Genomic DNA, 72,089 nt, shown 5'->3' with positions numbered 1-72,089 from the left:
CTGGGGAGGGCCAGTGGCTGCTGCTTTCACGGGACTCGGGGAGCACCAGCAGCTGCTGCTTCCCTGGGGCTCAGGGAGGGCCAGCGGCTGCTGCCTTCATCCCAGCTCCCTGGGGCTTGGTGGAGCCAGGAGGAGCTGCCCCTTTTCCCCCATATCTCCCTGTCCCACATTTGGTCACCCTATCAAAAATCCAAATGAAGAATAAAGCATCTCAGCTTACTTGTCATTATTTTTTGCTTCTGTTCCACCATTTAGTTAAGTTCCTATCCTGGAGTGTAAGGAGTAGAACCTCTGACCCTCCTTTCAGGAGGATGCATTTTCTTCTACAGTCTTCACGCTCCTTACCAGGGCTCTCTACCCACTTCCACTCAACATTTGACTGAGGTGGCAAGCATCAGTTGGGGGACACCTGTAAATGAAGAAATTGATATAACAATAATTGAAAATAAACAAAAAACGACAGCACAACAAGGTCTAACTCACATTTCAGAGCAGTACCACGCTTTGAACATGTGTGGAATGGAGACGGTGGGGGGAAGTGCCTCTGGGATTTGGTTTTGCAGGGCTGCTTTACATGTAGGTCCCATTGTATCCCAATGGCTCCCCAGCTGCTGCTGCCAGCATCACCATCGCTTTCCCAGCCACGGCCATGGCTCCCTCCTCCAGCCCCTGCTACCAACATGCCAGCCCCTGCTGCTGCTCATTCCCTGGCCACTGCCAACAGCTCCCAGAATGACATCACTGGCTTCCGCCCCATCCATCACCTTTCCACCACCAGCTCCCTGATCCTGGTTGCAGCTGCAGCTTCCTGACCCAGGCTGCAGCTTGTATCTTGACCCCCACTGGTCTGGCCCCCGCCATTAGCCCATCTGCTGTGCCACCAGCTTCCTGGTCCCTCACTGGCTTGGCTGTGGCTGCATGGCCCTAGCTGAAGCTCCCAGACACCGGGCTTGCAGCTGGCCCATGCTCCCTTCCACCAGAGCTCTCTGGACCATGGATTTTAGATGTTCAACTTATATTTGCTCATAAAGCTATCCTTGAACAAAAAAGGTATGTTCTATGCTATGGGCTTGGTTTCAGAAAACCTGGTTTTCAGAGCATAAATGTACATTTCAGCTTCTAGGCCATTATATCAGTCTTCTTCTAAATATCTTTTCATAGACTCAGTGGTCTAACTTTGAGAGAGAGAGTGCTTCTAAGCCATTTGAAACACAGAAAAGTTAGTTATAAAGTTATGTGCTAGATTTCTTGTTTGTTACCACTCTGTTGCAAAGGGCAGTGAAGTGGCTAATGAAATTTCCAACCGAAAAGATGAATGAATATTATTGAAGTTCCTACAAGTAACATATCCATTTTCCAAGCCATTATTCTTATATCTTGATCTAGAAAATGTTTTTTATTTCCTGCCCTGAAAAAGGAATGATGATGTTGGCAGGATGCTTTCAACAAAATATAAGAATGAAAACAGACATGGTTTACCAAGTTTTACATAATTTAAATAAATGAAATCAGATAAACTGAATATGTCACATTAAAATAGAGAAACTGCAGACGGCTAACTCAAAGCCCTTTAAAATTCAGATTTAAGGCTGTCCATGGTTAATTTGTCCAGTTAACCTCATATGTGTAAGCAGCATCTGAAGGACAGCTTCCATTACAGCAAACTGGAATGGGAGAGAAACCCTGGGTGTGTCTACATAAATAGAGTTTGCTCCTAACTTTGCTAAACTTATTAGATATTCAGGAGATGGAGTGGTATTTTGCTCACTGTAATCAACTTAATTTGTGACCCAACACCAGCTGTGTTTGCATTAAATGCAAGAATGACTAAAATATGGTTATCAATGTTTGTGGGAATTCAGAAAAGTAGAACTGTGCTACGTTGTTCCAAACCTAAGGGCTCAGAGATAGCAGAAGGAACCTTGAAAATGCAGGGGCTAAACTTTCAATGCTCTAGGAAGGACAAGGAAAAAGGGAAGATTATTCTGGTCGGGAGGCTATCATGGCTTTCCTTGCCTGACTTTGACCCATTTTGCACCCTCCTTGCCCCAAAGCACAAAGCTAAATAAATAGCCGTCATTAGGTGCTCCTTTTCTTACGGTAATTGTGTTGGAGTTGTATTTCTTTACTCAGCTTCCTAAGAGATAAAATCACTGGCAGCTGAAATCATTTGAGCCTGATGCACAGACATCACAGCCAAGAAGTCACTGATAGTAGATGGTGACTGAGAGCCAGCAGGTGACAGCAGACAGATGCCACAAGCAGCCAGCAGAGCAGTGGTAGAGAACTGAGACAAATGGTCAACAGGGCAGCGACAGAAAACAGTGAGCAGTGTATAGGGCAAGTGACCAATGGAGTAAGATGCCTCTTTACCTCCTGCCACCCACAGGAGGTGAACCCTACGAATGCACCTCTGGGTCTGCCCTGACTTAGGGCAGTAGCTATGAGACGGGTGCAGAGAAGAGTTGGACGTGGGAAGGGGACATTCGGATTGCTGGACTTAAGAACCTCAGAGGAAAAGGACATTGCCTAACTTACTTGATGTGGGACTTTTCCTTATGGTTTTGTTTATAAACTGTGGTGTTCTCCCAAATTTGTGCCAAATTACTTCCCTCCCTTTCTTTACAAGTCTCTTTCTATACTCAGAGCATCACAGAAGCACCCAGGCTGGTGTGTGTTTCCCAGGTTTCTGGGTGGATGGCTCAAGACGGTTCTGCATTGGGTAGATGGAGAGGAACCTTTAGATATTGAACCTGGTCCTGTCTGCTGCTGGCTCCACCTGGCAGAAAGGTTTACATATGGCATTGTCCCCTGCTGCTAAGGTAGATGTTCAGTGTCCTTGAAGGAAGCATGATGATATAAATAAACATGGGATAGTTAAGTCATAAGACATGACAAGCAATGAATTTCTGGGCAATTCAAGGTGAGTATGGGTGCCTAATACAGCAGGAGGCCAAAGGTCTAGCTTGACTTATGTCTTTTATGATAATTATAAAAAATAAACTGACTTGGCAGGGTGGGCAGCGGGGAGAACTATAGATATGTGTTTGCAGGAGACTGAAGTGGTTAAAATATTTCTGGCAGCCAAGCAAAGATTTCTGCTTTTGATTGAGCACTAAGCCCATTTCTTATACATTGTATCTAGGACAGCCATTGTTGCTAAGGGATTGAGTTCCATAAAATATTGGTTTTTGCTTGGCAATGATTAATATATGGTATAGTGTGGGGACATTTTTGCTCTCAATCTGCCATTCACATTCACACAATTTTGAGAACTATCAAAACAATTTTGGGGAAAAAATTCTGGAGACTGAAGAATGTAACTCAGATTTGTTGTTGCAAAGGAAACGTTTTTCACACATCTGATAGAATTTGCAGTATTTGCAGAATTTGCATCTCTTACAAAAGACTTACAACTAATTTACTTTAATGTAATAACTAATTTATTTGAAATAAAAGTTCCCTATTTGGGTGGAATTTTTTTCTCTCTACAAAAAGAAAGTCAGTGAAGTTCATTAAACACAATAATTAAAGAAAGAAAAATTAGATATTTGTTAGATAACTTTTGGGCATGTTATTCTCTTTACCCAGGCTTTACATACAGATGTAGGTTATGCACACACACACACACACACACACACAAAACATAGACATACAAATCCTATCATCACTGACTTTAATACAGCCAGGACTTCACAAACAATAATGCTTTTCCAGTCAACCAGACCTCTTAAAATAGTTGCTCAGGAAGTTAAACTCTTAAATATTGGTCAGGGATAAGGGGCTGCTGACTAAGGGGGTTTTTGCTGGCAGAACCATGTCTACGCTGCTTATTTTCTGCCAGCAGCAGCCTCTGCCGGCAGGGTGATCTCATGCAAATATGAAAATTATCTATGCGAATATACAAATAAGTGTCCATTTGCATTTTTGAGACCACTCATTTGCATCAAGCTGCTGGCACTACGGCTCAGTGTAGATGCAGCCTCAGAGGGGTAGCCATGTTAGCTTGTGACTTCACAAACAACAAGCAGTCTTGTGGCACCTTAGAGACCACCACATTTATTAGATCATGAGCTTTTGTGGGTAAAACCCACTTCCTCAGATGAAAATGAAGAGGAAAAATGGAATCCAGGCTTTATATAGTGGGGGGTGGGAGGGTGTTACCTGTCACTAGCCAAACCAGTTAATGAAGCAAATTAAGTAGGATGCATGTCATTCCTGCGGGAATTGTAATGGTGGAGAAATTCCCCTTGTAATGCACAAAATAGTTAAAATCACTATGCAGGCCAAGCTTAAAGGTGCCATATTTGTAAATGAATTTCAATTCAGATATCTCACTCTGTAATCTCGTGGTAAAATTCTTCTGTGGCTGAATGGCTGCTTTTAAAACCATTATTGAATGCCCAGAGAGGTTATGTTGATTATGAATACAGGTAAACCATAAAAGCTGCTTATTCACAAATCTATAACAGACACCCCTGTGCAGGAAGTAAATAAACAAAGTATAACCTTAGCCTAAATTTTCTGACAACTCATAGGATATCATATGAACAAACCACCTAAATAATAAATATCAGAGACCACAACCGGTGGTGACAGTCACTCTTACCGTCCTCTCTTGGAATAGAATCTCCTACTCATTTGTGACCCAAAAATGCTCCTAAAAGACAAGCCAAAAAGGGATCATTTTACGCTATGAAATATACTGCATCAGTGGTCACATCTGAATCCAACAGACACCAGGAATCTGGTGGGTAAAGAGATTAGACCACACCCACTTCCCAATCGCTCCTGTTGCTAGCTTTATGGGCTGTGTACCAATTCAGCCATTCTGAATGGCCTTCAGCACAGTGGTACATATGCTAGCTTATTTTATATTGACAATACACAAAGTACTACATTAATACAGTATATATATATATATATAACAGATAGTTGCATGTTGCCTACATTTATCCAAAGGAAATATGTTTAAAAGACCCTTACCCAAACAATATTTTGCAAGAGTTGCTAAAACACTAAAATGGTTAAAGGCAAAAAATGAACGCTCTGTAAGACTCAAATACATCTCAGCAAATTACACAGCAAACATCCATGGGGATTTCTAATCTACACCATGATGTCACACAGCAGCTGTACTGGAGGAGAGCTCTGCTGAAAGGATACTGACAACAAATGAGAAACATTGAGGAAAATACTCATTCTGACTTGCTTTCTAATCTTCCCTCTCACAGCTGACAGATCTGACACCTCAGACAAGTCTGAGAATTAACTGTGGTTATAAAATTAGTGAACAAGAGTCCCATAAAGTTTAATGGGTTTTATTTTTAAAAACTGTACTGGTAACAAGTTTTTAAGCAAGGGAGTCATAAAATCCTTTTTTGGAAATACCGGCTTTTCCAAGCATTAGAATAATGTCCCATTTCAGAAAACTTTTTAAACTTTTTTTTCCTTCTTTTGTGTCATACTCCCATGCCACAAGTCATCTGTTAAACAGCTTATCTCTTTAAAAATGCTAGAAAGCAAAAAAAAAAAAACCAAAAAAAAAACCAGCAAAACTTTTTTGTTTAAAAAAAGCCTTCTAGATACAGTTAAAGATTCCCCAAATTGGGGTCAGATTTCCCAATTCTCAAAAGCCAAATGATCTTAACGGAAGTACAAGGTAAAGGGCAATGGGCCAGGTGGGCAGGAGGCCACATAAAATAATTTTGCTGATGCTTGCAGGTATTCTGCTATAGAACAAAAGCTGTTCAAGCTGTGAAATAAATGAGCTTTCCTAAACTGCCTGAAAGACATCTCTTAGGTAAGCCATGGTATGGAAAAGAGGGTGTAACTTAATGAACCATAACATTATGAAAGACAGAATTGGAAAAAGATATATTAGATCAATCCCCCATCCTCAAAGCTGTCCAGGATTGTTCCCTAGAGCATGTTTTCTGACATTTTTCTCAGCCAGTTTTAAATGTCTCAACCTTCATGCTCCCACGACTTCCCATGGGAGCCAATTCCACAATCTAAGAAAACTACCCGTCAGGAATATTTTCTTGATATTTAAGCTATTTTTTTTCTTATCTCAAAATCATCCTATTGCTCCTGGTTGTATCCCTTTGTTCTTTTGTAAAAAAGAAAAGTCACTCTCCATTGCTGGTGTTCATACTCTTCAAATATTTGTAGGCAGTTACGTTCCTATTTTGCTGACATTTGGCCAAGCTGTACAAATGTAAGTCTCCTGTTTTTTCCCCTCATAAATCAGTTCCTCCTGCTCCTTAGTCATCTGTTGTACTTGAAATTCCTTGAAATTTGACTGCATCTTTCTGGCACAGAAGGGCCCAGAATGGAAAAAGCAAGAAGTGACCCAAAGTAATCCCCATTTGTTTATTCTAGTGAATGTTGGCCTTCACATTACAGTTTCCAAGTGCGTATTTTCAATCTACCTGAAATGTCTCCTTTCAGCTCACCTATAGGACCAAAATAGTTCTTCTGTTCTTGGAGCAGGTATACACACTTCAAGTTTGCAATAATGGTTCCATGAAATGCCCACCACAAGAAGTTACCTGTATAACAATAACAGTCCAGTATTACAGTATATTTAAAATGTTAGTTCATTCACACATTTGACAATATTTGAAGTCCTTACTGGAGAACAGCTGTAATCTGTGGAAAACCAGTCTATCAGCGCCACAGCCTATCAGAAAATGCTCACAACAACTGTTTTCCATCCTCCCACATTAGAAAATTCCAAAACACTTTGTTTTAACTTCTCTAATTAGCACCTCAATATCCATTATGAGTGCTTAATGATTTGCTTCTGTTTCGGGGGTAGGTTAATGTAATTCAGAATTCTGTGCATTCTGAGTTGTCCCATTCACCACCAAAAAACTGCTCAGTGCATGCCAAGTGCTTATGTCTTGGCAGGATCAGGCCCCTGGGAGAGTTCACCCCACATCAAAGACTAAATTAAATTCCTTTCAGGACTGCTCTTGCTTCTTTAGGTACATCTACCCTGCACTTAAAAACCTATATCTATCTGACTGTAGATATAACCATCCACAGGTGGACTTCGACCTGGGACCTCTGGAGTTTAATGCATGAGGCTCTACAGTTTGAGTTAAAAGCCACCTGCCTCTCAACTAAGGCTGTAGAGAAGACTCATTCTTTCTCTGTGCAATTTGTCTAGTTGCCACTGCATGGAACAGAACCACATCCAGGTGGTGTGTGCATTACACAGACACTCAGGCTGTTGCCTCAGCCCAAGCTGCGTCATCTACACTACAGTTAAACAGTGCTTTGACCTGAGCCCTGCCAGCTCAAGACAGCTGCAAGTGGCCTGTGTCAACTACCTAATGCAGTGCAGATGCAGAGTACATTTATGAGTGTATGTTTTACACAGTTCACATATTTACACATTTATTATTCACACATACACAATCAAATACAAGTGATATTCCAGCACTTTGTTTAATAGCTTAAGTCACCTACTTAATATTCTCTGCACTCCAAAGACCATTAGCTATTCCGAGACAGCCAAAGGAAGGGCCTGCCTTATTCATTTTTCCAAGTTACCAAATTATTTGACTGTGCAGCCTTTATCTTGATTGGGAGCAACACCCTACATTATCATCTTTCACACACATTGATATTTCCAAACAGGAAGACGTAACATGGTCTGAAAAGTATGTACTTTTGTTTCGTAGGAAAATAACTTTCAAAACAAACTAGGCATGTGCTAAAGGTAAATGAGAAGTCATGAAACTGGTTATCAAGGATTTTTTGAATGGTTTTTCCCTTGTTTATTTCTGAAAATTCTATACCCCTCAGTTTCCATGAAAGTTGCTGGATAAGCTTTCAGTTCTTAACCTTTTCCCCCCACTGATAAGGTACATGACTGGTGTTTCTACTACTGAGACTTACTGTTTTGACATTGTTTTCCTTATTTCTTCTCATATGTCCAATGAGGATCAACACAAATGCAGTAATTAAAAAAAAATTGCACACTTTCATTACGGTTGCTCAGTAACAGCTACACAGAAAGACCAACAGTCACAAGTTTGGAATAAGTTTGGACCAGCTGGAATTGGGCAGGAATCTTCCGCCTAAGATAAATTATTGCATAATCCGCCAGGTGCATTGTGGGCTTTGCCTTCCTTTTAAGTATGTATTGTAGCCCACTATGCAAGCAAGATACTAAACTATCGGTATTCTCCAATGAAAAAAAACAGTTTACGGTTTTGTACCAGGACTTTAATTTATTTCTCAATGAGTCTTTCAAACTAGCCTTAATATATAGTTTCACATTGGAAGTCAGACTGTAAAATTATATACTTGCTATTAGTCAAGTGTAAAACAGGCCACACTTTCTTATAATTGTGAAACAAAGACGTTTTAATAGTCTTTAAAATGAGTCTCTGCTGCTTAAATTTACCTGAAGTGTAAAGAAAACCATCACTACTGAATTGATTGTGCTTAAAACATCTTCAGAATTGAAAGGTTATGAAGTTTTGCACAGTTCCTGTAATAAAGGAGAAAAGAGCATGTTGTTCGAATTCAACTAAGAATGTTTTCATGAGAGGAAACGGGGGAAAGGGGGAGAACATTAATATGTGTGGATTGTTTATTCCCTTCTTTCAAATTGCCAAGAAAAAATGTATAAAATAATGACATGTCCATACACATTTTAAGATTGTAAAATAAGTTTAATCTATCAGCTGTAAAAAGTTAGCATCACTGGGTAAATTATTAAACTAGGGAAGGAATCTGCTACATCCATATTATGAAGATTTGTAATACCTTCTTCCCGCACACCCCCAAACACACACACACACACACACACACACACACACACACACACACACGAGATTAAATGAAAAAGTTGGGCTTTTCTCTCAAAATTCAGAATGTTGTGTAAATTCATGCACTCAAAAACATATGTGTGTAATTCTAGATGATCTGCAAATGTTTGCTGTACTCTGTAATCACTACACTATGTGAGGTGGTACACAAAAGAAAATGAAGAAATAAGTGTAAATGACAGTTTGTTTAAAACTGTGCAAGGGGAAAGGGAGAGATATTTGGTGATGAGAAGGTGGGGAGTAGCATTTGGGAGGAGGCTACTATGCTACCAATAGGTAGATGACAGTCAGCTCTGTCATTCCATCTCAGCAAACCTGGACAGAGCTGCTTGTTGCTCTACAGACAGAAGAGAGAGGGCTCTGGGCAGATGCCAGCTGGTTGACTCTCAATCTGGGTAAGTCAGAGGTGATGCTGTTTAATAAAGGGAATCATTTCCAAAATTGAAAAGAAAAAAAATGAGGGCCTACAGCACATAACTAAGATGTGGAATACCAGGTTCTAGTTACTTCTCCCAGTCAGTTGAGAGGGTCTCTCTCCTTGGTGGAGACACAGCAGATATTCCATTCTGGACCTCAAGAACCTTCCTGTTGAAACTTTCGCCAAAACCAGTATATTTGCACAAAGCATTTAGGCTTCAATCAGAAACTTTAACTGTAAATTTTTCAATCACTTCTACAACTGGCCACAATTTTTTACTGCATAGTTGTCCTAATTTAGGCCTGACCCAAACCCCATTGGACATCATGGGAGCAAATAATTTTGCTGTGTAGACATACTCTGTGTGTCCATCCTCGTAATTTCCCATTATAAGCCTAACAGACCATTTTAATGCTAATATTCCACCTAAATTAAAAAAACCCACATTAATGGAATGTTACTTTTAATTACATTAAACTACAAGTCAGAGTATAAAAATTAGAAAAGCGATATTACTTCAGGTAAATTGCAGATATTGGTTTACAGGATTTTTCTAATCTGTTTTGTTGATAAATTAGATTAATATGTCACTATGTAGATAAACTCTGCTTACAACGTTATCAGAGTAATGCTGATGATGAAACCTTGGCTTTCACATTGTCTGATGTTTGTTTTTAGTTCTGCAACTTAACCAGAGCAGGTTAAAATCCAGGTGGCTGATGGGAAATGAGGTAATCCAGAGGAAGGTGAAACCCCCAAAAATGTCCATATATAAATGTTCATTCCTGAACTCTAGTGTGCCCAACCATTCAAGTGCATCTCTGTGAGAAAATACCACTAAATTTAAGCTTCCTATTTTCTGTCTTGAGATACTACACTTACTGAAGTCAATGTCAAAGCTCTCACTGATTATAAAAGTGGAGGTTGAGGGCCTTCTTGTCCAAGTAACAGCCCACTAAGAAAAAATTCCAACCGACCAAGGGTTTAAAATATGAAGTTGACTGTAGTGCTTTAGACAGTCTTGAAGACAAAGTCTTCTCTACTCCCACAGAACACGTCACTCAGATTGACCTACTCATGCACCTCTTGAGACAGAGATCAGCGCTAGCGTTCAGAGAACAGTTTAGTGTCCGTGGTCCGGGCAGAGTTTGGCTCCTCAACAATTTCCATTACCAACTATAAGGACAGCAGTTTTTATGGGGTAGATCCTGGGCACTATTCACTGGAGTGAGGCTACTAATTTATTTCATGCAGACCATTAGAGAGCCATCAGTTAATAATATCTTGTCTCTACTGAACAAAATACACCCAAAAGATAAAGCCTCAATATCCCATGTAAATCCACTCTCTCAACTAGCCACTCATCCAAATCCCATTACAAAAATAAAATCTGTTTCCCTGATGTCATTTTCTCATAATTGGCAAACACCTGTTAGTTTATTCCTGGAATTATTCCTAAGTACAGTACAGTGGGTGGATTTGCTTCCGAAAAATCTGTGTTTTGCTAAGTGTTTAAGATGGATGAGCTAAGATAATAAACACCAAAGTCTCACTTTAAATCATCTTCCAGTTTAATTACTTTAAATCATTAAATTACAACTATAATCTATGTTCTAAATATTTAATCCTTGGACTGCAATTTCCTCCTGTCTCTTAGCTTTGTGCAATAAGGTCAATTGTTATTTTCCTCGCTGCTGTAAGGGCATTTGGAGAATTCATACTATATCCGTCATACTTGTCTAAAAGCAGGTGCTGGTTTCCATGATTCTGTGCAATCCTTCTTGCAACTAAAACCATAAGAAAGAAGGAAAAAAGACAGAGAAAAAGATGCTCACAAAACCAGATCCTCTTACAAAACACAGGGCAGTATGTTATAAATCACCCTAGTAGAAATGCGCTCTCATTAGCACCAAAAAGTCAACTAGGTCAAATGCAATCTTATAAATTAAATATTTACAATGGTAAACAAAGATGCCATTCCTCATGCACAACACAAGTGACTAGAAGAATCTTTAATTTTTTATGATTATGTGAAACTGGGCCAAACTCATCCTCAGTGAAACTCTGCAGGCTTCCGCTCCATTGACAATGGAGTTACATCAAGGATGAATGTGATCCATTTTCTTTTGGAGTTCCTCAAGATCCCTCATTTTTCCAAAACACGTTACAAAGAGATTTAAGAAAATATCAGGGTGAGTCAACTGGAAGGATGAACAATGTGCTCAGTCAGACCCCACCATTCTCTTAAGACCCCAGTGTGGAAAGGAGACTCAAGTGGGCACAGAGAGTTGTCCACATACTTTTACTTGCAAAATCAAGGCCTTGAAGAGCAAAAAGAGATTATTGTGTTTGAGCCCTGGGTTATTAGGAACTGCTGCCAGAAAAATTCAGCATGATTTTATCGCAATTCCGATGCAACTGGGTCTGCACAACACCATCATTCTCCAAGTGAAATTCAAGCCATAAATTATTCGACATTTGTAACTGCACACATCAGCCGCTGTCCTCATTTCTCTCCCCACTTTTAATCAAATACTGATATAGAACAAGTTGATCACACAGCTATCTTGCAATGCACAGCAAGGACAACCTCATGGATAGTCCATATAAGAGAGATGGGGTGTGTGCAATTGAGATGGCAAACAAGGACAAATGTGAAAAATAACTGGCTTGTTGACTTGAGATACCACAGAAAAAAATGGTTTGTTTTTTATTTATTTATTTCAACTATACTTACCCAACTAGTACAGTTTAAAGAAAAATTATACACACGACTTGAAAATCTATAAACATTTACACTTACTTAAAAAGCCCAGACATTGAGTCTGTCCATGCAGGACACAGATTGCCTCCTGAGAGGATCCCAGATTTAAGGAGCCCAAAGTTTTGGAGAAACTGAGCATTCTCACCTGCTTCAGATTGGAACAGAAAAAAATAAATGAAAAAGCATCACATTGCTAATTTTTAAACTTTTGTAATCTTAAAATTTCTAAACAAATTTTCTCCCAATGTGACTTGTTTTGTGAATCTCAGGGACATATCAAACCAAGTGTGAAGAGCATGGAGATAAAATAAAAATTAAAAGCAAAATTCATTTATTAGACTTAGTTTTCCCTTAGGAATTTCTTCATATACAACACACATTGACTTGAACAAACAAACAAGCCATCCAACACAGACAGACTAAACTGCTAAGAACTAATTAAGTAATTTTTTCTTCAGCCAGAGAAAGAACAAATAAATTATTACAGTCATTTCTATTTTTAAATATACGAGACACTCAAAAATGGGGCCCTACGTCAAGATATTATGTTAATCATTTGTTTTACAATTGTATATTAAATGCAAACCTGGCTCCACTGAATTCAATGGGATTAAGGTTTCTTTTTTTTTAAACAAAGTCAAAAGAGACAAGTATGTTAAGTCATCAGAAAACTATCAAACTCAGGTTATGGAAATCTCTCTTCATATCCTTACTTCTCAATGCCAGCAGTGTTATTGATACTGTTACTGTTCTTATTAGATAAACACACATAATAAGATAGTGTTACAGTCATTCAAAAAAGAATATTGGGAATAATTAGTGTATCTGGCCAATTCCTGCTGAGAAGGGAGAAAGCTTCATTAGACTATGAGACCAGCAATGCAATGTTCTCTAATCCACAGGCAAAAGGATTCACATATTACAAGGATTTCAACTGAACAGACCCTCTGAGGGTACATCCACACTGACCATGGAAGATCGACCACTCAGGTTCCATCTTCTGGGGTGCTGTTTTTCGCATGAGCAAAACAGCGCATCCCGGGGTCAGCATCAACCCAGGAACTCCTCACAAGCTGCAAGGATTAAGGAAAGTCAACGGGAGAAGCGCATTGGTCAGCGTTCTGCCATGAAGACAGGCAGGGAAGTTTGACAGCTGAAAAGTCGATTTTAGATATGCAGCTGATGCACCTAAAACTGCGTATCAGTTGTCAACCTTCCACGAGCATAGACACAGCCTGAGGTTGATTATCTCACATGCAGAGTAGCAATACAAACAATCTTTTCCAAACAGCCTCTTATCAATGGCACATGGTGTATTTTCCATCATCTCATGCCCCGCCACCCCAAGATTCAAGTAACCTCTGTAGATACCATATATTACATTAATACCAACCACCCAATTTCCAGTTTTCAGAACTGTTTTTGTTTGTATGACCTCACTGCTATTGTAGTGGACATTTTTTAAATTAAATATGTGGCTTTGTTTTCAGTTCTTGGTTAGGTTTCATTGTATGCATATTAGAACATTGTGCAATATTTCATCCGATGGCTAAAGAGCCAGAAAAATCCTGTAGATTCTGCAGTCCACAGTTTTGTTTTGTCTGTGATCTTCCACTGGAACTGAATTCAATTTAAATCTGTATTATAATAATATTGTAATAAGCTGAACAGAAAATACATTTCTCTAATTGAGATGTACCATCTGCTGTAGTATCAGCAAAACACATCTCAATTCATTTGAATATTTAATGTACTCTTTTTTTTCCCCTGACAAACAACAGACAGCATGATCATGATTAGAATACAAAATCATTTCTATCTTAGCAGTACATTTTCTACAACTGTGTGCAATAAAGAAACTTTGGGTTAAACCATTTTGTACTTTTCCAATAAAATATAGATTGAAAAGGTACTGCGCCATTTATTCATTTTAGCATTTTCATAAGCAGATAATACTTAAAGAACTGAAATTAATGTAAGTCTGTTTGGACTCAGTGGACTCTCCTAACTCATGCTAGAGATGGGCTTTCAGTTTAGAGAACATGTGAGTGCTGACAATCTGACCAGTGAGGTAGCCGTAAGGATTGAAGAATGACATCTGAGACAGATTTAGTATCACTCCAAGCTCAGGCAAAAGGCATTCATCTTTTTCCACCAAGCTGACAGACTCCTACTGCCTAAACAAATTCACTGTGGAACAAGTTCTGCTCGGGGTGGCTGTCATGATAGCTGGGCCCATGGGCAAGAGGAAGGGGTGGGGCTTTGGAAAGACGGGATGGAGCTGAGGACCTCTCAATGCATCCCTTCCACACACAGCCAGCCATTAGTGTTGCTTGGAGTGGACCTCCTGGGGCTATAGCAGCTATTTAAAGGACCCTAACGCAGTTGTCCCCTTGGTCTTCCCCTGAACCTCCTCATCAGTGGATCTGGTTCCTCTTTCATTACAAAACAGTCAGGGATGGCTGAACTTCAAGACAGACTACAAGCTCATATTTTTGCCAAGACGACTGGGGCTTGCAGACATAGCTGTCTATGGGGATGGTTAGGCAGAAGGTGTGGGAGAGCCTGCGCTGGCGTTGGTTAGAAAGGTGAATGGAGTTCACAAAGAGTCATAAATAATCACCTTGTGGAAGACTTGATGCAGAAGATCTCTGGCTTCAATCTCTCATGAAGCTTGTGAGCAACCCTAAACTGTATCTGCACAAACCACAGCGGATGTAGATACTGGAGAAATGAAAAATTAAAGACTCTCTAAGTGTGAGACTGTTGTCAACAGAACAGACCATGGAACATATAGGCCACATCTACACTACAAAATAACTTCGAAATAGAGCATCTATACACAAAAAGCACCTCCCCTTACTTTGAAGTAGGCTCCCTCTACTTCGAAGTAAAGCGTCTACACACAATAGCCCCTATTTTGAAGTAAGGGGCTAAGAAATGATGCAGGCGGGGGGGGGGTCACATTTTCAATCCTCCTCTGAAACGCCCCCACTCATGACTCTGACAAAGCGGGTCTTTGCCCACGAAAGCTTATGCTCCAAAATAGCTGTTAGTCTATAAGGTGCCACAGGACTTCTTGTTTTTTTGAATACTGCATGCTGATTCTAAATAAGGGAGGCAGAAAACTAACTAAACAGAACTATCATGAGCACGTGTATAGTTCACAAAGGAGGCAGAAAAGCCCTGACCTGATTTGCTTGCTTTGGCCTTTACTTGCAAGTATAGATGTTAGTAACTAAAAAGATGGCTATACGCTGTGCAGTGTGTGATATGATTTGGAATTGTAGTATCACCCTGTACCTAAACCCTATTCATCTGGCCCCAGCCAGTGCAGGCACAGAGCTGTTATGTGCCTACTAAAGTGAATTAAACTGGGGTCTGAGTGTTTTGGATACCAGTGAAGTGCATGAAGTATTCTCCCAGAACTAGACACGGTGTTCAGAATAAACCAGGTGGAAACATCTCAGAAAGAATTGCAACACTCTTGTATAGCTCTTTTCGCCCGAGATCTCAGAGCACGTTGCAAAGGAAAGTAAGGATAATTACAAATGAGGAAACAAAGATGTTCTGTCACATGACAGGTGGAGTTCAGAAGAGAATCTTGGGTCTCCTCTCTCCTTGGCCAGCAGACCACAGCTGCTTTCCCTGAACAAAGTCCTTACAGTTTGTGTCCATGGTACAGTTAGGTTTAAGCTAAAGTAAGCACTTATGAGAGAACCTTGTCATTCTGTTAATCAAGAACCTTGTGTCTTAGGTGGCATTACTGCTTAAAAATTCAGCTATTATCTTAATAATCATCTAATTTTGATCAGCAGTACCCATGTAATTGTTCCCAATTTCAGATATTTTACATTATTTTAGCAATAAATACTATTGTAAACATTCAGACCCGACTAAGCATTTGGCTTCCTGTTTCATTAATGACACTACCATGCTACAAGGATTTTTGGTTTCATAGAGGAGTTTTAAGAATAGTAATATTCAGCCTTCTGGAAATAGGGTCAAATTTTAATCTCCACCAATCAATACGGGCATAAATATACAGCAATTCCAGTGATTTCAAAGGTGCTACTTAGAGTTTACCCTGATGTACCCGAGCACAAAATCTGGCCCTCTGTATTTCAAATTATGGATTGCAGCTGTACACCTGCAAATACAGAGAGGTAGCCATTTTAGTCTGTATCTTCACAAAACAAAAAATGCAATCATGCAGCACTTTAAAGACTAACAAAATAATTTACTAGCTAATGAGCTTTCTTGGGGCAGACCACCTGCAGATACGTTTGAAAGGTTAGCAGATATCAAATTCCTACTGGAGACAGAAGAATTGAGCAGTATGGCTCTTATTCCAAAATGTTTATTTCTGTTGATGACAACCAACAAATGATCAGTTTTCAGATAAGAACCCAAAATAGGTTTCCCAGTAACTGGGAAAAAAATTCCCGAACAACTTCTCCCTTAACACCTGGAGCTGCAGTTTGAGTTTGGTTCCTCTGACTAAGAACAAGTTTACACTAGGCTGGTAAGTAGATTGTAGATACGCAATTCTAGCTGCAGTAATTGCCCAGCTAGAATCGACTTATCTGCACTTGACTTCCCTGGTTGTCTTCACAGAGGGAGGTCGGTGGAAGAATATCTCCTGTTGGCCTCTCTTATTCCTTGTGATCTTGAAGAGTATCTGCTGACCCCAGATAGTTTGATTTTACGCTTCTCTACTAGGCATGCAATAATGAACTCCTGAACACTTCTGCACAGTCTAGACGTACCCTAAGTATCTGTCTGTCTCTCCCCTCCATGCTGCCAATGGGTCACAAGCAGGTAACCAACTAAAGTGAGGCATCTCGTCATTGCCTTTAATTCAGATTTGAAAATAAGGAACACAACTGTCCCCTTCTCAATTTCCTCAAAAATATATTTTGAATAATGGAAGTATGACTAAATAGTTTATTGTTCTGGTTTCAGTAAAGGATGGGGATTTTCAAAGGACTCTGACTCCCATTTAATTTTAATGGAATATGAACACAATTTCATTGAAAAGCCCTTCTTCTCATTAAGGTTCACATAAAATAAATCTAGGACTTCTTGTTGGGGATTTGTCCCCCAATGAATTTAATGCACATATCTATAAACCATTGAGTTTTAACCATTTTGTAGCTATGGTAATTCATGGCCTGTGTGTCTGACACATGGCCTGATTCTGATTTCTTCCAGCTGGAGAATTCCCAAAGAAATTGTTGTGAGAGCTTTATAAAACCCTTTCCATATTATTGTCTTATTAGTATCTTTTCTGTTTAAAATCTCAGTAATATTTTCGCAGTACTCATTTTTTTTTCCTTGAAGGTGTGGGAACTTTCATCCATTATGATATTTTACTACTAACCTGCCCCCAGCATACACAAAAAGAAATTATGCATCTATTTTACTTATGCCATTCAGTTCCACTGTGTCCCTGCTGGATTCCTTTAAAGAATCATTATAATCAGAAAAAGTGACTTTTACAACATAATCTTAGTGGATCTACAGTAACTCTTCACTTAATATTGTCGCAGTCAACCTGGCTTGTTACCTTACATGCTCATTTACATGTACACTTGTGCAGTGCTCACTTGTAATGTTATTTGCCTGTCTGCCTGCTTTGTCCACTACTTACAGTATTTTCTGGAAAAGCAGCCTGTCGTTCTAGGGGGGGTGGTACCAGGATGGGTTGGCATGCACCTCACCCTGCCATCAGCTCCCATTAGATCACTGTAAGGTGTGTGGCAGGGCAGCTGCAGTTGCGATGACCTTTCTCCCACTGCCATGGTGCTCCTGCCCTCAGCTTTGGAGTTGCCCCCAGGAGCCTTCTGCTTGCTGTGTGAGGGTTGGGGAAGCAGAGGGCTGTTGATCTCAGAATATACCCCATCATTCCCAACTTCAAGCCCCCCCGCATCCCCATACTCCATTTCTGCAGGGAAGTGTTTACAGCCACTGCCACACATCTATCGTTTTCTCCCTCCTGCTTCAGTCCACACTACCTCTAGATTGTGAGGCAACATTAACAACACGTTAAGCCTTGAGGGCTGAGCCAAGTGCTATTTATCATTCTGTAGCAAGACGTTCCCTGGAAAATATTCCACCCTCCGACTCCAGCACCTCTACCAAGCTTCACAATCACCAGTGACTAGAGCATAAAATTGTTTAAAATGAATACTAGATATATGTCTGCTGGAAGAAAAACCCTCCCTGGAACGTAATTTTCCCCTCCTCCCCCCCACATTACACTAATTCTTTTGGGAAAAGCGGATTTGCTTAACATGGCTTCACTTAAAGCAGCATTATTCAGGGACATGACTACAACGTTAAGGGAGGAGTTACTGTACACGTTCTGTGTACATCTTCCACATTCCATTTTTGCAACTTAAAACCCCAAAACCTCAAGTTTTTCCCTAGCATTGGCATAGCAAAGCCAATGTAGCTGGACGCATCCAATTATGAAGGTCCTGAATCACCAACATAATTGCCATTTCAGTTCCAAGTGTAAAATCTCTGCTTACAGGTATGGTAACCTAAGAATCACGCCTGCTGACGTGGGCGGCAGGGGGCGGGACACGGCGTGCACAAAGGTGGCAGTTGCCCCTGGACCTGGCTTTTCAAAGGGACTCAGAGCTCCAGCCTGTGCCCCTGCTACTTTGGCAGTTGTAGTGGCCACAGCTCCAGGATCCATTACAACTCCACACAGCTGTTAGGGGGAGGAGAGGGGCCAGAGCTGCAGTCCAGGTGATGCTGAGGGATGACTGTCCATGGGCTCACCCCTTCCACCCTTGGTCCAACCCTTCCCGGGGTGCAGAGCTGGGACCCCCTCCCACTTGCCCAAGGCCCCACGGTGGCTGTTGACACTGCTGGTAACAATTAACCAGTCACTATAAAGAGAAACAGAGCTACAGACTAAGTAGTGGAAACTAGCTATACAAAATAATGTCACTTTTATTTTCATTTTAATTAACCTAGAGGTTTAGGTGTGCAAGCTACAAATCAGGGGTGTTTATATGGTTGGCCACATCTGACCCCCAAAAGCTATTTATTAGTCATAAAAATATGTGTAAGTCATTGCCCAGCACTGAGAAGGGTTCCAAAGCCTTTTTTCAATGGCTCAGTGTCCTAACTTGGTATCTATTACAAAAAGATATATAAGGCTGTGTCTACACTGGCCTCCCTGCCTTTTGAAAAGGGGATGCTAATGAGACCCTTTGGATAGCTAATGAGGTGCTGCAATGAATATGCAGTACCTCATTAACATAATGGCGGCCACAGCACTTTGAAAATGCTGCTTTCGATCGCACACAGCTCAGCTATACACAATTTGAAATCCCCTTATTCCAATTAGGTTATAGGAATAAGGGGATTTTGACATGTGCAGGGTCCTTTCAAACAGGACCCCAAGTAGACGAGCTGCATGTGATCAAAAGCTGCACTTTTGAAGTGCCAGCCCACCATTTTGTTAGTGAGGCACTGCATACTCATTGCAGAGCTTCATTAGCACACCCAAAGTGTCTCATTAACATCCCCTTCCGAAAGGCGGGGGCTGAGTGTAGACATAGCCATAGAGTTTTACTGTTTGAAAAGGTGCTCTCTTTGATTTATGGCTTTACATTAGCCTCCTCATGGTGAGATATTAGACAATCACACACTGTCATGAACAGTCTCGGGTGGAGAAACATAATGCATTCATCTTTGCTCATTCCTTCTCACCCATTGTTTCATCAGTGGTATATCATTTCCTTGTAATCAATTTAACCCAGAGGCAGCACTGACTTACTGTGGTACAAATTCCCTTCACTTACCTTGTGTTTGTTATAGGAAAGTTAAAGCCCAATCGGGGCCATCCCAAAGTGGGGAAAGTGCCCAGGGCAACTGTCCTCCCCCACTTCACCCCCACCTCGCCCCTCCCCACACTCCAGCCAGCCTGGCCAGGGATTACCTAAGGCAGGCGCACAGGCAGTGATAGTAGCAGGGAGTTGCCTCCACTCATCCCCTCATGCAGCACGACACAAGTGGCAGCCTGCTCTGCTCCGCCATGCCATGCCCTCTGGGTCAGCTGAGTCATGCTGCTCCACGGGCATCTGCCAACAGAGGCTGTTTCCTGCTGCCATGGAGAAGTGGGGCTCCATGGGCTGGGAGGCCACAGAGGAGCTAAGCAGGCTGCTGCTCACGCTGCATGGTGAGTACAGGAGGGCAGGGTGAGGGGAGGTGAGCCCCTGCTGCTGTTACAGCCTGCCCCCGCCACCTATGCCCTGCCCCAGGTAATCCTCCACATCTCCTATCCATAGGATGGCTAGGACAGTTGCCACAGGGCCCCCCAAAATATGAGCCCAACCTCTTTTAAGAGGGATTGTGAAATTTGCCCTCCAAGCACCCAAGCAGAGACCACTGCTTTCACTGCTGTGTATCAGAGGGCTGTAAATGAATTAGAAATGGGTTTGAACCAAACCAGTAGGTCACGACATCCCAAAATTTCTGGGAAGTTCAGCTTCTGATGGAAATTTTGCAGCTACAGACTACAAATAATAAAAGCCTTTCACGAGCTCAGCAGAAGAAGAAAAGCAGTCATGCAAAGGAGCTTCTCAGCAGATAGCCTGTTCTATTAAGAGGACACGCAGCTGATACTAGAATGCCACATTAGATTCACAAGACTGAAGAGCTGGAAGAATTCTGGCAGCTATTGAGATCACAACCTCATTTTTCAAGCCAGCCACTAGAGGGCAAGACAATTGCAAATTAATAAAGGTATGGGCTTGTTTGAGGCTATCCTATGGTAGCAGGTAGCAGTACATGGGTTGTACAACAAGGGTGCAGCGTGACTCCTGGATGTACATATATGTAAGTCTTCTACACTGGAGGACGGACCAACGAAAGAAAAACCAAAAACGTGTGTGTCACCATTATTTCCTACCACATCCATGAGTAGATAATTAGGGAACCACCACAGACATCCAAACAAGCGGACTATGTTCCTAAGATATTACAACTGTAATCTGACCCAAACACAGTTGTGATGGTGAGAAAGGACAGAGTGCTAAAGACAACTAGACAGAAAACATTAAGTGCCCTGGGCAGAAATGTGGGCTAGAAAAGGTTACCCCAGAGGCAACAAGAATATATCCCTTTTTGAGAGCAAGAACTTGGTCTCATCTCAACCCCACAGGAGGAAAACTCATTTTTCTAGGGGAAAAAGCACCCTCTCTGTGAAAACCAACATATTTTCTTTGTGAAAAGTTAGAGTTTTTCACTTGAGGCCAATCCACAAAGGCAAATCTCACTAGGAAAAAAAATATACTGGGTGTTGAAAGAAAGAGTAACATTTTGCCTTATCCCACAGTCACACTTATTCACGTACACCGTAGAAACAATCTGAAGCATGGAAGGAGAATTTATGTGGCCTTATTTACCATAACACAGGTTGTAAATAAGAACAGACCTTGGCCTGAACAGTTTACGTTAAGTGAAACAGAGGAAGGGAAATATTCAACTTGACTGCCACTAGCTGCACTTGCAGGACTGTTAATAGTTGATAGGGTGACCACATTTCCCTATGCTAACAGAGGACACCTGGTAAAACTGCTCAGACCTCAGTGAGTTCAATGGAAATCAGACCTATGCAATATACGTTTTCAAAATATCCTTGTTTACTGAGCACCCATTAAAAAGGCATACCACATTTTTATACCTAACAGGTAAAAAAAAATTAAAAATATGTATTTTAACTGAAGGGAAGCTAGCCCAAAGTTTATAATGGAGAATGCTACATGCTCATGGTTTCTAATGCAAGAGCTTCCTTCTCATCTTGCAATGAGGTGTGTATGACATTACAAAGTCAACATTTACCAACTGTAGCCATGTACATACCGTGGGAAGCTGGGAATGGCGCTGCAGCCCAACAGGTGTGGCTCCTGGCTTCTAAAGACCATGGGGAGCTGGGAACCGGGCTGCCACCCTGACGTGGTGGTAGGGCTCCCCAGCTGCAGAAAGCAACTGCCTCACGGGGGGGTTGCTGTCTTCATGGGGGGCTGCCCTGCAGGTGAAGGGCATTCCCAGCTCCAAAGACAACTGCCCTGCAACACAGCAGGAATGGGGCTCTCTCTCTGTGGGTGTCTCCCTAGCTGGAGGGGCAGCTGCCCCAAAGAGGGGACCTAGGTCCCCTTAAAATCGTAAACAAGGAGCAAGTGGAGGGGACACACTATCCCCCCCACGACCAACATACCCTGTCTTACCACATGGCAGGGCCCCAGGTCCCTCTCCTGCTGCTGCCTGCACACCTGGCCAGTCGGTACGTGCTACCTGGCCAGCACCTGGTACCTGCAGCTGCGCTGACTTGGGGGAAGGGCAGCTCAGCAGGGGGTGTGAATACAGAACCATTAGCCCTTGGATGAAAATTAGTCGGGACTCCTTCCTGATGCCTGAAATATGGGATTGTCTTGGGAAAAATGGAACGGAGAGTCACCCTAATAGTTTATAGCCCATCTTTTTAGTTGTAAACCAACCATATAGCATGTGAAGCCCGTGAGGCACAACACACACACAAACCTACAATAATGCTTATGGTTGCATTTAAAAATAAACCCAGTCACACGTGCCCACGTTATCATATCACTGTGAATCTAAGTCCTGGGGTCCTCACACTAAAGCAAAGCTACCATCCAACTCAACAGGCGTTTATGAGCACAACTGTGGCATTTGACACATTATTATGGCCCAAACCTTCCATATGGGAAGACAGCATTTTTTTAAAATTAAATCACAGTATGGATCTGATCAGAACACAATTAAAAATGGTTTAGGCAATCAAATACTACACAACCTTCCTCGCCCAATGATTTCAATATGGCAGCTTAGAAGACTTTTCAGGAATTTCTTGAGACAATCTGTGAAGAACAAAACTGACTCCATCCAAAGAAGGGCAGTTGTCTTTCACAGAAAATAGTTTGTTAAGTAAGTAGTATGGTAAATAACTGCTCTAGTTCTCCCTAAACAGAACCAGGAAGTACCAGAAGTCTCATGCTAGTACTTGGAAAGAACCAACGTTTACTTACTGCAATTTTAAAATAACTATCAACTCGAGAGACAAAGTGAATCAGGTCACATCTTTTACTGGGCCAACTTCTGTAGAAGAGAGAAACAAGCTATCAAATTCTTCTTAGGTGAAACTGCTCCCCCAGACTTACACCGTTTTAACTGAAAGCAGAATTTTCCCTAACGCAATTTTCTTCCTAAAATTCAAACACACTCTTGTTTTCTTTAAATTCCGATTTTCCAGAGGTTCCCCCACCCATTTTAATGGTCAGTCTACGTTTTCATTCGTCCGATGTTTCTCCTAGCAGTACACACTATCCATTATCACTAAGCTGTTCTACTGTAAAATGGAGGGAATCATCATGATGACAATCCATTCTCCCTACTTTCCAATTGAGACTCTGTTCTATTGGCTGCTTATTTGTTGGCCAAGTAAAGTAAGATCTTATATTCAACTCAACAGCCTTCCTCTGTCTATCATTCTGTAGCACAGCTTTTGACCACTGTATTTGGTCACCTCCCAATTTTCAGAGGTTGTCCTAGGCACCGATGGGCAGTCTCCTACTGATTGTAGTAAAAAATAAGAAAAGCACTAGATGGAAATAGAGGGAAAAAGTAGAAGAAAAGCCTTGTCATTGGGCTAGCAGACCTAGCTGATTCAACCAACTCTGTAGCTTTTGGTTGCTAACCAATCTGTAGTTGTCTATGAACCAAAGAACTGGCTGATGGCAGCCATTAACACCTTCCGCCATAAGATTAGCCCACATCTCTGCTCTACCCTTCCTCCCAAAATCATTTTAAAATATTGACACTCTGAACAATTTCTCTCCCAGACAGAAAAGCAATGTGAATGTAGGGAATGGGCAAAGGGGGTTGAAACACATAGAGCCCCTGGCATGGGGATGAGGGACTTGTACACAGACCGCACCCCACTGCAATGTGGCAACATGAAGAATGGGGGAATGCTTTTACAGGTGAAAAGCCAGTAAGCAGGATGCACATTGCTGAAATCTTCTGATTCTCTTATTCACTCCAACTTACCATTTACCAGCAGCAAGAACATCAGATAGAGTCACATTGCTTCCAGAACAGCAATGATTATCTACTCTGGCAAGTACAGGACAATAGCTCTGCCTGGAGCCCACCAGCAACCTTCTTAAAAGAGCAGAAAATAAAGGCTGTTAAAGAAATACCATCAGATCAGTACACTGGGCACTTCAGGAAGCTTGACATAGACATCAATATTAAAAGCCCTTTTTTCTTTCATGCTATTCAGCAGGAACCAACATGTTTTAACCAGAGTACAGTCTGTGAAAGAGGCAATTACAATCTGTTATCCACATCCTCTTGTTCACTTAAGGGACTTTTTTTTTCAGAACGAATAGCAACACAAAACAGTTTGCTTGATGATTTAATCTTGCAGAAAGCAAAAGGAACGGGTCAGTACCTTGTCTAATTCCCAGATCACTTTTCCAGTTCTGGAGGCGGTGGGGAGAATTAAGGGACTGGTATGTATTTTAGGGAAATTTCAGACCCACACTGCATTTATATATTGTCACTTCAAAGTTCCCCAAATGAATCAATCTTTTCAAGTTTGAACTCAGTTCTTTATCAAGTTACCCTCAGCGAACAGCCATGGAGTTTGGAAGGATACCCTCAAACTGCAGAAAAGCACAATTCAACACGTACGTCCTTAGCAAGATGGGCAGAAGAGTGTCAATAAGACTCTCAACACCCCCACACCAAAATAACTTATGTTGCAATGCAGTAAGCAAACAATATTGCAAACCACAAGGAAACAGACGTACAAAACAGCTATACCCCATGGCTGAGACTTTCGATGCAAGAAAGAACAGAGCATTCAGTAGAGTATGACTTCACCTTACAGCCCTTCACGAAGATCTCAACAGTGTAGCAGCGAGTAGATAAGCAGCATGGGCTAGGGGGTCAAACGCTGGAGTAGCCTCCATGAGATCTGGGATCTCTGCCCAGGTCTACCACCAAGCTCCTGTGTGATATGGGGCAAGTCCTTTCACTTCTCTGAGCCTAGGTTTCCCTTCCCACTTTTTGTTTCTCCTTTATACTTAGTATGTTGAGTCTCTGGCAGAAGGATTGTCCCTCACTGACTACCTCTACACTAGCCCAAAACTTCGAAATGCCCATGCAAATGGCCATTTCGAAGATTACGAGTGAAGTGCTGAAATATATATTCAGTGCCTCATTAACATGCAGGCGGCAACAGCACTTCGAAATTGCCGTGGCTCTCCACTGTGTGTCCTGTTCAGATGGAGGTCCTTTTGAATGGAGCCCAGGAACTTTGAAATCCCTTTATTCCTATCTGCTGATAGAAATAAGGTGATTTCAAAGTTGATGGGGTCCTTTTGAAAAGGACCCCCGTCTGGATGAGCCGCGGCAATTTCAAAGTGCCAAGGCCGCCCGCATGCTAATGAGGCGCTGAATATATATTTCAGTGCTTCATTAGTAATCTTTGAAATGGCCATTTACATGTAATGGCCATTTCAAAGTTTTGGGCTAGTGTAGACAAAGCAACTATAGCTGTGTCTACACTTGCACTCCTCTTTCGAAAGAGGTATGCAAATGAGGTAATTTGAAAATGCAAATAAGGTGTGGATTTGCATATCTGGTGCCTCATTTGCATGCTCTTATTTCAAAATAGCTTCTTTCAAAAGACAAAAACCAGTGTAGACACTGCTCTTTTGAAATTAAACCCTATCTTCGAAAGAATCCTTCTTCAGATAAAAAAAAAAACGGGGAAGAAGGATTCTTTCCAAGATGGGATTTACTTTTGAAAGAGCAGTGTCTACACTGGTTTTCTTCTTTCGAAAGAAGCTATTTTGAAATAAGAGTATGCAAATGAGGTGCCAGATATGTAAATCTGCACCTCATTTTCATTTTACCTTACTTGCATACCTTTTTTGAAAGAGGAATGCAAGTGTACACCCAGCCTATGACTCTGTAAAATGCCTTGCCTAATGAAGCCTGATCTCATCTGGAACTGACAGAGCTGCAACATGTGTAGTGGTAGTACCAAAAGTATCATGAAGAGCAGGGTGTGAAGGAGACAAGAGTAGGCAAGGGGCCATGGCATGCGCTCACCGTAGCGGTGTGTTGAGCAGCAGCCATAACATCTCAGACAGGAACATCTAAGTAAGCATGTAGGTTATTTTAAATATCTTCACTGGCAGTTTTGAGATCTCATGAAAATACACATTTAGATATTATTAAAAGCATTGACTCAGCATTCTGTAAGAGGTTCTGTAGGGTCAACTAGGTCTACTCCATAATTATATACTGAGATTTTTTTTCAAATGTGTATCATTAACAGACCATTACAGCAATGAAAAGACTGTTATGTCTAGCCTAAAAATATGCATTATACTAAATTTAAAGTAGAGTCACAGAAACCAGAGATGTCAAAGACCTATGATGTCATTCAGCTAATGTGCCTGCCAATGCCTAAGTCTTTTCTATACTTCATCTAGTTTAACTTTAAATGCTTTCAAAAATGGGAATCCTACTTTCCTTTGGCAGGCTATCCCACCGCCTAGCATATCCCACAATTCAAGAAGTTTCTCCTAATATTTAGCTTCAATTTCCCCTTTCTTGATTTCATCTTATTACTCTTATTTACAGCCTCTTAAACCATGAAAAATAATCCCTCTTTCTGTTGTTAACACTCCCTACATATTTATACACTAACCTTCTTTACGTACAGCCCTCATTTAACCTGAGTGTACACAGTTAACTCTCGATCTTTCCTCACAAGTCAATCCCTCCAGCCGTTATCCTCAGCTTTCAATTTTAAAGACTTCTCTTGGAAATGAGGTATCCAAAATTGAGCTCATTAATATAGAAACACTCCATAATGCTTCTGTGATCAAAACGTTATAGACCCTCTTTCTGCCATATTACATTGTAACTAAGGTCTAATTTGTCCAACACCACCATTGGGTTTCTTTCAGTACCCTCCTCATTCCCGCCCAAATGTGTGCATGTGTCTGTTACAAAATATTTCTCCCCAGATGTATCAGGTTGCAGCGTCCCATACATTTCCTCTGTCCAGATATCTAATTTCTCCAGGTCACTCTAAGTGCTCTGTTAAGCTCACTGTGCCCATGCTGGTGCTTGTCAACAATTTCTAATTTCCAATAAGGAAATGCAGAAAACAGGAGGTATTCATTTCTCCATCACTGCTCATGCTTTTGGGTAACCTCCGCTCACAGCGATATTGAGGGGAACAAAAATAAGATGTGAGAAGAGAGTCCGGGGGAGGAGTGGGAAAGAAGACGGGACCCATATTGGGAAAACTCTGAACAAACAGTGGTTAACACTGCACTACATCAGTGGACATCCTGGACCACAGGTGTCAGTAGGAGCAGGATCAAGTCTCTAACAAACAAAGAATTGTATTTGTACCCACCACTGCCACGCTGTCTCTGTGATAGAAAATTGGTGCTGGCTTAAGAGGCTGTAGAGAAGAAAAACATGAGATAAAACTAAGCAAACTGTTCCACCTTTGTGTACTGAACTAAAATCATGAAAGGGAGAGAGGAGTTTACTCATATCTAAGACTAAAGAAGGTTGGGACTATCTACGGGTACTAAAACTAGAGGGACATATTTCTAAGCGAGGCATGTTATTACAGTTCACCTCATATTTCTGGGTAACCTTTATACTGAAGCAGGTCTCCATCAAAACCACAATGAAGCTGGTTAGCCCAAGTCCCTGCAAAACTCCTGGGATCCTTGCTCAGCTCCACAGTACTGTGGTAAGAGAGATGAACACCCAAGGTGACATTACTGCCCAAATGTAGAGGTGGATAACAATTATTTGCAGTTTGTGCAAAGCCAAAAAGGTAAATATGACTCACCCTTTAAACCTTTAAAATAGTTGTACAGTAGAGTTATGTCTGCACAACAGCCCTATTTCAAAATAAACTATTGTGGAATAGCTATTCCAAAATAGAGCTGCTATGCACAAAAATGTATTTCAAAATAGCACTGAACTATTCTGAAGTACACAGTCTGCACCCACAATGCTTAGTTCAAAATAGCACCTATTTCAAAATAACTGTTTTGAAACAGGAATTAGCGCTTATTTTAAAATAGCTTTTTCAAAATAAGTGCTATCCAGCATCTTGGCTGGGTCTACATGTGCCCCTTCCTTTTGAAAGGGGCATGTTAATGAGTGGGTTCAAAAGATGCTAATGAGGCACTGCAATGAATATGCAGCACCTGATTAGCACAATGGCAGCTGCGGTGATTCGAAAGTGCAGCTTTTCGAATCGTGCGTCTCCCGTGGAGACGGGACCTTCTGAAAGGACCCCCACAGTTTTTGAAAGCCATTCTTCCTATCTGTGATCAGAAGAAGGGATTTTGAAAACCGGGGGGGTCCTTTCAGAAGGTTCCATCTCCACGGGCGGCACATGATTCGAAAAGCCACACTTGAATTGCTGTGGTCACCATTATGCTAATGAGGCGCTGCATATTCATTGCAGCACCTCATTAGCATCTTTCAAACCTGCTCATTAACATGTCCCTTTCAAAAGGAAGGGACACATGTAGACCTAGCCCTTAACAGCATCTAATTCAAAATAGTTATTTCAAAATAAGCACTATTCCTCCTGCAGTGAGGTTTACTGATTTCAAAATAACCCACCCACTATTTCAAACTTATTTCAAAATAGCTTGTGCACAGTGCAGATGACAGCAACATTATCTCAAAATAACTTGACTGTGTGTTTGTACACTGGCAGATTACATTTTTTATCATATTGTACTACCATCACCAGTTACAGCTTTAAGGACCGGAACATCACACGTCATGGGAAAGGAAAGTCTACTAAATCAAAAGTCAGCAAGGCACCTGTGGGTGATGAGAAATCTTACCTACTGAGCATGACACAAGAATCAATCTACAGCAGTCAACCAGGGGAAAAGCCTGAAACACAGAAGCCAGTGTACGCCATCAAGATGTACCCAATGAAGAAAATTCTTAGACTTATTTTCTACAGTATGAACTCCAAAACCTTGACCTTGTCTCCTCTACCACTTATAATGGCAAAATTGATGTTCGGGGGAGTGAAAATAAACATTCATTGAGTGGCATAAGTTATACCAGCGTAAGTAATAGTATACACAGAGCTAGGTTGGTGGGAAAACTTCATACACTGATACGGCTACTGCTGCCCACTGGAGGTTTAATTATGTTGTTGGAAGAGTTCCCTGCTCCCTCCCATTGACATAGATAGTTCAGTGGTGCAGTTTCATAGACATAGCCTACAGCCAAACATGCATTTAGCTTGCAGAACCAACCTGCTTTGGAGTGTATATGGCAACATGATAAGTCATGGTGCAATAATTAATAGCACGAAGGACGGCCAGCCCAAAATGATACAGAAAATCCAATGTTGTTAAAGTATTTTGATGTGAATGAGACAGCCAAAAAAAGATTGCTAATATGCGACAGCCTTTTACCTTGATTCTTATTTCATACCCAGTCCAAATCAGTACTATGACCACATATCACCTTTTATCTTGCCAGGCAACTCACCTCAACAAGTTTGTGTTCTCTGTGTATTTCTGATGGGTTGCCACATAGTGAATGTTTCTAATAGGCTTGTTTATTTGCAGTCTCAGGAAGGAAAAGATGCAATGCGAATAGAGAATGACCTCTCCACTCCAAGCTGAAGATAGTCTCCCATGCTAGGGTTGAGGTATTTTGGTGGAACAGCATGGGGAAAGCTTCAAAAGGGAAATACCCCTTTTCTATGAGTCTAACATTCTGCATACACATTAAAATTTCTTCATCCTTTTTCCCAAAACATTAAATGAAACAGTTCATTACAGGTATGCATTTGAAATACATAAACAACCTGAGAAACTGGGCATCTTTATCTTGTGATAGAGTGACATAACTCTATTGTAAGGTTTTTGAGGCTACATCTACATGATGGCCCAATTTTGAAATAAGATGTTTTAGAGTAACAACCACACACAAAATGCATTTCAAAAGAGCATTTCCGAGTCCACACTGTTATTTTGAAATAGTGCCACTGAAGTCCATCATGGCCTATTTTGAAATAGGCGTTATTCCTCAGGAAATAAGGTTTACCAGAATTGAACTAAAGTACCTGCTATTTCAAACATATTTTGAAATAGCTGGAGTGTCATTTAGACACTGTCAAAGTTATTCTGAAATAACTGCTCTTATTTCATAATAACTTGGCCGTAGAGGCTACACAATGAGATATTGATTTTAAGTCATTTAGCCCAATTTTACCAAGTGCCACTGTAAATTCCATTATCTTGATTTAAGTTGCACTGAAATCAACAGAATAACTATATCATAATATTGTAGTAACCTGATGGGTGTAGTGTTCACTTCAAATTACAAATTCGAATGAAGGTTAGTGAGGAAGCACCATGTCTTTAAATAGAATTCACTACCCTCCAGAGATGCCCCGTATGTGCCCCACAGTTCTCCGCTCTGGACTCTTCCCTCTCCACTGCTCTCAGGTGCGGAGGATTAGGCAGCAGGAATAGCATTTCAAAATTCAGCACCTGGAAGCCTGTGGCGGTAGGGTCATGAAAGGCTGAAAAATCATCTTTTTGTTTGCTATCAGTGCAGCTGTGGGGTCTGTTGCTCTGTGTATACCTCTGCTAGCTGCCCCCTTTTTTTTTCTGTGCTGCCTAGCGCCAACCACTGCCCGCACCCCCCCATCTGCACCATGTGTCAGCTAGGATGGGGGTGGGGGTCATGCTTGTATGATAGGACAAGAAACCTCTTTTCAGCTGTTCACAGGTTGTCCTGCCCCTCCAACCCCGTCCCCCCGAACATCCCCTTCCTTCCCTCTCTGAGAGGCACCACGCATTCTGGAACTTTCCCACACCCACCTTCCGTGGCAGCTAGTCTGTGGGTGGGGGTTGTGCTTGGACAAGAAAGTTCCTTTCAGCTGCTTACATTTTGTCCTGCCCCCCACATCCCTCCCCTCCCCTCCCCTCCCCTCCCCCAAGAGGCGCCATGCAGTCTGGAACTTTCCTGCACCCAGCTGCATCACATGGCTTGACCCCGAACCAATAAAAGGACGTGCTGCGCAATGTGCCGGGCAGCTTGCATGCGGTGAGGGTCCTGCAGCCAGCCAGGGGAAGTCTCCCTGGCCGGTCATGATTTTTGGGCAACAGAAGAAAATACTTTGTTACTAGTGTAGCTGTCCTCTTAGAGGAAATTCTTGCATGGGCTTTATCCAAAGGCCAAGGGGCTGGCTCTAACCAAGTGTGTTTTAGCCACCTGGGGGAAGTCTCCCTCGGCAGTCACGATTTTCGGGTGCTGGCTGAGGCCAAGTGCGTTTTAGCTGGCCCAGGCCGTAACAGTTTCATTGAAGGCAATGTAGTAGCTGTACAATTACCACAGTTCTTGAAGTAAGGTTTGCAGCGAGGAATATTCTTGTTCTTAGGGTCTTCTTTGTCAGTTCCAAACCTGGCTGTAGTCTGGGGTCTTTTAGCCGCCACAAGCCATAACTGTTTCAATGATTCATTGCGGTTTCAGTGTAGTGCCCGTGTCTACTTAAACAAACGGGTCTTCTTTACCAGAAGGTCTAAATCCAGATCCAAGCCTGCAGAGATCCAGTGCTTTTGCATCCCATTTTGAAAACCTGTCGGTTGGGAAACCCAACATCTTTTTTTCTAACCATTCCTAACAGCTTTACTACTCCTCTACTCCCTTCAATTATAAAAAGCACATCTCTTATTCAGGCAAACCGGACCACGCCTGGAGAAAGGGACGTTTATTTCACATGGCAGAGAAATTAGGGAAATGAAATGTAGGAAGATGTCATCAGATACCCAGGTTCACTTGTGGGGCATTTTTTTTCCCCATGCTGCAGCAGTGAAAATAACCATAATGGTATGGGGCTCAGGGAACTGTGGGACAGGTTCCCACAATACACTGCTGCAGCAGTCGATTGAAGCTACTTGTGTGTAGCAGCAATAAGTTGATTTTATGGGGAGCATGTGGGAGTGTGAAGATGCTCAAAATCAAAATGACAAAACCTAGCATTAATAAATCAATTTTAATAAAATTGATTTTAGCTCATTGTGTAGATGCAGCCATAGCCAGAGTGATATTTACATTACAAATTTGTACCAGCTCTTTACTTGCTACATAATCCACTGAATAATGTTACAATCCTACTTCAGATTAAGGTTGCGAAAACACACTGCCTGGTCAAATCGATCCCCTGCATATGAAAATGTAGAAAGATGCCATACACAGAACAAATACAAAGGTAATACTGCAATAATAACTATATTTATTATTTGTATTGTGAGTCAGGCGGGGTGGGTGGGAGGGGAAACCAGTCTGATTCCGCATGAAAATAAAAACAAAACCCAAGAATACTTGAAAGAGGCCTGCTAGACCTCACAGATTCTGGAAAAGTTTCTTGCTGCTAGGGAAAAGAGAAGGCAAGTCTAGTTAAATGTCTTGGCCTTGTCTTGTTCTCCAGTACCCCCATATGTTCCTTCCTCCTGGGCACAGTGTCTACTAGAAACCATATCCAATACCTAGAAATTAGTCCATTCCCTGATAACAGCCATCTGGGTACTTGTCAGGTTCTTAACAGTCAACACAGCCCACTCTCTCCCCTGATGGGCCCCATCCAGCCTATATTGTCCACTTACAGTCGAAGTATTCCCATAAGTACATTACTACTGTTTATTCTTAATGTACTTTTCAGCTTTTGTTGTGCAAGCAGAAAGTGGGCAAAGACTGAAGACAATGCTTCTTTAAAAGCATTCTGCTTTCTTGTGTTCCCTACAGACAGAAACCTGGCAACGCACAGCCACAATGACAAGAAAATACAAACTAGTGAGCTCTCTGTTACCTTAGACAATGAATCATGTAGTTTTCTGGTTGTTATCGAGAAATCTTACCTTGGAATATCTTAAAGACACTATATTCATTTTTTTTTCTTTTTGCTGAAAATATATAGTTTCAGCTTTTAGTTTCTGTGGTTTTTGCAGGAGAAAATGATCAGCAATTCCCCTTCAAACTTGATTTGAAACAAACATTTCATGAAGTTATTTTCTTTCTGTTCATGTTATTCCCAAGCAAGGATTTAGAAAAGGCTATGTCAAACTTATCATTGCTCGCAAAGCCAAATCATCATGAAAAATTTAGTTTTGCATTTCTTAAAGAATAATGCAAGATCCATTTCACATTCTGGAAACCATAATTTATCTTGCAACTCTGACTTGCCCTTCTCATAAAAATCCACATCTTGTTAAGAAGCTCCAGCTTTAGATGTAGGTGTCATTCTCCAATATACTTTCAGGTAGTCTACTCATTTCCATCCATCCTGTAGTTTGGCTTAATGAACACAAACATAATTAGGAGAAAGTTCAGCTCAAACCATCTTCCCATGATTTGAGTGCTCCTAGGATTCCTCTCTCCAATCTGCTCAGTCCACACTCTAGTCCAATTCTCAGATCATAGTACAATAGAACAGCCACATGTGTTAATGAATCAACAAGACCTACTTAACATTCCTTAACATAATGAAACTTGCTGCCAGAATGGGGTGTTTCAAGGGTGTCCCCATTTGTTATAGAACCTCATTAGGACATCAAGATTCCAAATGAAAATTGGATTTGTCATGTCCCAGACTTGTCTTGCACTAGGAAATTAGGTTAGCATAACTATGCTGTTCAGGGGCAGAAGAAAAATCCACCTCCCTGAGCAACATAACTAAACCAACCTCACACTTTGTATGGTGGTGGACTGAGATATCATGCTACAGATCTCATCGTCTATAATACCACTGGTGAGCAACTAAACCAATCCTTGATCAGCACCAACTGCAAAGAGATAAATATTTAGCATAAGGAGATATACCTTCTCATATGAATGCATTTAAGTGGCTCACTTGTGTGTTCTAAACCCCACTCTCTTCTCTCACTGACCATCACGCACAGGCACAAGAAGTGCAACATGTGGTCCTGTTGACCTCACTAACGCCTCTCAGGAAGGTGACACAGCTGTGCCAATGAGAGAATCTCTCCTTTCAGTATCATCAATAGAGCACTACAGTGGCCCCACTGCAGCATTTTAAGCAGACAAGCCCTAATCCACTAAGTGAACATCAAGGAAAATCAGTACAAAGTAACTAAAGATGTGAATTAGAAGAGAATTTGTTAAACTGCATTTAGCCCATGTGCGAACACTCTCATTCAGAAAGGCAAATTGAATTCTGAATGAGCACATTCACACAGGGGTTCAATTGGATTAATCCACATCCAGTTCACACCTCTAGTTAATTTGGATTAATCTTCCTTGATGGCCCTACGTGGACAAGCCCTAAGACTCAATATTAAATTAGTGATCAAGCTACTTTACTCAAAGCACTCATCAGCCACCCTCCTCAAGGCAGCTGAAATGCCCTGTCCCAACATGTCAGGTTTCTCATATGAAACCTGGGATGGATTCTTTAGCATATATTCCAAACTCCTTGTTAAAAATATGGACACTGTGCTTACAGAACAATACAGCAATTGGTCAGGGGCAACATAGGAATGTGTATAGAGCCAAAGCCTTTTTGTGTTGTTGCTAAGATGTACAAAACGTTATCTCTCAGTTCTGTCAGTAACTTCAGTCAGTAAGCACAAATTCACTTACATTTTTAAAAAAATAAAGTAGAAATAAAATAATATTTTGGAATGAGCACTAAAAGCAATACAATCAGCAGGTTTAGCTAAGAAAGCGCACTGCCGGATTCAATATTCTTTGAAACAGGAATGGCAGTGCATCTTGCAAATCATAGTATAACATTACCAACTTTCCATCACATTACAAAATTCCTGTTAGATTGAGCTGGGATTTTATTACATTAGTATTTGGCTTCTGATAACATGATACATAGTACAGCCCCTTTGTCACTACTCTAGGGAACATGTGCATGAGGAAGACACTGAAAGCTGGGCATGCCATTTCTAGCACATCAAGCCCATTTTCAACCAAATTCAAGAGCCCAAGAGGATTGCATACAGTAAGTCTCACATCAGACTAACAGCCATTAAATCTACAAGATTGAAAGTTAATCATTTTTCTTGTATATTTTCTTTTCCATTTTACTTGTCTGTGGACCATTGGATTTTGTCAGTTTGATTCCTTTTATAAGCTTGGTTTTCATTTTAGATACACCTGCACTAGAATGCTTGAACATTAGGTATTTAAACCAGTAGGATAACACTAGAAAGAACATTATGCCTAAACCATGGGCTTAGGCACATAACTGTAGAAGAAAGAGTTTGGTGTGACCAGGTTCACCTGGACCTAAATTTCCCCTTTGCCCCAAATGCCTGCATGTCAACCACCTCTGGCCCACTGAGAGAAAGCTCATAGGAAGGCATTCCCTGAAACTTGTTAACAGAGATAGCAGATTTCAGCCAAAAAACTTGCTGGTTAAAAAACAGAACACCTATGAGCTGTACAGTAAAGGGGGCATTATTTGTACAAATAAGCGGCTTTCAGGAAATGTGGTAAGGTACAGAAAGTAGACTAGACAGGCTACTTCAATGCTGTGGAAGAAGTATTTGCATTGTTGAGCTACTAAACTTGTGACACCACACATCGGCACTATCCCAGTGGAGAATGGCACGGCCAGATTGCAGCTTGTAAGGCACATGCATCTCTTTTAGGGTTGAAATGTAACCTGCTTTGCCACCCCCCAATTTCCCACCTACCAGACTGGAGTGCAGAGGGAGAGCGTGGGGTGTTATGCCTTGTGGTGCAGTGGTGTGGCTAAGAGCTTCTGCCCTGCAAGGAGAGGGGGTTCTGGCCTTTAGCCCCATTGGGCATACATCAGGACTAAATCCCTGCTCCCCTGGCATAGACCACCCCATGGAGCAGGCTGTACATGTCTTGCTGTTCTTCAGTTTCTGAAACTATTCATAAGCAGCTCTGAGGGTCAGTAAGTTTGGCTACTCTGGCATAGTCTTTCTCCATGAAGACCAATCCAGGTAGAAGTTGGAATGCCACCATACCATAGGAAGCATTTTTAGTTGTAGGTGACGTATTACAGACATGTGAGGTTATTACTGGAGTATATCCAATTTACAAATGGTGGGCAGCACACCAATTTCTTCCAGTGTAGTCAAGACCTATAAATTAGTGTAATACCCAGATAATACACATAACTAACTTTAGTACCAGATCATGGCAGGGGTTGGGGGAGGTGAAATTAGCTCATGGGTTTGTTTGAGTCTTAAGTAAACAGCCTCTTTGATTGATGAGGCTGGCTTCTGTATTTCCTTCCTCATTTTATGGAAGGAATTCTTCTTTCTGAAGTCCAGTAGTTAAAATGTTCACATTAGCGGGCAAGAACATAGACATGATCTGCCTATTAATGTTTATCAGTAATATTTTCTTCTTTTAAGTGTCAGGAAATTGCGCTGAAACAACTAGTAAAATGTAGTGTGCGGAGTATTTATTTAATAACATGCTCTATTTTTGGGTAACTGTTAAATATAATTTTCACCATGCAAAAGGAATAGTTAACACACAGTATTTCAGTCTTTTCAATTGGCCCCATACATAAGTTGACCATCTGAAAGGCCATAAGCAGCTGTGGTGAAAATAGACGCCTTGTTACAGAAGCTACATAAAATGGGTCTAATTTTGCCAATACAGATTGTTTTCCACAAAATGTAATCGATTTTAATCACATATCAGAATGCTTAGGGCAATAGTCACCTAAACATACCACCAGTGACCTACTGTACAAAGAAGCAAGCACTAGCTAATAGGTTATACATTACTGTCACGCATCACAAGAACTGACCTTAGCAGTTACAAATCCACTGGAAATGAAGTATTTGCTCATTACTTTTAAATTCCACCTGAAAATACTGTAGCAATTCAAATACAGAATTCAAGGAACCTGTGATGAGCCAGTCAGGACAAAAGGAGAGGGGAGAAGAAAGATTGGCTTTGTTTAGCTCTTCTTTTTCCTACTCTCTTGCAGAGTCTTCTTGCCACAACAGTTTGTTTATCTTCCCTGGCTACAATGTGCCTTCTAATTAGTAGTAGTAGTAGTAGGTATCCTTCAGTCTGCATAGACTATGGATCATGCCCTTTAAAGTTTCAATTAAGGACTTCATTTACAGCGTCTATTGTGACTATGAAGACCCACACGAGAGTGACAGTCCTTGCTGCATCTCTTGCAGATGTGGTGGGTGTCTGGCAAGTCCTTATTGTGCTTTTTGTGCACTCGCTTCTCCTCTGCTAGCTGTCTGATATTCATATCGCCCTTCTGAAGGCCCTTGTGTAACCCCTGCCTCCATCTGCTGCGGTCGTCTGCTAGTTCTTCCCAGTTGTCCAGCTCGATGTCTACCTCTCTGAGGTCTCTCTTGCAGACATCTTTGTAGCGCAACTGGGGGCATCTGGGAGGTCTTTTGCCAGAGGCTAGCTCACCATACAGGATATCTTTTGGAATCCTTCCATCATTTATCCTGTGGACGTGGCCAAGCCAGCAGAGTCGACGCTGCCTGAGGAGGGTATGCAGGGTTGGGATTCCAGCTTGCTCGAGGACGGCGGTGTTGGTCACTCTGTCCTTCCATGGTATTCCAAGGATGCGCCTGAGGCAGCACAAGTTAGAGGTCGCCCACGAGTTCGTTTACCTCGGGTCCACCATCACTGACACCCTGTCGTTGGACACTAAGCTAAATAGGAGGATCGGAAAAGCAGCCACAACTCTGTCCAGACTCAGCAAGAGTGTGTGGAATAACAACAAGCTGTACACTCACACCAAAATGCAAGTCTACAGAGCCTGCATCCTCGGCACCCTCCTTTATGGCAGTGAGACCCTGTATGCTTGCTAATTAAGCCTTTTCTAAACTTGTTCACAAATAATTAGGTTTTTCGGAACTTGCCTGTACCACAGCTACTTTTTCACTAACTTCAGAGAACATCCCTTTCTTCGCTGGCCACGCGCCCAGGTCTTCATGTCCCACTGCTGCCACGCTCAGCAGTAATGCTGCTCTTTTTGTCTCTTGAGCTACAGAGGATGTATTTTGTGTGTCAAAAAAAGCACAATATCCCTCCTTAGGGCTTCAGTTTGTTGTGCCATTTCATTTCCTTGTCAGATGTTGTCCTTAAAATTTTCTTTCCCTCTTTGCAGATCAGCCTGAATTCTCACCAAAATGAAAATTCTAGCCCTTTGTACACCAGCTGAGGTGTAATGCATGTCAGGTTCTATGATAATCTGTCTGGCCTCCTAGCCTACTTAAACAGCAAAAGAGAAGTCTAGGATTTACCTTGATTGTCCTAGATGGGAATTGGAGTCTAAGAAATCCTGCACCTGTCTCATGAATGGTGAGAACTCTAAATCCAGTAATGCACTCAGAAGAGTTCAACAGAGCCACAGAACTTAAGAAAAGAAAGAGACCTATTGGTGAAGCTTCTACAATCCATCTACCTGCCAATTGTGAGGAGTTCTCTACAGGATTTGTTTATTTCTGGTGATTTTCATTTTCTAGTTTTAAAATGAGACGGCAATGGTGCTTCCATGCCTTCTTTAGAAAGTTCATCCCATCATCTGTCATGCTTGGAGTCTTTAAACTCACTTTTTAATTTCCACATGTGATTCCTAGGGATATCCCAACACACATTTTCAACATTCTTTATACAGTGATGTTAGTAATACTGATTCCTGATGACATGTCAAAACTGAATTGACCACAGTATATTGAATATTCCATTAGAGATGGTTTAAATTTAGACACTCAGTTTGTAAGATGAAATACGTTGAGTCTATCCTGATAATTCCAATAACCAAGCAGCAAACAGAAGATGCTATTGCTATCATTTAAATCTTGCTATATCTCAGCATAATTTTAAGAGCTACAGAAAAATGCACAAAGTATCATGGAAGGGTGGAAAATATGTGATGAAGACTAAATGAATAATGTTATTTGGTTAGAGATGCAATTTATTTTTGCAACCTCCAGTGCAGACTTCCTTTGCAATGCAATTTCATGGCACACCCCTGTGGTATTAAAACCCCAGACACCATGAAAACACAGGAGATACATCTACACTGCACAGGAAGCTCAGACTCTGATTCAGATTTGGGAACAAGCCCCCCTTCCACCTTTAAATCCCACTCATATCAGCCTCATTCAGGTCAGCAAGCATTCAGCATCGAACACCCTGACAGGTCAGTGGGTCAGAGCCCAAGTCCAGACCCTGCCATTCTTAAGTGTGAACATAGCTCAAGCTGCATATCAGAGTCAAAAGATCTTCACAGTATAGTAGAGATGCATTATGTACAGTAATTGTAAACCCAGGTTTACAATATAGCATAGATACATTATAAATACCAAGTCCACAAGCCCTGGTCCCATTGACCTGGTTTTACATTTCAGTGCAGGCATACATTAAAGGGGGAGATTTTTAAATGCGTAAAGTAGTGGGTCTCAATCTTTTCAGTCTAATGTTCCCCTCTCAGGAGTCTGGTCTGTCTTGTGTACCCCAAGTTTCACCTCTCTTAAAAACTCCTTACATACAAAAATCAGACAAAAAAAGTTACAAAAGTGCTACAGCACACTCTTGACACATTACTTAGTTTTTTTTGACCATATAATTGTAAAATAAATGGATAAAAACATTGTGCTTACATTTCAGTATATTCTATATAGATCAGCATGAGAAAGTCGTTGTCTGTACAAAATTGTAGTTTGTATAGACTTTGGTAGTATTTTTATGTACCCTATTGTAAAACTAGGCAAATAGCTAGATGGGTTAATGTACCCCTTGAAAGACCTGTGAGTAAATGTAGCGGTTCACCGTTCACTAGTTGAGAATCACCTGCAGAGAGAGCAATGGTATGGTGTGTATGTTATAATTTTCACTTACAAAGGTACCTTCTTCCCCCTGCACCTAAACCCAATTTATTTCCACTGATTAAATTATTTGAAAGCAGACACAATAAACAGTTAATGTTTATTAAATGTGTACACGGAATTATATTCTTAATAAATCAGTTTAATTCAGAATTCACCACATCCTCTGAGGCAACTGGTATGAGAAAAAGATACATATTGTCACCCAAATCTTTCACCTGTGTATATCAGCATAGCTCCCCTGGAATCACTAAACTGTATTAGAGGTTTCAATACAAAACTCAGATAACCAACTAGAGAGTCTAAAGAACATAAGTTACATCCATGTGGTTCAGGACTGATTTACATGGACTGTGCTTTTGCCTGACCTAAAAAGTTTCCCTGCAAACAGATTTCACTTTAATGCTGCTCCAGTTCACAAGCAGATCTCTGAGGGCTTTAGAAAAGAACTAAGCTTTACATCAGTGCTTCACGGCACAGCGTGCACAAATTAGAGCTGACCTAAAGTATTTGAAAATGTAGAATTCCAACAAAAAGCTTTTGGAAAAAAAGAGAAAAAAATCACTTTTAATTTTTAGCAGCTATAAGAATCACCACCACAATTTAATGATACTTTTCATCTGAGGTTCTCACAGTGCTTTGCAGAGGTTTCAAATATCAGGTTCAGAGAGTGAAGCACAAGGAAATTCAACGTTTTTTCCAAGACCGTTCAGTCTTTCCCGACTGCCTGTTGCTTGTTCTAGTTATTGGATATATCCTCGCCCCGTGAGCGAACAGAACAGTAGAAAAACCAACAACAGACACTGTACCACTTAATTTTGATCAATTCTTTTTTAATTAATTGGATCTAAGATGTGCTGAGAGTTAAGACAATAGATTTCACATGTGAAGGCCTATGTTTAAAAAGGCCTTGCACTAGGTAGTACGTGAAAAGGAGGCTCTGTGACCCCAATCAATACATTTGTAGCTGACTGTTCACCTTATAAAGTCACCACACAGCTGATTATCTTCACAAGAGCCAAGGCACAGGAACTGCAGTAGAGTTCTAAATCATCCAAGTCCAAATGTCTAAACTGGCCTGGATGAGCCCACTTGGGCTCTGAGACTCGGTGCTGTGGAGTATTTAATCAATCTGTAGCCATGTCACTACTGTCAATTCATAAGACAGTGCACTAACCCGTTACAAGTGCTAATGGGGAAATGTACGAAAGAGAAACAGAAGGGCCTACTGATAGAGAACTGCCCTACAGTCATGTTTGTTACAGCAGAAAATGTGGGACTGGAAATTAGCGAACCAAAACTGGAGTGTCACATGTTGGGCCTAATTTGTAGCAAAATGATGAGGGGATGAGCTATTCCCTCTTCAAGGAACTCTGCTGAGTTCCTTAAAGGAAAAGAGTTTGATGAGAAAGAATTCTATTGGAGGATGCTTCACCATCATGGGTGCCACACCTGCCATATCTTGTGAACCCAGGCCTCTCTTATCCCAATCCTGAAAGATGCCCCGACAAGACCAGGCCAGACAGAGGGACCCAGGTGACATCAACACCTAGAATATTGGCCTTGTAAACACAGGGTTGAGAGTTCAATCCCTGAGCAGAGCCTTTCAAGGTTCTGGGGCAGGTTAGATTAAAAATATGTATGCATCTGACAGGGATGGTGATAGGATCTGCTGTGACGGCAGAAGACTGGACTTGATGACCTCTTGAGTCTATTCCAGTTCTATGAGATATGTATATCTTCGTGTTTCAGGAATTTGTGCTCCTAAATTTTATATCCATGCATCTTTTGGTTACTTTTATTTCCTACCATGATAGTTTATTTGGATCACCAGTGTTCAAGAAAATATGATACACATTAATTAATATTGTATATATTTGAGTTGTCCTTCCAGCAGAAATACAAATTACGTCATCTATAAACTCATGTTTATTTGACTTGACACAGCTATGAGTTAAAGTGCAGTGATGAGCATGAATACCTCAAACAAAACTTAGAAAGCCGTTTTCAGAAAGACCTATACCAAGCATCTGTTTTTGCATATGCACAAGCATTAGCAGAACCACATATTACTGTCCATGAAAATACATTTGCAAAAGACAGCATGAAAACAGCCAGCAACAAGAGTGAATACAAAATTTCATCACACTTTTTGAAGAAGTGGTCTAGCATCTCAAGTTCTTGTTCAAATCTAAGGTCCAAGTAACAATTCTGTGTTTTGAGTATATTTGAGAGGAACGAAAACCGACTATTGAATGAACCTCCACCCTTGGGACCTGATCAGTGCCAGAGGAGAGAATTTGCTGGACAACAGGAGGTGAATATTTTCTAGCACATTACCAACATTTCCACTGCTTACTGGGCTCTAAGAACACATTTGGGGGTATATTACAACTAAAGTACAGAACAGAACACTGAGATCCAGGATTGGTGGCTTTAAACAAACTTCATGGGACCATGGGAAACTTGGCCACACACATAAGTGGTCATCTGGCTAACTAAAATCATATTGGATAACAGATGTTGCCATATGAGAGTGTGCCACGTTAGAGAGGCTTAACCTATATAAGATGCTCATATTGCCAAAAGCCTGAATCAATTCAGGATGTTCATTCAGCCAGCTCATTTCTCACTTATCTCCTCCCCACCATATCTTCCCTTGGCCTCACCCATCCATACGTCTTGTCTTTCACTTGCTTACATCATCTCACGTACCAACATAATCCAAAACCAGAAGACTACATCATACAGTACATTTACATCACTCCACCGTATTCATATCTACCATCCCCATTTATTACATTTCTTTTTTGGCTTTGCAAGAGAACAAAAGTTTTGTTTTGTTTTTTCGTGATGACTGAAGTCATATCAGCAAGTTGCATTTCATTCTGAGTAGACTATAGCTGAAGCTTTAATATTAATACTATGTTTCTAACCATAGTACTATGGGTATCCTGGGAAACCAATTTAAATGATCACTTAAAGGGATGCTTTGTTTTTAATTATGGTCTTCATGTGACTTCATAGGCCCAGGCAAAGATTAATGATTTAAAATCAAGTGAGTTTCTCTCCATTCTGTAGCAAAGTTTCTGTAACTCCCAACCCTGTCCAGTCAAAGCACTAAGAACTTAATTCCCTCTCATTTCTCTTTCTTCGCTGGTGCTCCATAAATGGTGCTGCATTTTGGTTTTGATGGAAAAGAGATCTGAATGTTAACAGCCAGCTAAAAGCAAATGTTGCAATAACTAAATGATCCCCAACACTACACCACCAGCACAAATATCAGCTTCCCACAACATTCTGCATACTTTGAGTATTTGCCATTGGGAAGAAGAAATGAGACACTGCTGGTCTGGTAATTGTTGTTTCTAAAAGTCTCTAGGATCTGATTATTGTCACTAAAAGTATCAGCATATTTTACTAAACTGAATTAGTGAGCCATTCTTGCTGGAAGCAGCAAAGTGCTAATAGCTTGTTGTTGTGGTACTCCCTGCTCTAGGTGCCTGGGCTCAGATGGACAATAACTAGCTGCAACTAAATGCAAAGGCGTTACAAAATGAGGCATGCTGTGCTTTGCTTTGCAAAATCCAGAGGAAAAATATGTGATATCAATTACAATTTGCCAAGCCTTACTATCTCTAAGGTGGAAGCCAGGTTTTTCATAAAAAATAGTTACACATGTAGGAAGATTTTCATTGAATCTAAAGTGTTAATTTTGCAGCCATGAAACAACCACTGGTGCTAAAAGGGCAACACAATGAAAAGTTATGAGAAACAATTTTGAAGCATACACACACGCACACAGACACACAAAAGCAGAGTTTATTGAAAGACACAGGACAGCATTCTGCAGACATACACAATGATAGTACTGGCACTGAGGCAAAATGAGAGCCAACATACATGCATCTATTTGGCAAACATCTGCAGCACCACAAGGTGCTTTTAAAATTTGTCATGAAGCTTCCCAGTTGGCTTCTCCAGGATACACTTCAGAGACACATGGAAAATTTCCCAGCACTTGCCAAAAATGCCACTTGCCCTTGTTCACAAAAACAAAACATTCTTCAGTTTCTCCAGAAATTTTATATGTAAAATAAACAAATAAGGGGCAGGAAAACAGATTTACAAGGTGAAAATATTTTCACCAGCAAATACAGAGGTAAATGATAGGCCTGCACTGTTGTGATTAAATATGGGTACAATTCACCTCCATGCGTAACTACAGTATACCACTTATTCCTCAGTATAGCGCATACATGGTGCATGCCTTTCATGCAAGTTAAATTGCACTCTACATCAGCACTAATTCCTCTCTCCTGCACATGGGCAACTTTCCCCGATATTGATACTGACAAGCAGGGATGGGCAAACTCATTCAGATAAACTAAGAATCCACTTCTCCACCCAAATTCAAATGCATCTAAACTAAAACCGCTTTATTTGTGATTTTGTGCATCTTAATGCAGGCCACCTTTTTTCTGCTCTAGCAAGCGTGTAATTACTGGAGGATTGAGAGAAGCACTATTCTCAGGAGAGAGCTATTCTTCTGAGATTTCTAACCTGATTCCTTAAACCCAAGTGGGTTTTTTTTTTCAGACATTGGTCATGCATTCTGAAAACTGTGCCCCACTAGGACTAGTTGGAGTCACCAGACCAAACCAGGTGGTTTTCCTCTCTTTCTGGGTCAGATCTTGTTTACCCTTTTTAGTGAATGCACCCACCGTTCTAAGTACATTGTCAAAAGTCTCCAAGGGATAATGAAAGCCATGAATGTATCTTAGAAGAGATCATTCAACGTTAAACCCCAATTAATCGGGAGACCTCCTTACACATTATCATCTGCAGCAGCTAAGCTTCTATCAAATGGTTTATCCTGTCATTGCATCGTATATTTTTGGCTGTCATATATTTTAAGTTCCACAAATTGTTGGCTTCATGGAAGGAAAAAATATAGGGATTTTTTTTTTTTGGCAAGGAATGTATGACTGTGTGTGGAATAGGCCCAGAGGCTGTTCTGCAGGAAGCCAAAGAGTCCTGCTATAACTCACCCCAGAAAGGAGCAGAAGATAAATCCTCCCAGTGGTCGGCAGTGACTTTGGCAGAGGAAGCAAGTCACAGAGGCTGCAGGAACACCCAGTTAGAGCCAGGTGGGCCCTATTGAACATTGCAGCAGCGATAGTCAGTCAGTTGCTGCCTGGCACTAGAAGGGAGCACACTGGGTTCTTGGCTGCCTAAAAAAGCAGTAAGACCATGGACAGCTCCATGTTTCCTGGGACCCGGGGCGTGAAGAAGTTGCTCCTGCCTGGGACTGAGCAAGGACAGCAACATGGAGGGCTACGAGATGACAGCCTCTCCTGAGAGGAAGCTCTATATATACAGCCATTTATGAGGGCCGGGATGAGTTAAAAGCTGTGTATCCTAGCACTAACCTGTTCTCTTCGGCCTACAGACAGTGTGAGAGACTCTGCCAAAGGACTGAGTTAGTGAAGACATGCCAAAGAAATCATTGGCCGGGGGTGGGGGTAGTAGTGGCTTGTGGGAGGTGGGTGCCATCCCATTCTACCACTTCAGTGATTGCAGCCAGGCTTTCAGTAGGGGCCAATTGCAAGAGACACATGCCACCCCATTACAGCAACACACACAGACTGCAGGCACACACACTCGACCAAGGACGCACTTACAAGAGATGGGTGCTGACCCTGTTGCAGGATGACAGAGCTGTATGTTTAAATGATGGTTCTAAGACACTTGTGGTAAAGTATAGTACTTACATGGCCCCACCAGCAGGTCCACAGTGGTAGAAGATGACCCCAGTCACCAACAAATGATGGGTCACCATGTCAGTTTACACAGGAATTGCACGCAGCTCACTCCTCTTGTTAATATGCGTAAAAAGCCAGAGCCACTGAAATTTCAATGATTAAAGCAAACCTGAAATGAAGTAAACTTGTGAGAATTGGCTGGAACAGCACACTAATTTATCCTCCTTTCTGTTTTACAGGCCTCCAGTTCAACCCCAGAATGGATCCTATTGAATAAAGGCAGTTTGATTCTGATGTACAGATTGTGCTCAACAAGAAGCCAAGTGTTCCCATCAGTTTAATAAACCTTCAGTCCTTTAATAGAGTAGCCCCACGTGTGAGAAGAGAGGATCAATGTCTAAGCAAATTGTTCAGAGAAATTTTCATCTCAAATGCCCCTTAAATGTTATAAATTGTTAGGGATCCTAATGACAAGTAATGTCACATGTAAAACAGTTTAACCTTTTTCCCTTCATGTGAATCTCCTTTTCTATTTTGCCTTTCACTACCCACAGTTACACTATGAGCCAATAGTAAGGCCAATAAACTACTATGAACATTGCTCTAAGGGTTCTGGTCAGCTTCATTTTGCTTTGTTTCATCTTCCATTAATTGTTCTACCACATCCATATTCACTCAAACTCTTTTCTGCCAAGCGTAGTTGAAGTGGCAGAGACTAAATTCCTGTAGGAATCCATTCTTATGCCACCACAGAAGAAAACAGAATTTTCTCTTACTCTTATACAGTAAATGATTTATTGAATTTGCTGTGTTAGGATATTATTCAGGTTAATGTGTAAAAGTCCCCCTCCCCCAGAATTTCCCTTTCATTTATACAATTAAGATTTGCATCTACAGTTACATTGGCTCATAAAGTTATGAGAGCTTTCAGTCCTTGTGCTACAGGGCATAAATTTATCACTGGTGTCAGAAAAGCACATAGCTGTACTATTCTGCAATGGAGAATAAGTGCATTACATGGATTTATATCTTCATTTTAAGCATCTGTTGTTAATCAATCCTCCTAGGCAGAATACCAGATTAGATGGATTATTGGGTCTTTTCCTGATACAGACAATCTGACATGCCATCAAAGATCCCAAAAGACTCTCTTACACCAAACAGGACCCTCTTGTTTCAAAACTTCAGTAACTTAATTGAACAGCTTCAACTTCCTTTGCTCCCTTTCTCCTAGTCTTTTCAATTTGTCAGTCAACAAGGCAAAAAGCTAATCATCAAAACATTGACCTCCCCACTCCAACATCTATTAACTGTGAGCATCTCAGATGCAGAGATCAAAAAAGCTAAGCTCAGCAACCTGATCAGACTCTTTCATCCTCTCCCCACCTCATTCCAGTCACTGGGGGGTATTATTTTGGTTTTAAAGGTAAAAAATAAACCTATTATTATGGAGTTTATTTAGTGGGTCTTGCTTTAAGTAAGCAAGTTTTTAATCTATTGTATACATTCCTGTAACATAGGTTTGATGTTAATGGGTTGTAAAGTGGGTAATAATTTTCCTACTGACCTCTTCAATCAGATTAGATCATATTATTGACCATGCTGTTTGTTCTATAACCACAATCATATTGTGGAAGAACATCTCTTGCAACTTGCACATTTGTAAGTGCCCATTAAGGCAAAGGATGACAGGTCTGCCTGTTTGGCACTTTTTAATATTTCTTATTTCCTTTGCTGGCTGTTTTCCCATCTGCATTTCAAGGCAATCTCTTTTCGTCCTTCTGGGTTCTGAGATGAAAGGATTTTGTGTCTCGTTTCTGTTCATTTTCAAAAAAAATCTGGACAACAAAGGAAAGAACCAAGCCCTAATTTTGCAGGCTGACAAACCTTAAAGTCACACCCTAACCGAGTTCCTTTTGAGAGGCCAGGAATTTTGAGGAATTCCTTTACCAAATCCATTTTAATTAAGTTTGGCCATAATTTCCCATTTAAAATACATATTAACTTTGGAGACCATTTCATAATCAATTATCCATTTCCCTCACTGAGCTGCAGGATTATCTAGCTCAAAAGTTCCTTAGCAGATCTTGTATGACTCAGTCACCTGCACATTTACAGCCTATGTTGTGAAGAGAGGAAAGATGGTTTTGTGATGATGGCACCGGACAGAGAGTTGAGAGCTCTGGGATCAATTTCTCGGCTCTAGCACCAAGCCACCTGTGTGACTTTGGATAAATTACTTTCTCTCTCTATGCTTCCGCTCAGCTTCTGTAAAATGGGGATAAACTAAAACTTTTTCTCCTTTTGTCTTCTCTATTGAGATTTTACACTGTTCAGTAAAGAAACTATATTTGTATAGTGCCTCACCTAATAGAGGCCTAATCTTGGCTGCAAACTGTAGGACCTAATACAATGAAAACAGCAACTGATCATCCCACTATTCCCATAAGGATTTTAATACCATGGCCCATGGAGATCCCCACTAAACTAGGAGCAGTGTTTGTTTATTCCTGTCTGCATGCAGGAGTCCATCATGCACCTCACTAGGTCTACAAACTGTGTTCCAGGACTGCAATTCAACTTCTGTAAGGGATGAGAGATGCCAAAAGCTTAATGCCAGGACTCAATATTGTATCAGTCAGCCATTGCTCATTTATAGCTTTTATTTACAGTAAGCAACCTGGCTGATACTCTACAAAGCAGCTCTCCAATAGTGCAGTGAATATCTAGCCATTCCTCCCCTTACTCTACAAAAAAAACCTCCCAGGTTTTCCTCAAAGAGGTGAAGAAAAATTCCTCCTGATAGTTACGTGCACCCTGAGACTCAACTTGACTTAAACCCTTGTACTCCGAGTAGAGCATAGGTCATCTACAAGTCTCTTCTGCTTTACTCTGTCTCAAGACAAAACTTCTAGCTTACTCCAGGAGTACCCCAGATGCTGTCCATTCTCAGTAGATCTTCTCCATGTTGTCCAAGGTCTTCCTCTTTTGTGTTTTCCATGTGGGTACCATTTGAGAGCTTGACAGACTATGCTGGATGATGGTTTTCTGAGAGTGTAGCCTAGTCATCCCCACTTTTTTCTCTTGACATAAACGTCAAGTGGGTCAAGTGGTTCTTGTCCTGCTCTGTTCCAAAGCTCCTCATTTGTGAAAAACTCTTGCCATTTGATGCAAAGGATGAACTTCAGGTATCTATTTATGAATGCCTGTAGCTTGTGATTTGACGACTATTTAGTACGCCAGGTCTCACATCCATACAAACTACACTCTTCACATTTGTGTTGAAGATCAGCAGTTTCGTCTTTGCAGATATTATTTGTGAATTCCATATGGGACAAAGTCTTGAATGCAGCTGTTGCTTTCCCTATCCTGGCACTGATATCCTTGTCTGTTCTTCCATCTCTGCCCATACTACTATCTGAATACAAATAAAGTTTTCTACCTTCACCTTAAAGTCTTTTTCACTCCTGCAAGTGAGAGAGATTTCTGTGCCAGGAGTAATATTTTCAAAAGTGCCTAAATACACTACGTGCCCAAAACCCACATCCAAAAGTGATTTAAACTCCAGTGTACCACAATACCCTTTGACCTTCAAAGAGATGTCAGCCTGGTCTACATCGACATTTATACCTCAGGGATGTGAAAAATTAAAATTAATCCCACACGGATATAAGTAAACTACAACCATAGTGTAGAAAATCTGGTCATTGTTGCAGTAAGTGTCTACATTTCAGCTGCTGTAAGCATTTGTAGTATAAACAAATAAGTTTGTGCAAAAGCCTCAAAGGTGATCTACACCAGCTTTATCTAACTTAACACTCGTTTGGGTTAATGAATAGAACTGAATTTCAAATATATGAACAGAAAAAGTTTCATTTCAAACCAAAACAGAAGATGTAATTTTTCTCTCTCTCTCTCCGTATAGTAATTGGACATCAATGGAAACATTTAATTCAACCTGAAATGATTTTTTTCTATGTGGTATGTGTGTTCAGTGTGGTTTTCAGGCACGTAGAGGCAGTTACCTTTTTTAAAATTTTTAAAGAAACATGCCTGAAGCAAATATTATTTGAAAACAAAGTCAAAGCATTTTTGTTGAAAATGTTGAAATGAATTATTTCAGCTTTTTTTCCAGCACTTCCCACCTATTTGTTATTTGGCTAAGCCTATACATGAATTCTACCTAAATTCACAAATGATTTTGGGCACCCTGAAACTGGATTTTTAAACAAATTTAACATTCAACCAAAAATTTGTCCAGCTATCAGCAGGCATTTGACACAGAACTCAGTAAATTAAAAAAAATCAGGATTAAACTCCAAACCTATTACTTTTATTTTTGTGTTAATAAGACTTGAGTGCAGCTTTATGAAATAAAAATATGGAACAACAGATAAATGAAAGGTAAGGACCTAAACAAAGGATGTAACTTCTTTATTCTTAAATGTTATCAGTGGGATTTTCCCTCTGAGATCCATTTGGAGATGGTAATGGATCAGGGACTTTATAGGCATTACTTTGGTATGTATTACCTCCATTTAAAATAAGCAATCTTAAATTAAGTGGAACTCAATGACTTACCATGGCATCAAATATCTGCAACTGTCAGCCCTGTAATTAAAACCAAAGATGTACCTTCAAAATGTGGATAATGTTTCTTAAAATGGATTATCAGTAGAAACAGAGTAGACTTATAAATCAAACTCAAGGATGAAGCACTGAGAGCAAAGCCATATGTTGTGTAAAAAGTCATATGAGTCAGAAGACAACAACTAAATATCACTGGCTATCTCTGTGATTTGAAATATGGGCATTAATAAAAACAGTTTTGATATTTTCCTTTAAGAAAAAAGGCATAAGGACTCGGATTTAATTACCCTACTTCTGAAGCTTTGCACAGATAGCACAGCCCTAAACAGCCTTAAACTTTTATTTAAAAGCCTCAAATTTTTATTTAAAGTCTTATTTATAAGCCTTAAATTTCTATTTCTCCTTTGGGATAACTGTATGCATGCCCAGATTTAAATTGCTCCAAACAAGACCAAGCTTATCAGAGGTAAAGCACCAATTCTGTCATCCTACAGAAATACACTGCCATGGCAGCACCCTACATTAACCAAAGTTCTGGTATTATCTGCAAACTTTATAAGTGTACTCTCTAGGCCATTATCTAAATCACTAATGAAGATATTAAACAGAATTTGGTCCAAGACTTGGTCCCAGAACTGATCATTGTAGAATCTCACTTATTATGCTCTTCCAGTGTAACTGCAAATCATTATAATACTTATGCAGCTACGTGTACCATGACAGATAAAGGAATATTTTCATTTCCACTGAGCCTTTATACAATAACCTGACAAGTCATTGAGCTGAAGTTAAAGACAATGTTATTCACAGAGCAAATAATATATTTCATTGACACTTTAGATTTCTTCCACTGACTTGATAGAGCTGCTTGGAATTTTTGGGCAAAGTATTTTCCTGAAGAAAAATGGGTATTCTTCAAAAAAGAATTTTTCTCACAAGAAAATGTGATTTTTGTCCCTCTTTTTTTAAATGGGAAATGTTGGAATTAATTTGTTTGAAAATGAAAGATAGGCTTTATTTGCTTTTTGAAAAACAAAGAAGTTTCAAGAACTTGTGGATTTTTTGAACGAATGATATCTAGGAAGTTATTTTCTTTCAATTTTACACATTTTACTTCACCTCACTCCCAGTTTTTTAACTCTAATTTTTCACAATTTCTCCAACATGAAGCAGCAAACCAAGGAGGAAATGACAAACCGTTGCAGAGTGGCCAACTTGCAATTTTATATTGTCAAGCACATTGTCTGCTGTGACAGAAGTAGGATTAACTCATAGATATATAAATAACAACCAGTCCTGTATCACCTTAAGACCAATTTATTAGGCAATGAGCTTTCGTAGCTAAGACCCTCAGATCTGAGGAAGTGGGTCTTACCCACAAATGCTTATTACCTCATAAATTTGTTAGTATTTAAGGTGCTACAGGACTGCTTGCTATTTGTGAAGACACAGACTACCAGGGCTTCTTCCTGAGACTAGAGAAGTATGTGGTTTTAAAGATTAAAACATGCATGTAATTAAAATGTATGTTGTGAAGATGGTGGTTCATAATCAACAGCAATTGATTTGTGAACTAAAGTAGACAGAGAGGTAATTATTATACTTGGCATCCTACTTATCCATTTAACAGACATACCAGGAATCCATCATTACGTTAAGATTTTGGTGATGGCAATATGATCTTAAAAGCTTCTCTCTAGCTCTCAGGAGTCAATATGCTCTGCTGAAAAGGCAGGCTCAGCAAAACTGGGCAGTTACAGACCTTGCTTAAACATAAAGAAAAAAGCCTTCACAGACAACAGACTAAGATGATAAAATTCAAGAATGAACTCTAGCTAAATAAAGTAATGGTCCTCCAGTGGAAAGACAAAATACAATTAAAATTCGCTTGCCTATTTTAAGATCAATATTTTTCTGCTGATTTGCAGAAGAGGCTTTTATGAAGTTTAAGTAGAGTTCATTGTTAAATACTCCTACCTAGAGAGAGGCTACAGCAGGAGATATTAATTCCTTTTCTTTTCCAATCAATATCAGATTGCTGATTTGCTTAAAGTGTTCTAGGATAGAGAAGGAAAATGGAAGTTACTTTGTGCCATACCATGGTGTATGTTCCAAGAACCAGAACCCTGTCCCCCATATTTAACAAAGGTTGTGAGAGTAAATAATCATGTGAAAAAAAAAAAAAGCCAAGGGAAAATTCTCCCCAAAGAGAACTTGTTTCTCAGCTTCGGGAATTGTGTTACATGCTGAATACAAAATATTGACTCCTGCCGATTGGCTTCTCTTTGTGATGGGCTTGTACCACAGTGGCAGAAAAAAAGGATGCTGTGCCAAAAAGAACAATTCTATCTGGAATGAGTATTCTACATCAACATTGGGTTGTCAATGGACAGCTTTGATGCACAACTCCTATCAACAAATCACAGCTAAAAACTTAAAGTTTTTAAATACAGATATGGTACTGATGAAAACAAGTTGTGATTACTCTTTCCTCTGAGCACACATTATATCCAACACCCCAAATTAATTCTAAAAAAAAAATGGCGATTTCTAAATTTGAGAGGCAAAATATTTGTTGGTACAAGAATGAATGAGTATGAAATGGAGCAAGGAACACTAGCACTCTATTGTTTGGAAAGTATTACATTTCATATTAATCATAATATGCATCATAAATGCATTTGAAAGGCAATGGTGCAGTATCTAACTATCATGTTGACAAACAAAAAGGCTGTGCCTACACTACAGCGAACTTTCAAAAGATGATTTTCTGGAAGATCTTTCAGAAGAACTTCTTTCTGAAGAGTGCGTCCACACAAAAAAAAGGAGCTGATCAAAAGATCAATAGAGACCATTCACACAGCCCCCAGTGTTTTGGGAGAAGAATAGGCCAGGGATTGAAAAATCCAGTGCCGCGAGGACTGCTCTTTCAAATACAGGGGCCGTGGAGTGTCTACACATCATTTTTTTTAAAGGCTTTTGAAAGGAAGTGCTGTTCTTGAGCTCAGAGCAGAAGAGGGCTTCTGGAAGAAGAGCTGCATTCTTTTGATTTTTGATTGAAAGAGCGCATTGTGTGTGTGGACGCTCCGTGGGTTCTTTCGAAAAAGAGCCTGATTATCTGAAAGAACTTGCTAGCGTAGATACAGCCAAAATGAATTGCTTCAGCAAAATCTGAAGTGTCATACAGTCATACTATGACTGTCTAAGTCAGTGATACTGTTTGGTGCTGTCAAAGAACTTCACCTCTGATGAATGGGAATCAGCTAAGTGGTACATGGTCCACAACTTAGTTTAGTGTTGAATTACCTCCATTTGCCTTATCACATGCAGAAACATACACATTCCTTTTGAAAGACCCTGGCACTGCAGAAATTGCATAGGGGAAGAAATAACACTGCTTAAGTTCTGTTGCCTTGTTCCCATGGGCTACATTTTTAAGAGAACTTATGGCCTCTTTGTGCGGTGCAATGTTATCTATAATTCAACTGCAGCAGCAGAAGAAAAATTCCTTGAGCATAGGGAAAGTCTTTTTTGGCATATCTGTGCCACTGCTGGCCCTGTGCCTCAGCCCTGCCACCTTTTCTAATGTAATGGGAGAGCCAGCAGCAGGTGAGGGTGTAGTGAAATTCTGGTCCACTTCTCCTCCACTGATGTAAGATCCAATAATAAACTTATTTCGAACTGGTGATGGAGCCAGAGCAGAGGTCTGACACAGAAGAGTTTTTGCTTCTGAGTCTCCCCCACTTTTTGAAAATGCATAAATATTTCTCCTTTTTTAGGAGTGCAGGTTCTGAGTGGCACATACTCTCATTAGAGCCGTGAAAAAGGAAAGAATGAATCACCTCCGCCACACATCTATCTGCATAAACAACACAAACAGTTAACAATGAGCAGCAGCTTTCTGAGAAGAGAGCTAACATTAGTTGTGGAAACTGATAAATTTGCAGGTTTTGTTTACGAAGGCTGAACCAACCACAGCTTATTTCTAATCAGCAGTACGGTACAAAACACATTGTTTTTTGCATCAGATAAGTTTAAAAAAAAAAAAAAGAGAGAGAGAGAGAGAGATTGGGAGATTAATGAGTTTTAGTTTACTGAATGTCCTTTGTTGTTGTTGCAAAAAATGCACTAAAGCAGCTAATAAATATTAACTCTAATAAACTCAAATATTACATGTGGCATTGGCATTTGAAAAGTGGGAACAGTTGTTTCCAGTCTGATTAATATAAACAATTCTCCCTATTCATCCACACGAAAATGTTAATTAAATAACAAAGGTCATCATCACAGAAAGGGAAGTTCTTCTCAAATCACTATTTATGTGTAGCAACTTTCCCTGGTGACCCCACAACACTGCAAAGGTGCACAGAGGCTCAGGAGTGCAATCATTATGAATTTTATTCCCCTTAATAGCACCAGCAGGAAATGGAAGGTTATATTACAGATCAATATATGGGCTAAGGGAATCTGCCCCCCTTTGGTCAGAACTGGGAGAATAGATAGCATTAATGAATTCACTGGCTTGTTGAAAAAAATCATTCTTTGCAGCTGTGGCAGACTAGGAAATGCTCTTTTCTATTGATTAATATGGCAGGACAGCTATCAGACTTTTCAGATATGTACGTCCCTCTTCTCAAAGATATTTGAATTACATAGACCAGGGCACTTCAGAAACCACTTTCTTCCTCATCTCCTGTGTTTATTTTCAAAAAAGTGTAAAAATGTATTGTACCATCACAAAAAATTAATATAGAAATAGATACAAGGGATAGAATCCATTTAGTCTTTTTGAACTAGGAAAAGCACCAACTCAGCAGATTCTCTTAGTCTGATATTTGGAATTGTACTCATTTGTTTTCATGCATCTAGCTTGAAAATCAGGCCTTAGACTTAACAGGCATGCTAGAAACTACATCAACCAATGGTTACTGAAGTTCTCTAATTTGTTGACTGAAAAGGTACATGTAATAAAGGTGTAGCACACTAAAGCATCAGTAAGAGATTGCTTGAGTCTCTGGACATTTCTCATTTGGTGTCACAGCTCAGGATTACAAAAAGCTAAGCCCTTATGACATGGCAGGGTCAGTATGCACTGACTCCAGGGGCTATTGTTACAGTAAGGAACAAAAATAATGAAGCATGTTTATTACTTCCTGGAGGGACACTAGCTTCTCACCTGTAGCTTCAGGTTCAGTCAACCAGTTGGCCCTGAAAGAAAATTCAAATATCAGCAAAGTCCTAGAGTTCTTGGTCATTTTGACCTTACATATTTTGGACTCTGGTGTCACCATACATTCCAACAAACTTGTTTGACTACTTCAGCTTACAATCAGGAATTAAAAGAGAACCAAGCATGAAATGAGCAACTCAATTAATTGGAAGTGATGACTGACACGAATTTATCTGACCTCAGATGAAAGTTTGTATCTCAAATTCTGACTTGCCCTTCAGTTTGCAAGTATTAGGACTTTTGGTTTGCATCGTGTGTTAATCTCTAAACTGATTTGCTAACAACATGTGATTCAGTAACAGCCAGTGTTGTTTTTATTTAAGTTATTATTACACTATGTTTAGCAGAGAGCTAGCCATGGATCTTATTAAAATACATCATTTTGGGAATGAGTAAGCAAATAGTGTGCCCACTCTGCTCATAACACAGTGCCCACACTTAGAATCAGCAAAGCCAACAGCTGCCATGGGCCCCAAGGCAAGATGGGAGACAGCCTAGAAGGGGCGTGGCCAATGGCAGAAGAAGCAGGGCCAAGGAGAGTCAGCCTTCAGCACTGCCAAGACCACAGCACTGCCTCCCCCACTTCCTTATAGCCTCCATAGCCAGAGCAGTGCTGCTGCAGCATTTCAGGGGGGCCTGGGGCAACTTCCTCCTTTAGCCATGCCCTATCAGCAGGCCATGTTAGGATATGGTCCAATTTACTTCCTCCCTGGGATTTACTTTTATGATTAACAAACTACACACACACACACACACACACACACACTCTTCAGCCTGACCTTTCTCTGAGTTCAGGAAGACATCTCATGCTTCAACTCATGCATGACTTCTTCCTGGCAGCAAAGTACCTACAGCTGTTATGAGGGGGCAGCTGGCCCAGGGTGAGTATCATCCTTTGGGCCACAAAATGTATGGCTGCCAGTGTTTACACAGGAGTGACAAAAGGTTAAGTGTGTATAGCTGCGTCTACACGTGCACGCTACTTCGAAGTAGCGGCAGTAACTTCGAAATAGCGCCCGTCACGTCTACACGTGTTGGGCGCTATTTCGAAGTTGAAATCGACGTTAGGCGGCGAGACGTCGAAGTCGCTAACCCCATGAGGGGATGGGAATAGCGCCCTACTTCGACGTTCAACATCGAAGTAGGGACGTGTAGACGATCCGCGTCCCGCAACATCGAAATAGCGGGGTCCTCCATGGCGGCCATCAGCTGGGGGGTTGAGAGATACTCTCTCTCCAGCCCTTGCGGGGCTCTGTGGTCACCGTGGGCAGCAGCCCTTAGCCCAGGGCTTCTGGCTGCTGCTGCTGCAGCTGGGGGTCCGTGCTGCATATACAGGGTCTGCAACTAGTTGTTGGCTCTGTGTATCTTGCACTGTTTAATGGAAGTGTGTCTGGGAGGGGCCCTTTAAGGGAGCGACTTGCTGTTGAGTCCGCCCCGTGACCCTGTCTGCAGCTGTGCCTGGCTCCCTTATTTCGATGTGTGCTACTTTGGCGTGTAGACGTTCCCTCGCTGCGCCTATTTCGATGTTGGGCTGAGCAACGTCGAAGTTGAACATCGACGTTGCTGGCCCTGGAGGACGTGTAGACGTTATTCATCGAAATAGACTATTTCGATGTCGCAACATCGAAATAAGCTATTTCGATGTTGGCTGCACGTGTAGACGTAGCCTATGTGGGTTAGCTTTGCACCCAACTCCTCTAGGCTGTGTCTACACTTGGCCAAAATTTCGGAAGGGCCATGCTAACGGCCAAATCGGAGAATACTAATGAGGCACAGAAATGAATATTCAGCTCCTCATTAGCATGCTGCCTGCTATGGCACTTTGAAAGTGCCACGTTTCAATCATGCAGGGCTCATCGACACAGGGCCCTTTTCGAAAGGACCCTGCAAATGTTGAAAGCTGATAGGAATAAGGGGATTTCGACATTTGCAGGGTCCTTTCAAAAAAGGGCCCCAAGTCAACGAGCTGTGCGCCATCAAAATGTTTCGAAGTGCCACAGCCAGTAGTATGCTAATGAGGCACTGAATATTCATTTCAGCACCTCATTAGTATTCTCCGATTTGGCCATTAGCACGGCCCTTTTGAAATTTTGGCCAAGTGTAGACTTAGCCCTAACATCAGCAGCTGAGATGCCGTTCACTCTGTCTTGAGAATTCAAGCCATTTAGGCTCAGATGATAGTCTGTTAGCATCGGTCAGTGCTATACTATGAAAACTAGCTGGGGGCCAAACCTGCACACAGCCAAGGTATGGCGGCGGGTGTTTTATTTGCCTCCCATTGGAGCAGTGAGTACCATGCAGAAGCATTGTAGCTCCAAGTTTGATCAGGCCTATGTAAAATAATTTTTCAGAAGATTTGGTGTCTGGCTTGTGAGTACTTTTAGCTCCAGAAGGGCTTGTGCTGTATTGCTTTTTTCCCTATTAAGCATTTGACTAGTTGGCCGTTACACCACTTCCTCAAGGGGGGGATACACCAGCTGTAGAATGGAATGAGAAGCCAATAAAAATTAATGGACAGTATTCCTGACAGTCTGACATATTAATCTGCTGTATCTCTTAGGCAGCAGACACTGCAACTCTGACATCTGGAACTAAGCCACACAGCTGTCTTTCCACAACCATACATTTCCTGTAATTTTGAGCCATATTTCCAGACCTGCCTTTGATTTTATCAGCAGCTGGGTGGTAGCGGACTTCCCGGACACTTTGTTAGTAAGATGAGGGTTTTCTTCTCCCCCAGATACTATTGTTGCTGCCTCTAGTTCAAGATGACTGACTGCTATCCCAGCAAGAAAATTCCTAGAGGAGTGGCTAATTTTTATTCTCTCCACATACGTTCTTTGACTGTTGTCAGGCCCACCAAGCGGGACAAGGTGGGGGCAGTTGCTCTAGGCCCAGCATTTCAAAGGGGCCCAGAGCTCCAGCCCTCACCCCTTCTACTTTGGTAGCAGTGGTGGCTGGAGCTCCAGGCCCATTTGAAATATCACCGCAGTGCTGCTGCAGCCGTGCCAGCTGCGAAGGAATACAGGGCAGCACTGCAGCATGGGCAAAACTGAGGGCAGACTGCCCTTGATCCCATCCCTTCTGCTATTGGTCATCCCTCTTCTGGGGCAGGGAACTAGGCCCCCCTCCCACCTTGCTCCAAGGCCTATGGCAGCTATGGGAGCCTCTCACTATTGTAATTAGTGTGAGACACCCTGTGCTGGTGGGTTCAATATCTCCTATTATAGGGCTACTGTTAGAGCTGTTTTGAGTTCTTAACATTGTCACCTCTGTGGGTCCCAGCCATGCCATGCAATAATGCTTTGGGGTATTCTGGTTTTTTACATTGTAACATTCTAGTACAATAGAATCACAGAATCTTAGCTCCAAAAAGGACCCCGAGAGGTCATCTAGTCCAGTCCCCTCTGTGCATGCAGGACTAAGTATTATCCAGCAATAATAACTACAATTAAAAGGGAACATGCTCTTCCAAAATAATAGTTGGTGGCAGAAAAACTTCTCAACCTGAGCCTTCAGATTTATTTGTTGCAGCAAAATACCTGCTGTTTCACGTTTAATTATCTCTCTGTTATATACTGGATCTCCCAGCAGAAAACTACACTTCTAACTGACCAAGAAGCACCAAGGTGTCCCAAAAGTTGACAAAGATGCATTCTCATTACTTGCAACTTTGTGTCACTGCTACATATACCTTTTAACAACGCAGCATAATATAATGGAAAATAAGTTATTTTGACACTGTAGTCTTCTTTGTGGAAGTGAGACTATAAGAGAACTGAGCATGTACATCTTTCTCAGTATATATGGTTACACATGACCACCGACAGTGGCGGGAAGGGAGGCAAAGGGGGCAATTGTCCCTGGGCCTGGTGTTTCAAAGGGGCCCTGAGTACTGGCCGGCACTGCTGAAAATTTTGTAGCGGTGCCAGCTGGAGTTCTGGGCTCCTTTGAACTCCACAGCAGTGCTACTTCAGCTGCCCACGAATGTCCTGGACCGTGGGGGGGTGAGAGGGAGAGAGCACTGCAGTATGGGCATTGCTGAGGGCTGACTGCCCTTGGTCCTGCCCCCTCACCTGGCCCCAGGGCCTGCAGCGCTTCTTGGCATCACTGTGGTTGCTTTAATCAGTTATATACTATTTTTCAAGCCTACTGACAAGAACTTTTTCTTAAACATAGACATTCTTTTACTTGGGAAAAGGAACGCAAGTCAGAAATAATGAACAGACTCACCAGGGAGAAGCTTAGTCTATGAATTATGCTTCCCTTAAAACTCTCAAGTCCATCAAGGTGTGTGTAGCAGAGGAGAAGGGCAAAACCTCTTGACCGAGACAAAAGCATCCTAAATAATTTCTGACTGGAATTCCAAAAACATAACTCTTCTTTTTCTCAATAATCCCCATGTAAAGCTGTGAGGAAGCCAAGCTGACCTTCATTCAGTGGTACTGTCTTGATGCCTCTGAGCAGTATTTTGTCCCAAGGAATTTAACTTTCGCAAGAAGCACAGAATTCTTCTCATGCACTGGTGCACATCTGAGCTACATTTCTTTTAAAGTTAAAAGTGTCACTATCCATTTTTACTAGCATAACAAGAGTTAGCTATTTTGGCTGGACGTGTTCCTGGAGATTTAATCCCAAGACATAATCTTTAATGCTTGTACCTCCTAGGCAATCCTGGAGGGATGGCAACCTTGAGCCTAAGAAATAGTTTGTACCACTCCCAGTGCTCCCTGAGCGGATCAGAAGTTTTGCTTATTTACATCAGTGGGGACAGGATCGGGTTCTTGATCGGGGTGGGCAATAAAAATGTGACAGCCCGATAGATTTGGTCCCCATGGGCCATCACTGCTATATTTACCTCTGACTCCACAGGTATTGGGCAATCACAGCTCTTATTGGCTACAGCTGACTGTTGGTGGCCAATGGGGGCAGCAGGAAGCAGCACAGAGCAGGACGCTGCTTTGCTGCTTCCATTGGCCTTGAACAGCAATTCAGAGTCAACAAGAGCTGCAATCACCTGATAACCTGGGGAGGCACAGGTAAACATGTACATGGGGGCCCACCGGGGACTAACCTGGGCAGAGTAGATCTGGCCCACAGGCTGGTATGTGCCAACACATGCCCTAGAGGAACAATAGTGTCTACAGCTAAGATTATATCTGGAGCAAAAGGTGCCATATCGTCTCAAAATCTGGTCAATTTCATAAGCCTCTGATTTTCATACTGCAGCCCATTGCAGCAGTATTTGATCATCTTCCACATAAAATAAATTGCACTAGTGAAATCCCTAGGGTAGTCGTCCCCAGTCTTTTCACTAGTGTAGACTCCCAACCCCGCCCCCCCCGACTGTTTGCAGGCCCTCAAAGCCAATTCCAGCTGCTACGTATAGTTCATTAAATGAAAAAGCAAACTCCAACACAGATTTTCAGACAGCCGTTAACAACGTTATTGGAAGATATTTAATTTTAAAATAATAATAGATTGTAACTTTGCAATTTATTTAAAGCTGCTTTTCTAAGATCATTTTTATTTATCCTTCTTTTTTAATGGACCCCCTTCAATACCCTCACAGATCCGCAGGGGTCCATGTACCCCAGGTTGGGAACCACGGCCTTATGGCACTTCATGGAGGCTGGCACTCTTGAGGATAAATTCTGCTCTTTCAATAGGGTTTTAGGTGGTGGGGTTTCTTTTTGTTGTTTTTTTGTTGTTGTTCAATTTCCTGCTATGCTTTAAACCCCAGAAAGGTTGAACTCTTTCAGAGTTTTATTTCACAAAATGAATTTAAAATAGTTTTCAATACTGCTCTCACCCTGAGTAGCTCTGGTAATGCAAATGGTTTCGCAATCACGTTATTATATTTGTTTCTTACTCATTGTTGGGTGAAAGACCCATACAAACAGCAGAGAAAACTGACTGCTTAAAGACAACGTGTTGTCAAATGCACAAAGGAAGCAAATGAGGGATGAAAAAAAATCATCATCTGTTCCAGTCAATCATCTTAGATATTATCTGTAATTAAAGTAAAATATTGTTCAGAGAAGTCTGACCTGATTGATGGTGTCCTGTAAATGTATTCCTAAGTAGAGCTCTGCAAAGAATTGATTTTTTTAGTTCACTGGCTGTACTGAACAACTGAAAGTGAATTTTGTTTCAGGCTGACCCAAAATGAAAAAAAAAAACAAACCTATTTTCTGATGAACCAAAAATAAGAAATAAATTCAGCTCAGTTCAAACAAACCAGAAAAAGGTAAGTCCAGTGCCTCATTAACAGCCTTATTGCGAGATCACCCCAGACGTAGACACAAAACAAATAGTCTTGACTGGTTTGGAGAACGTGAATAAGGGAGTGTTAATTAAACCTTACATCCCGCAAGAACCAGGAGCCACTAAAAGACATTATAAGCAACAGCTTTAAAGCAAACCAAAGCGAATATTTCTTCACACAGTGCACAGTCAACCTGTGGAACTCACTGCCAGAGAACTCTGTGGGGTCATAATAACAACAGGGCTCAAAAAAGAACTAGATGAATCCATGAAAAATAAATCTATCAATGAACATTAGCCAGGCTGGTCCAGATGTAACTGTTCGCTCTGTGTCTCTGCTAGAAGCTGGAAGTAGACAGGAGTGGATGGAGTGCTCAATGGTCATCTTGTTCTATTCATTCCCTTTGAGGCACCTGTCACTGGCCACTATTAGAAGACAGGCTACTAGGATAGATGGAAGAGTTGTACCCTGTAGTGCCATTCTTATTTTCTGTAAGCAAGTAATGTGTGCTAGATTTGCAAACGCAACCATCTTCTGACATATTGCACTGCTACAATTCAAGAAAGCCATAATGCTTCAGTCAGGCCTTACTCCAAGAGGTGGTGAAATCAATTGGATTTGTACTCTGAAGTTACGTAGGCATTTTTTAAAGATTCCCTTACGAGCCTATCTTTAGACTCATTTTTTCCCAATTTTTTGGCTCCGTTCATATAAAAAATATTCTTGATTTTTAGTCATGCATTCAAAGTCTACATGGCGTTTCACTGCCAACGCTGACTTTGTTTTGTCCTGACAATGGCAAAGATTTTATGCCCCTTCAACAAAGGCATTTATCAAAAATGCAGCCTATGATGGGCCAAACTCTATGGGCATATTTAACTTGAAGCACACGTCTTACCAAAGACAATGGAACTATCCATGCAAGTAGAGATATGTAGCAGCGTAAGTGTTTACAAAATGAAGTCCTTATTCTTCAATATTTTTGTGTTTTGGCTGTAGCCTTTCTGTAAAATTCAAATATGATTCTTTACCAGTGGTAGCATTAAAGAACACCCAATATTTATAATTTAGTTTATTGTAAAATTTAATTCAGAAACTGCAAAAGAACAAATTTTCCAACCTGTTTTAATGAGTCTCAACCAGATTTAAACCACTGATTTAAATGATTTCTTATAAAAAGTTAGGTAATTCACATAATGGTTTAAATTAAGAAATTAAAATTACTTGAGTAGCCCCACCCTCCTCGGCTTTCTGAGAGCCCCCTTCTCCTGCTGCTCCCTTATGAACCCCCTTTTTCACACAATTTTCTGATAGCACCAGTTAGCTATGCCCAAGGGCTGGCAACCAAAATAGCATGAACAGACATTTTTTTCGAATTTGGTAAACACTCAATAATTCAAGAGCCACAATGCATGTGAATATGAGATGCTCCTTAATAAATAACGTCAAACCATACTTTTTGTAACCCCTATTTTAAGAACAGTGTACACACAATGATTTGTACTGTGATACATATTTACTTCGGGATGATTCTCAAGCTTTTTACATATTGTTTCCTTTACATGAGCATGTTTCTACTACTATCTTCCTGATTTTCTTCCCACTTTAATGATGCCAATTTTACTTCATGTTTAATTTCCGTTTTCTTTCTTAAAATGTGTGTTGTCTTTCACAGCAGGAATGCCACAAGCTTCCTTTTTCTTTTCAGAATCAAGACTTTATTAGCAACACTATCAAAACACAGATAGTGTCATAACCCACAATACACTGCACATATTAATGAGGGCAGTTATCCAATGTTTCGAGATCACATATCATTTGTTATTCATATATGAGTTGTTCGTTTTTCAGGAACTTTTAGTTGTTGTTGTTTTTTGTTTTTTTTTAGCTTTGCAATTATAGTGTAGGGAGCCACAAAGAAGTCCTTAAAGAGCCACATCTGGAGCCAGAGGTTGCAGACCCCTCTTTCCCTCTCCCCTGAGACAACCCGGTTTGCAGTTTCCTCCCATTGAAGCCTCCTTTTGCCTTTATTCCTCCCCTAGATCTTCCTCCCCTGACAATAGTCTCTTCTCATCTCCCACAGCCTGAGCCTTTTCCTCAGGGTTATGGGTTTTAAAAAATAAAGATATGAAGATGTCTAGGTGGTGCTTGTCCTGCCACAACTTCAGGGGACAGGACTTGATGACTTCTTGAGGTTCCGTCCAGTCCCAGGATTGTATAGTTTTAATAGTAAGCAAGTGAAGGCCAACAATACAATTGTGCTCTAAAAATGGGTTATACTACAGTACAAGCTCTGTTACGCGGCACACTGAGGTATTGGGGATGCTAGTTAATCAAATATTCTGGTTAACTGAGACTTAGACTTAACCAATAGAATACCAATTTTCAAAGAAGTAGAATACAATAAAATGAATCTAGTATAAAATAGTATACAGGTACTCACCAGTCCACTAGACGTCCTGCATGAGGAGTGAATGGTTTCTTGAAGCACTTAGACACACACATACAGTTCTTTGTACAGTAAAGAAGTGTGTGGTGTATACCCAGATCACTAACAAATACACTTAATGCTACAACTCTACTGAACATAATTTAATCTTCCTTTGATGGTTCAGAGGGCATTTCAGAACCATGCAGTGCCTCATGGTCAACATTATCAATATGAATTATCAGGAGATTGGGCTGAATCTGTAATAACTCTATACTATACCCTTGAAAAAATTCCTGATACCTTCCTTCATTGTCTTCTGCCTCTTTTGCATAAAAGGAGAGTGCATAACGTGCAATGCATAAACTCCTGAGCAATATGCTAGTCCCAGTCATGAGATTGAAGATTTGTACTGAGAAATATCAGAAATGTCAGTTAATTGGTTAATTAACTTTCTCATTAATTAAGTGCCAGAGAACAGTGCTTTTACTGTAGTTGGCAAGTCCAGGGGCCAAAGGGAGAGGTGAGGTATGTGGTGGTCTGAATTATATATTGCTCACATGTACATGCTGAGAGCCCCTCGATTTTAATCTTATACTCTCAGTTGCTTTTACTACTACTCTGCCCTGCTTCTCCCTCAGTGTGTAAATCACAGTCATGCCAATTCATGCACCAGTTCTCTGAACTTCAGCCCTCCGTGTCTTCAAACAACACCATGTATCAAATGTTTCTCCTTGCCCCACTTGAAAGGGAGAAAGTCAAGCTGCAAAGCAATGAGTTCAAATGTGATTTAAGAATTGCCATCAAACATTGTGTCTGTAATGCCTGATAGTGGTTGTGAATGGGTGTGTAAAGCGCTCTATGGTCATCATCTTTCACTTTTCCCAAAATCCTGTATCATGTCAGAGTACTCAGGTTAGTTACACGCATTGAGGCTTAATGAGCAGAGGGCAAAAAAGAGGTTTTCAAGTATGCACTCTAAAATTGCAACAGCTAACACTTTATAGTGCATGATGTAATTTTTAACTCTTTGGCAGTTCAATATTAATTTATGCTGGGATTCCACCAAACACATTACTTTGAGTCCCAGTAGATCAGCTGTTGCAATTTCTAGATTATCTCACAAATACTTTTGGGCATTAATGAGCTTGAGTAAGTAGGAGGAGAGGGTTTTAGAGCCTGAATCTGAAGGTTTTGGAAGTGGATATCTATTATCAGAAGATCAATTGAAGGGCCTAAAATCAAAGTACGGAAAGGCTTTTGGATGCATCTTGCTAAAATAACATTTTAATCGTTTAGTGCTATCATAGCACAGCTATTTAAAAATGCTTTAGGCCCTCTGCTCTCTTTCACACACACTTAGTTACAATTATGTCCATTAGTTGCCTTAGCAACAGAGGCAGAGGTTAAGTCATTTTCTAGAAGAGGCACATGCAAATTATGCATTATACCAAATCATTGCCAGTTTTTTTAATTAAAACATTTTGCTTTCAACTCCGCTAACACCAGAGACCAGTAAACAGAACGGATCAAATTACCGATATTTAAACTCCCTTGTCTTCAGAGAGGTTCACAGTTGCTTAATGGCTGGTTGGGTGCTACCAATGAAGGGACAGCAAAGAAGAATTAAACACATACAACTACGGTTTAGCTGGTGAAGAATACCAAGTGCACTATGAAATCCTGTAAATAGATCACTAAACAATTTTGAAGAATGAAGCTTCAGTACTACATGTAATAGTTATCTCATTATTGACCTTTTAATGCTAGGAATTATGATTTCACAATGCCAGATGCTAGTGCCTCATTGCAATAATTCCTGTCAAAAGGTTATATAGTTGTACAAATCAAAAAGGGAAATCCCCATTCAAGGAAATCTACAATGTGTATTTCAGACAAGGCCCGAACGCTACTCATCTCACAAGATTCTAGTTTACTTTCTTCTGTATTAAAACCTTCTGGAGACTTCAAACAAGATGCATGCTTTCCAGAGAAAAACCACCCTTAGAAATGTCCTCTCCCCACCTCATGTAATCTTTCTTTACTCTGTAGGACAAGCTCACACTCTGCTCTTCATTCATGCTGTAGGTTCACAACATTTTCATAAGCATATGCATTTCTGAATGGGCAAAAGGTCCTGGAGTGTGTAATGTTCACCACATTTGGCAACATTCTCAGTTTCCAACATCTTTCAGATTCTCCGATCATTTTGTCACCATAGTACTTTGGTACTATGAACACTAATGAACAACAGTAGCATCTACACTGGTGGGACAGTCAACTTCTATCCTGCTCTTGCGTATCTTGACTATGCCCTAACAACTTATACAGGTGACTGGTTGCAATCACTGTAATTGTAGGTGCAAAACAGTTTCCATCATAATTACATTTTATATCATCAATTTTTGCCACTACATCTAACTTTTGACCTGAAATTTCCATATTTGTTCAACCTGAGGGTTTTTTTTTTAAAGTAGGCTCAAAATCCTTCCCCTTTTTTTGAGTTATAGACATGAATAAAATGTGTTTATCTATCATAAAAAATCCTAGCCATGTTTTTAAAACAAAAATTATAGAAAAATAGCTTGATACTTGTGTGAACATAGGCCTCTTTTAGGACTATTATCTCTAATTGGTCTGCAGGAAAAGAACACAGGGAATAAGTAAATGGCAAGTTTTTGGGAAGGGTGATCACATCTGAGTATGCTCAGTGGGTAACACTCAGATTTGAGGACGTAAGAATGACCATAATGTGTCAGACCAAAGGTCCAACTAGCCCAGTATCCTGTCTTCCAACAGTGGCCAGTACCCCAGAGGGAATGATTTTAATAGATTCCAATGCAGCATGATTTTTTTATGACACCATCGTTGGCAGGGACTAAGCAGGAGCAGACTGCTACCAGTACAATTCCACAAACAAGATCCTACACTACGTCACTGAAAAATTCACATTTAATCATGGAATAGTAGAACTGGAAGGGACCTTGAGAAGTCATCAAGGCCAGCCCTCACAGCAGCACCAGATCAACCCTGGTAGATGTTCACCTTGTCTGCTCTTAAAGATCGCCAATGACCGAGATTCCACAACCTCTCCAGCCACATGATATCACATGATGGGCAAGTGCAGGAGACAAATGTTGGATCCCAAAATTTCAAAACTATTCAACATATCAGCCACATTTCAGTGGCTTCTAATGTTTTCGCTCACATTAAAACATTAAGGTTTTTTCCCCCCCATTACCAAGATACAGCCACTACATGGAATCCAATGGGAATCTATCCCTTAAACCCAGAACACAGTCAGGAATGTTGGGGTTGGAATGAAGTATGCACCTTCTTGAGGTGCAAACTTCACAGACTTAAATGGGCTACACCAATGCCATCATTAATAAGAAAAGGAGAATATTGGTTCTTGGCAGCAAATTAATTCCAAAAGAAATTCTTGGTGGTGCTTTAGTGGCAAGAGATAAACTAAATGGGCCAATTGTTCTTTCAGTCCAAAATTCCTATGTCCTTATATCTGTGCATAAGATATATAACCTACATTTAAAAGCAGCTGCGAGCTACTGCTAAGTAAAATTCTAACATAGCTTACCCTTTTCTGTCGAGGTAAATCTGCTGCATACGTATTATCAGCCACACACACTTTCATTTTCTGATAGACTTCTCAGTTGTTGTGGGATGTAATCCTTCTGTTGGTATTTTGTAATGCAACCCATTTTGTTGCTGAAAAAGTCAACTTAGAGGCAGAGGACCACATTAGAATACAAAGAAATCATTAATTGAGGAAGAGCCATTCTTCCTCAACTAATTGCAATGGGTAATCAGGATAATTAATATAAGTGAAATCATAAAAATATCTCAACTCTCAAAATATACAAACTGCAGATAAAAAATGTGGTCAGCCCTACAAAGCTTTTCTGAGGCAGATAATCTAAGCTATTTAGCAATGATAGAACTCTAATGCTATTTCAATACCAGTAATTTGAAAGGGAAAATTAGGAGAAAGACCACATGTATGTTCATAAATGCTAGAATTCCTGGTTGTTTTTTTGCTACTAAATATTTTACTTCCTATGACTTTGGGGATTTGCTTCAGTGAAATGCCAATAGATGCTAAAGTCTGTGGACACACTGGATGCTTTAAAATCCTAAAATGAATAGCAGAAACTGCTGTGTATTTGGAAAAATTGATAGCAGTCTCTTTTGAGAGTTTTATCGTGGATTTCAAGAGAGTAGGATTGAGTGCAGGAAAAGAAGGTAGGACCAGGCCAATGGTATTCATCTTTTGAAAAGATTTCAAAGCAAAGGAGGATGTGCACAGTTCTGTATGTAAACTTACCTCTGGGGTGAAATGTACCAGCTGTTCTGCAGGGCACAGCCATGCCATTCAGCAGTTTAGAAGCAGAAATGAAGCAGCTTAACCTCTCCAACTAAAAGTGCGAGGAGACAGGGAATGGGACAGGCTTAGCAACTAGAGCAGAGTCAGTAGCCAGGAATCTAGCCAAGGGTCAGATGCCAGACCAAAGGGTCTGGACCAGAATCACAGACCAGCTGCCAGAACCAAGGGCCAGAGCTGGAACCAGAGATCAGAGCTGAGGGTCACAGACAGTGGCGTGAAACAAGATGGAATAAGAGCTGGGTTCAAGCAAGCACAGGAACTATTGCAGCTGTGGAGGAACACTTTGATCAATCAGTACCCTGCTGTTGGTCTTAAAAGTATCGTATGTCTATGATCTCACTCAATCAGACAGTTTAGCCAGTCACTACACTGGGGCCTAGCTGTGGTCATGAGAGTGCCTGGAGGTTAAGCTAGCAGGTAAGCAGGCCAGAGGCAGATCTTTACTTGTACATAGGACGTATTCAGGTAGGCAGACTAGAGCTACCAAAGTGGAAATATGGAAAAGACATCAGGGCAAACTCTGCTGCTCTGGCAATAAGTGTCATGGGAAATTTAAAGTCCACAAAGTCTCAGAATCTCATTAATTTTCATCCAAAATGGGACACTTGCAGAAGTTCATTGCTTCCCTAATACCACTTCGACTAGTATTATCACTTAATACCTCTTTGACTGCTAACAAATCACCACCACCACCAGGTTTTCCTTAGAGGTATTGCTTTACAACACTGACAAGACCCAAATCCATAGAGCAATTTGTAACCTTTAACAAGTTCACAACTCCAACCAGGAAACAGTTTTTCCATCCCACAAATCTTTTCAAGAATTCAATTTCTCTTCCTCTGCACCCTCCATCACAACTCAAATCAGGAGGGAAAGCCATCTCTTGAAAATATTCCTGAACTTACAAACTGGAATTTTTCAATTTAGGCTCAATCAAAATGTTTTGTTTCCATAATTTTGAAAATTTCTTTAAAACCTTCTTCAGTCTAGTTAAATTTAAAAACCAAAAAGTTATTCTGAACTGCTAAATTAATATTTCATTTAGCAAACAGTGAAGTGAAACATTGAAAATTTTAACATTTTTCTACCTTTACATTTTTTTATTTCAGAAATTCATCAGATTTGACCTCATTTCACTAACAGTTTCATTTTTTGAAGTGTCATTTTTCGACAAAAAATAATTTGTTAAAAAGTTTCCTACTGGCTCTGATAGTTATACACCATTTTTGTTTGCCTTAGTATGGTTACTGCAATGTTATGAGGCCCAATTGTTCACACATCATAAACATACCTCCCCAAGAATCAGCAGTTAGTCTTAAAAATAGTTTATTTTTTAAAAATACTAAATTTTGGATGGTTTTCACTGTCATCTTAGGTATGAGCATATAAGGTTTCCATTTTTAAGCTTCTCCTCACAAACATATTGGCTGCATTTACACAGCATTCACCTTTTGGAGGAGAAATGAAAATGAGTGAGATCAAAAATGCAAATGAAGTGCTGATTTACAAATCTTGTGCTTCATTTTCATGATCTCGCGTGATCGTGCTTCCAGAAGAGACTTCTCTGAAAGCAAAATCAGCCATGTAGATAGGGTTCCTTCCGAAAAAAAAAAAGCCCTGTTTTTGAAAGTGTGCTTCTTCCTCATTTGTGTCAGGAAGAAGCATTATTTTGAAAAGAGGTTGTAAAGACATTGCCATCTATGCAATGCAAGTGCTATTTCAACTGCTATTTCAAAATAGCGGATGCCTTATTTCAAAATTGGTAAACCTCATTGTACGTGGAATAGCAGTTATTTCAAAAATAGCTGTATTGAAATAGGGGCTGTGTGGACAGGGAATAGAGCCTATTTTGAAATAAGCCATAGTGCATCCAGTGGCTCTATTTCAAAATAGCTGAGCACTATTTCAAAATGCATTTTGTGTATAGCAGCATTATTTTGAAAGGAGCTATTCCAGAATACCACTTCTGGAAGAGCTTATTCAGGAATAACACTGATGTGTAGATATAGCCTCACTGATCTGATTGCAATTAATAACTACTCTACACAGATGCAAATGATTACACAAATGGGGAACTGGATCCATTGTATCTGAAGCCTCTAATGGGTTAATATTCTGTTCCACCTTAATTTTAATATTTTGATTATTAAAACTCAATTATACTTTGGTCAGTTTTTTAACCCATTGATTTGATTGATCACAGGGATACAATAATTACAGGGATACAATCAAGTTGGATCTGATAAGGAATACTTCAAACTGAATTATACCTTGATAAAGATGCTCTTAAGCCTACAGCACGCTGTTTCAGGCTGTATCTCATGTTTAAACTCACTCAGACACATCTCTAATGCCAAAGGAGCTTGCTTTTAACTGACTCATAATTAAAGCTAAGCTCCTCTTTAAAAAAAAAATAGATGAAAATGCAAAACCCAAGAAATTTATCCCAATAAAGTGCTTGGGAGAAACGCAGTGGTAAACAGTACAGAGAAAGGTCCAGTACAGGGTGACTGAGCACAACAAACTCTTCTTCATACTGTAAAAACCGAGTAGCCATTCCCTACATACTTAAATTTACTAACATTTTGGTAGCTGTAGGATTACAATTCCTTGGGGAGTTTTAATTTATTGACAGCTTGAGTGATTCACAAGAGCCCTGATGCATGCACGCTTAATCCTTTGAACTGAAACAAAGCTTTTAGTGGTCAAAAGTACACCTCTAAGACAAGCAATTGGCATTCTGTAGACCAAACATGCTCATCTATTGCTCATTACTCCTCTCATTGCCAGGTGCTTCTCCTCATCTAAAGGAGCTATACCATATTGATTGCAGGTGGGGTGTGTGTGTGTGTGTGTGTGTGTGTGTGTGTGTGTGTGTAGGTGCACGCACGTCTAGAGAACAGTTGCACTGTTTTTCAATATTCAGAATAAAATGATTTTGTGTACTGCAGTAGCCCTAAATTCATGGAGCAGGACCCTATTTTATTAGGTGCCACATAACCACAGAACAAAAGGACAGACCCTGCTCTAAGGGACTTACAGCTTAAGTAAGATGGATAAGAAAATTGGTCCTCATTTAAATTAATATTGCAAGGATCTTGTGAATCAATTAAGAGAGCATATCAGTCAGGGTGCAAACTGTAGATATGACATACATGTGACTACGGCTGTCTTGGCTTTATTTGTCCAAGTGGTTTGTAGAGTACCTATTTTACACATCACCTATGATCTAATAGGATAAGATAGGCAGAACTCTGTTTGGAGCATATGCTGCCCCTCACTTGTCAAAAAATGCTGTTAGAATACCGAGCAACGGCAGAAGCTTGCATACCATCTTTTGCTTTAGCCTCGAGGTTAACTGTCAATTTGTACCCTCTTCTTTCCCTACTACCATACCTATCTTTCTA

The sequence above is a fragment of the Carettochelys insculpta genome, chromosome 7 (genome assembly GCF_033958435.1).
Source record: "Carettochelys insculpta isolate YL-2023 chromosome 7, ASM3395843v1, whole genome shotgun sequence".
Classification (NCBI taxonomy): Eukaryota; Metazoa; Chordata; order Testudines; family Carettochelyidae; genus Carettochelys; species Carettochelys insculpta.
Note: the sequence above shows the minus strand (reverse complement) of the source record.